Consider the following 63,561-nt stretch of genomic DNA (forward strand, 5'->3'; position numbering starts at 1 on the left):
ATGTCCGACTCGGGGTCGGGCTGCGGAGACGAAGATGTCCGACTCGGGGTCGGATTGCTGGATCAAGGGGCTGCCGACTCGGGGTCGGGCTGCGGAGCCGAAGATGTCCGACTCGGAGTCGGATTGCTAGATCAAGGGGCTGCCGACTCGGGGTCGGGCTGCGGAGCCGAAGATGTCCGACTCGGGGTCGGATTGCTGGATCAAGGGGCAGCCGACTCGGGGTCGGGCTGCGGAGCCGAAGATGTCCGACTCGGGGTCGGATTGCTGGATCAAGGGGCAACCGACTCGGGGTCAAGCTGCGGAGCCGAAGATGTCCGACTCGGGGTCGGATTGCTGGATCAAGGGGCTGCCGTAGTCTTCCTGGGCGCGCGTGCCGGTCACGTGGGGCATGGTGGCTAAGTTCCCCCGTAACAATACTATATCATAGAATTAATGTAATTATAAAATTGAAACAGTGGCAATTTATGGCCCAACCCGTCAATCAGACACTCGAACGACATGCTTTAAGCAAGTTTGGGTTCGACATACATAAATTTTGATTGTAAATGGGCCTAAATTTGTTTATTAAATAGATTGAATTCAGATTTAAACCTTCGACTCGTTTAATCCGTTTAGACTCATTTAATAATTACGTCGGAGCATTGAATCTATTTAAAATCTGTTTAATCTATTTGAAACCTGTTTAATCTATTTCTGATCTATTTAATCTAACCTACTTAACATATTTAATTAATTTAAATTTATTTAATCTGTTAAAAATTTGTCGAATCTATTTAATTTGTTTAATAAATAAGTTATATGGATTGGATCATGAAGCCTGATCTCTCTCGACCTTTAAATTTCAGACAAAATAGATTTCCATGCCTACCCCTTGACGAGTATATCTACCCTCTTCTTTGCCTGTCTGGAACCTTCTCTTCCTCCCAATTTTGGGCACCGGGAAGAGACGAAGGCATGACCGAATTTTGGGCACTCGGAAGAGATGAAGGCATGCAACAAATGCCCAAGAATCTTAATTCATGCTCAAAACACATGCCAAAGATACCAGGATTCAACCATTGAAACCTAAATTGGGATCCAGCGTCGGGATACTGTGGAAAGAAAAGATGGGTATCGAGAGAGCCATGGCCATGCTCCTTTTCACTGCCATCCATTATTTTCCCTCTCTCCTTTATATTGATTGATCCAACGAGGCTGAAGCAAAGCTACAAATTGATTGTAGACAGAAGTGAGGCAGGTGCAAATTCCTTTCATTTTCAGATTGCTTCGGTTACATAAGCTCTTGTAAGTGGCATCATATTTTGTCTAGTTATTTAAACGTTTTGTAAGCATAAAGAATCATATTTTGTAGAACACCGCCTTTTATTTCTAATTTAGTTCGTGCCTTTTCTTCCGGAGTGTGTCTGAAGTTGAGTTAGTCTTTGTAATAATCACATCGTTCACATTTAAAGATAACTTACCTGATTGTAACAAAAAATTTTGAGTACAGTATATTTCACTCACTGTTAAGTAAAATATTAGTATGATGTCGATGATTATTAGTGGTCGGTATTATGGTCTTGAACAAGGAAAATAATTAGTTTTCAACAAATAATTATTCCTCATTGTTTGGTTGTATCAAAGTCTCTTATATGGGGCAGAGTAAATCAGACTATAATGGCTGTGTATAGTGTAACTGTGGTTTGGTATACATGGAATTCCTTGTGATTTGTGAGCTTTTGTTCTGGGGACTTTGTTAATAAAGTTATCCAATGATTACATGTCCTCTGAATGGTAACTGGGATAATGCTGTTGCATAGGGGTGTAATTTAGCCGAGTTTGATCGAGCTTGGGTATGATTATAGTTTCGTTTAAACTCAATTTTGAGTTTGAAAACTCAGGTCAAGCATGATTGGTTTACCAATATTCCGAGCACAATTGAAGCTTAATTTTGCACTTTGCTGAGCATAAGTCTAATTGGTTGGCTTGAAATCCCAAATTGAGCTATAAATCAATTCAAGCTTGAACCATGCTCGGTTCAATCTTGATTTCTAGCTTGGATCAAGTTTGATTCATGGATTGGTTCACATCTGATTTGGCATTTGGTGCATTAAGAGTTTTAGAAACATAATACTGAAGATGCTATTGAATGTGCTATCATTCGTTGGATCATAAAATATTAACAAAACCATCTCACAAAGTTATAATTAGGCAAGCTGTGGTTACAGTACCATCTATATCAGTCACATGAGAAAAATCAGTATCTTCATTGTACAAGAAATTTGTGAAAAATTATCAGCCAAAGAGGAAAAAGAAAAGGATCGTTGGAAGGCCTCGGCTTTCCTCTCTTTTCTTTCACCTTTTCCTTGCCTTCTTTTGGTTTATTTAGTCCATGCTGTGATGGGGTTAGATTCTTATTGCTTAATATATTGCTGCATTGGGCCTTCAGAACCGTGCTTTCCAGCGACCTGGGGTCGAGGATCTCGGGAGGCACGTCAGGCTCTGCGGCTGGGTAGTCCTCCGCAGGGTTCATGGTGGGCTGGTGGCCTTACCTTCCTTAACCCTAGGGATCCCTTTGGGATTGTTCAGGTGCGTTTGTTTCAGGTTGCTCATGGTTTAGCTTTCCTTCGTGCATTATTTTCCTTCTTTTGAGATTTCTTTAGTTGATAGGATCTTCTTAATTATTGTTAATGGAGTGGTGCTCACCAATGTCACTGAATATTATTCTTATTTTTTAAATCATAAATTGCACTGCTTTTTGATCATTCTTTAAATTAGATGTGTTTCTTGATCCTTGATGAGAAAATGGTGCTGAAAGATTTCTGTTTTTTTTTCTCTCCATATTTCAATGTTATTTGGTCATTCTTTAATCAATATCTGCCATCTTGATAGGGAATGTTGCTGATGGATAACTCTGGTTGATGAGTATTTGATCTCCATCGAGGGTATTGTTCGTGCTTGGCCAAAGGAATCTATAAACAAGAAGATGAACATTGGGTCTATAGAGGTATGACGGAGACTCCTATTGCTTAATATATTGATGTATTGCTTGATAACCTGTCTGCTTAAATATGAAGGTTCGTTTTTCTTTTTAACTAATTTCAATGACCTCATATTGTGAAAGAAAAGAAGGCAAGTTGAAGATGGTGCAAATCATTACCATTGCTCTGTTCTGCTGTTATATACCTTGGCGTTTCTTGATTGCTTGTTCCAATAGGCCCTCCCACCCCTCTTTCACTGCACCAAATCCTGAAGATATGGATGATCTCTCTTCAGCTCGTGCTTTGGCTTATGGCGTGGTGTATAAAGGAATTGAGGTAACATATTTTATTCTTCTGTTATTTATGTTGTTTTCCCCATTCATCATAACTGGCATCTGGTCTATAAAGCCCCATATTTTATTTTTGGTATTTATTTTTGCACATAGAGATGTGAGGAGTTCATGTGCTTTCCTTAATACGGCACCATTAAGAACTTTGGCACAACGCCCCTTCCATTTAAGAACTTTGGCCATGGCTCTTTCGATGCCCATCTTTTCTTTCCACAGTATCCCGACGTTGGATCCCAATTTAGGTCTCAATGGTTGAATCCTGGTATCTTTGGCATGTGTTTTGAGCATGAATTAAGATTCTTGAGCATTTGTTGCATGCCTTCATCTCAAGGAACAATCCAGACTTATCCATCTGATACCGATTAAAGAATGACCAAATATCATTGAAATATAGAAGAAAAAAAATAGAAGTCTTTCAGCACCATTTCCTCATCAAGAATCAAGAAACACATGTAATTTAAAGAATCATCAAAGAGCATTGCAATTTATAATTTAAAAAACAAAAATAATATTCAGTGACATTGTTTAGCACCACTCCGTTACCAAGACCCTATCAATTAAGGAAATCTCAGAAGAAGGAAATAACGCGCAAAGGAAAGCTAAACCACGAGCAACCTAAAAGAAACGCACCTGAACAATCCCAGGGGGATCTCTAGGGTTGAGGAAGGTAAGGCCGCCGTGACCCCCAGGTCGCAGCAGAGCACGGCTCTTGAGGCACAATGCAATAGGAGTCTCCATCATACCACTATAGATCCAATGTTCATCTTCTTGTTTATAGATTCTTTTGGCTGAGAATAAACATTCCGGAGATCAAATACTTATCAACCAGAGTTATCCATCAGCAACATTCCCTATCAAGATGACTGATATCGATTAAAGAATTGCCAAATAACATTAAAAAAAAATAGAAATCTTTCAGCACCATTTCCTTATCAAAGATCAAGAAACACATGTAATTCAAAGAAGCAATTTATGATTTAAAAAACAAGAATGATATCTAGTGATATTGGCGAGCACCACTCCATTACCAAGGATCAAGAAAACCCTCGAGCAACCCGAAGGAAACGCACCTGAACAATCCAGAGGGATACCTAGGGTTGAGGAAGGTGAGGTCGCCATGAACCTGACGCGCCTCCCGAGAGCGCGGTTCTTGAGGCACGACGCAACGGAGAACTCGTCGGGGTTAGGGCCGGGGATCGGAAGGGGGAGGAGAGACCGAAGACTGCGAGGTGGAAGAGAAGAGAGGGGAAGCGAACTCTCTACAAGTCGGGAGTCTTGAAGGGAGTATGCGGAGGGAGCGAGCGAGACTGGCGAGGCGAGGGGAAAGGAAGGGAGCGACGCGAAGGACCGAAGCCATTGGCGGTGGCCTCCGGATGAGAGAAACCCAGCGGGTTTCCTTCAAGCCATTTTATAGGTTCCTCCTCTCTTATTCTACATGGGTCGGAGACACGTGCGACGCACCAGTTTCGGATAGTATCTGGGCTGTTAACAGGCCCCCTCATGTCCTGTTAGACCCAACAGCGACCCCTTATGACTAGAAATGACCCGATCATCATTAGTTTGCTTGTTAAAATAACTGATGCACTTCTTCATCGTTGGCATGATTGCTTCTCCAGACGCTATGAAGGGTTGCACTAGAGAGTGTAGTTGGGCACCTGGTCGTTCTTGAACATGCGCTAGGGCTGGAAGTGGGCCGGCCATGTCTCTACTCAAACCCGGCCTGATTTTTTCTAGCTTCGGGCCGGGCTTAGGCTTAAAAATATTTGGATAACTCATGCCCAAACCCAGCCTGAATTATCCATTTGGGCCAAAAATTGGTCCGGCCTGAACTCGATTGAAGTTTAATATTTCATAATATTGCTTCGTAAGAAAATGAGTTAGTTAAACATTACTCCCTGCGATAATACAAGTAAGTGATACAACTCAGTTAGGCCCAATTTAATTTGTTCTTTATTTTCTCATTATTTTCTCTAAATAACAATATACAAAAATAAATGGATTCAAGCCTAAATTTGGACTCTATTTCAAGCCTTATTTAGGCTCAAGCCCGGGCTAGGCTTATAACATACCCGAGCCCGGTCCAAAAAATAAATGCTCTATATTTAAATCCAAATCCGGTTTGAACTTTTTGAGGTCTAACTTGAAGTCAATCCGGCCCAATGAGTTTCAAGCCGGCCCAAGCCAATTTTCAGCCCTAACATGCGCCGTCTATAATGTCCTGATAGAAGGTTTTTAGAGACCCAGGAATGGCAATTGTTTGTGGGTAAAAGTCATTCAGTCCAACAACACATTCGATGCAAGTGTTATCCATCTCCTGCAATTGCTTGTTGACATGATAGCCAATATTGGTTGCCTCGAGTACCCCGGTGATGTAGGTCAACGTCAAGGCCCATCACATAAAGAGAAATGCGAGCCCATAAGCCTGGCCGACTTTTGTAAGCAAGCTGTGCTGGTTCTATAAGTTTTGGACCCATTTGGTAGGCCATATCATTATAGTAGTTTTGTACGGCACCCTAATTGCACCTCAAAGTCGTGCACGCAGCCCATAACGGCCGCCGATTTTTGTAGGTCTCATTCATCTGCATCTCAAAACAGCACCATAAAGAACCAGTGGCCATGATTGACTGCATGCATGGGATACGGGTGTACTCAATGTAGGCCCTAATCTCTCCTTTTTTTTTTTTTTTTTTTTTTTTTTTTTTTTTTTTTCAAGGATTGGATTTGGTTGGCTCTTTCCTAATAGCAATTATTTTCAAATTAGGCTCAGGGTGATCCTACTCAAGCCCATACCGGAAACCAAATGAAACCAATTGCTTCAAGATCAAGCCATCTGACCCATCTGCCTTGATTATATCCTGCTATCAGCTCCAGCCCGACCACAACCTATCTCAGGTCCAACTCAATAGCTGAAAATTCCTCCCTCGATGAATTAAGGCTTATCCCTTTCGCTTAACAACTAAAATTTCTGGGTTAGAGTCTTTGATTGCTCATATTCAAGCATTTGAGGCTTGCCCCTTCCATTTTTTCTGAAACAATTCTAGGAGCATGCATTATAGTCTACGAATTTGCCCAAAGACTCCTAGATAAAACATTCAACAACCTCAGTAGATTGCGTCCATCTCATTCTCACAAACCGTATCCATCTCATCTCGCACGTCTCTTGACTCACAAAGGATAGATTATACTCATGATGAGTCATTGAATCTGATCCACGTCTCTCTGCTGCAGTCCAATAACATGTGATGTAAATCAGTAAATTTACCAATGAAAACAACCATTCTATCATCACTTGGGAGATTTTATCTGAGAGACCCATATCTCTATTTCATCTTTTTTGCATTTTCTTCTATTGTCTGACTCTTTGGGCTATTCTTACACCCGGTGTATATGAGCTGCCAATTATACGCGTACCCAATGTATTAGACTTTAAGGTCCTTCATGCCACTTTTAGACACCGAGCCTGCAGCGCCGCAATGGATTAATTAAGTGGTGTCATTACATGATGATCTATTTTTTAACTGTATTTAATCTTACCCAACGGCTACCAACAATTCGCTTAAATCTTTTTTTTTTTTTTGGTGAAAACGGCAATTTCATATAGCTCTAACGTGAGTACACCTTGCCATATCTGAAGAAAGCAAAAAATACAGTGGGGGCGGGAGCCCCGCCGTGGAAGTCCAACAAAAATCCCCTGAATGTCGTGCAACGTAAGAGGCGACCCAGTCTGCCACACTGTTCGCCTCCCGGAACACATGTACTGCCTCGAAGTCGTCCATCTCCAATGCCATCCTGCGGGTCTCCCGAATGAGAGGATGTCCATCACCATATCTGTCCGCACCCTGAATCCAGTCGATCACTATAGAGGAATCCCCCTCGAGATGCACCCGCCTAGCGCCAAGCACCCGTCTCGCATAGGACACACCCTCCCAAGCTGCCCGTAGCTCGGCACCCACTACTGTGAGCCCAGGCGTATATCGGCCACCCGCCACTACCAGCCGTCCAAGATGATCTCTGATGACAAATCCAACCCCGCCGGACCTGCCCTCTAATGCAACACTACCATCAAAACTCACCTTGAGATAGCCGGGGGGTGGGGGCACCCAAGAAGCAAACACAAACCTGGGCGCTAGAACAGCACAATGAGTACCCCAGATGTCCCTGGCCGTCCCGGGAGGGCACAAGTCGAGGCTGGAAGAAACCTCCCCAGCCTGAAGTACAGCTCTGTCCACCACCATCCTCGTCGTGAGCCTCCTGTCCTCAAACAGACGTGCATTCCGATCCAACCAAATATGGTAGGCCAGATATGCTCTAAGTATACCCGCCTGGACGAACCTAGGGCTCCGCATGGAAGCCCGCAACATATGTAACAGATCCTGTGCCGACTCCACTGAACAAGGAAGAGGAACCGGTGACCTCCTCCATATCTCCCTAGCCCTGGGGCACTGCAGAAGGACATGCTCAATGGTCTCCACCACATCTGTGCACAACACACAAAACTGGGGGATCCACACTCCCCGCCTGACTAGCACACTTCTGGTAGGTAGGCATCCCTAGGCCACCTTCCAGATAAAAAGTGCCACCCGCGGATGGATACGCATCCTCCAAATCCATCCCCCCTCGATCTGCCTGACTGGCTCCCCACTGAAAAGTACCATAAGATCCCTAGCCCGCACCTGTGACCGCCCCGATGGTACCCAAATCAGCCTATCAGACTCCCCTCTAGAGGGCACCGGAATAGCCAAGATCAACTCTGCCAGCTGCTCCCCAAACACCTCTCGGACCAACCCCACCCTCCACCTGCCCTCATCTGGGAACATCAGATCGCTGACCCTACAACCGGCTAAGCGTCCGGAGTCCACCATGGTGGGCAAGCGGCTGATCGGCTGCGCAGTCACCCAACGGTCCTCCAGCACATCAATCGAGCGTCCATCACCAACAGCCCATCTGATCTCCGGCAGTACCGCCCCAGCTCTGGCACACATCTCCCTCCACACTGGAGAGTGGTGACGGGCTGCTCTCCCTCCAGGAATCAAAGCTCCATACTTAGCCCTCAACAACGAGGACCACATGCAATCGGGCTCCATAACAAATCTAGCGACATGTCGCGCCGCTAGAGCCTCCCGCCTCACCATCAAAGACTGTACCCCTAAACCACCCCTCCTCGTCGACTGACACACCACCTCCCATGCCAGCAGATGAATGCCATCTCTACCACCCTGCCTCCCCCAGATAAAACATCTGAGAAGCTGCTCAATGGTCCTCAAAACCGCCACCGGGATGAATGTAGTAGAAAGTAGATAAGTAGGGATCGAGGAAAGGACTGACCGAACCAGCGTGATCCTCCCCATCATGGATAGTGAGTGCCTCTGCCAACCCTCCACCCTCTGCCGGATGCTAGCCTCCAGAAAAGTACAATCCCTGCCGCGAAGCCGCCGACCAGACAGCGGAACTCCCAGATACCTCAACAAGCCATCCTGCTCAGCCACCCCCAAAATCTCCATGATAGGGTTCTTCTCCTCTCGTCTGGTCAACGGGCTGAAGCAAACTGCAGATTTCGAAAAATTAACCCGTTGACCAGATATAGCACAGTAGTCCCGTAGAACCCTACCCAGCACTCGGGCGTCCTGTCGTGTCGTCCGGGCCAGTAGCAAAAGATCATCCGCAAACAGCAGGTGAGAGATCGCGGGGGCACCCACTACCGGTCTGTAAGCATCCAGCTCCTGAGAAGATACAGCCTGATGCAAGAGTCTGGATAAAGCGTCCGCACAGATAATGAACAATAGGGGAGAAAGCGGGCATCCCTGCCGCAAACCACCTGACGACACAAAGAAACGGGAGGGTGTGCCATTCACCAAGATGGCGAAAGAAGGAGCCCTGACACAACCCATAACCCACTGAATCCAAGTCTCCGGGAAGCCAAACACCTGCAGAGACTGGTGGACAAAGTCCCACCGCATCCTATCATAGGCCCTCTCCATATCAAGCTTGACCCCCATCAAGCTCCTCCTCATCGGGGCCCTCCCCAGATCGAACATGAACTCCTGAGCTATCAATACATTGTCGGAGATGCTCCGACCACCTATGAAAGCACCCTGCTCCAAACTAATCAATCTCGGGAGTAAGTCCCTCATCCTGACAGCAAGAATCTTCGCCGTTGCCTTATACAAAGTGGTACATAGGCTGATCGGTCGAAAGTGACCCGGCTCAGTAGCATCCTGCCGCTTCGGAATCAAGGTGATGAAGGTCCTCTGCCAATCCGGTGACATCATAGCTGTGGAAAAGAACTGCTGTATGGCCGCCGTCACATCCTGTCCCACTACCATCCAGTACCTCCGGAAAAACAACGGTGGAAAACCATCTGGCCCTGGTGCCTTCTCCCCCTCAAGAGACCACACTGCCGCCCTGATCTCCTCCTCTGATACCGGTCTAATCAGTGCATCTGTCTCCTCCTCCGACACCCTCACAGTAGGCATCGGCATCTCCACTCGACTCCCCCCATCCAACGGCTCCGTCCACCTCAATCTAAAGAAACTCTCCATAATCCTCCGAATCGTGTCCGGGTCCTCCGACAGCTGCCCATCCTCCCTCCTGATAACTCTGATCCTGTTCTGATGCCTTCTGATCACTGTCGCCTGATGAAAGAATCTAGTATTCCGATCTTCCTCCAAGATCCACTGGACCCTGGACTTCTGTCTCCATAATGTATCCTGCTGCCTGAGTAGGGAATCATGCAAGGCCAAGTGCGATCTGAGCTCCCCCATCTCCACCTCCGATAACCCTCCCATCTGTACCTCCTGAGACTGTAATCTGTCAATAGCCGCCTCCTCCTCCTCTGTTCTCCTGAAGATGTTCCCCACCTCCTCACGATTCCACCTACGCAACCGCCGCCTGGTCAACTCCAACCTCCTGGACACCCGATACATAGCATCACCCCTCACAGGTGTACTCCATGCCTCCCGCACCATATCCCAGGACCGTGGGTAGCATAGCCAGAACTTCTCAAATCTGAAGGGAGATCGAACAGGGATGTGTACCTCAGTGCAAACCAACAGTGGACTATGGTCCGAAGCTATCCTCGGCAGATGTCTGACATGATGATCAGGAAAACTCTGGATCCATCCAGCTGTAGCACATGCTCTGTCTAGTCTCTCCCACACACGTGCCCGTCCCTGCTGATTATTGCACCATGTGTACCTAGGGCCCGTGAATCCCAAATCTATCAAACCATTTGATGTAAGGAAGTCCTGAAACTCCTTAATCTTCCTTTCATGGGAGAAAGGTTTACCCCCCATCTTATCCTGAGGATCAACAATGCAATTGAAGTCACCTGCCACCAGCATAGGATAGCCCTGACTAATCATCTGTGAAGCCTCATCCCACAGGGTCCTCCTCACCCTATAATCAGTGCTTGCATATACTGCTGACAGTACCCAAGGGCTACGATTGTCCTCTGAGATCACCATAATCACCTCTTGATTGCAGACATTGAAACAATCCAATCGACACCTTCCTTGTCCCCAAGTAACAATAATGCCTCCTGACAAACCTTGGGATTCCACAGCATAGAATCCCCAAGATCTCGGAATCGCCCTCCTGGCCTTCTGTAAACTGCCTCCCGAAAGCCGGGTCTCAAATAATACACAAATATCCGGATTGTGCTGCAGCACCATCCTGCGAAAAGCCGGGGCAAAGGATGGTTTCCCCGCACCACGACAATTCCACAAAAGAATCTTCATAAAACACCGGATGAGACCGTACAGCCCGCATCCCCCGAGCTGTTGCTACCGCCTGTGTCCACAACCATGCCCTCTTCAGAACCTTGAAATTCCCCATTCACTCCCTTCGCCACAGCCATCATTTGGTGGAAAATTTTAAGATGCTGCCCGCCACTGTTCCCCTGTGCCATAGGATCCACAGTGCCCATAGAGCCCGTGCCACCAACCCCAGTCTCCCCAAGCTCCTTCCCACAAGCATCCGGCTTGAAACCATCCATCGATTCAGCCAACTTTCCCTTCCCCTTGTGTAGAACATTAGAACTGGGACCATTCAACCGTGCCAAATGGCACGAAGTGGAAACAGGGGGTGTAGAACTCACCTTTTTTTCCGGGCCAGCGTCGAGACACCCATCCCCATCGAAACGCCGCTCCGCCGCCTCCACCGAACATGACCCGATTGTCGCCGCCGGGGCTTGCTCCGCCAGTCCCGTCGCCACCGAGAGGGCTCGGAACAGCCGCCGTCCATGGGGTTCCTCCACCCCTTGCCGTGTAGCGCCTCCACCTGGCACGACCGGAGGTCGTCCGTGCGCCGGCGCGAGGGGCGGTGGCGAGCTCTTGCTCCGACGACGGAGCACCGGACGGCTGCCCTTCCCAAAGGACGGCAGCCTCCCTCCTATTGGCTTCAGGTGGCCACCAATCGAGCCCTCCACGGTATGTATTCCCGTCATACTCCTGGACCTCTTCAGCGGGCTCAGGCCCAGCCCACCTCGGCCAAGCCCAACACTGGGACTGGGCCGCACCTCTCTCCGGCCCTGATTAGGAGCCGACCGACTTGAGTCAGACCCAGCCCCTGACTCGGTTTCCAACTCGGTTCGCAAGCCGAGTTGACTCGCTTCCCCCATCGTCCCGGCCGCGCTCGCCTCCGAGACGTCCTTCTCCGGCGTTCTCCGGCGGGCTACCTTAGACGGTTTCTGCCAACCATCAAGGTCCACCGGAGAAGCCGTCGCTGCCTGAGTATCTCCTGTCGTTCCGGGGCTCGGAGGGGAGCTAACCGGCTTCTTCCTCGCACCACTGCCCGGCGCCTCCTTCTTCCGGGGAGCCCTCGAGGACGGACCCACACGGTTTGTCACAAGCCATGGTCCGTAGAGGCCTTCCACCCCAGATCTCTTACCATCCTCCCTCCTACCAACCGGGACCTCCTCGGAAGGCTTCCCCTTAGCACCCTTGGCAGAACCCGAATCCTCCCTCATCGAGTCCACACCCACCGCCGCCGGAGAAGAGAACTCACATGCCGCCGCAGGGTGCCCTAGCCGCCCACATTTGGGGCATGGAACTGGCAGGTTTTCATAAACGAAACCCTGCCAGAACTTTGTCTCTCTGCCCGCGGATCTCCCTAGCACCATCGTCCCCGGCACGAGCGGAGCCGACGCATCCACCACCACCTTCACCCTCGCAAAGCCAAACCTGCGTCTCTTCTCCGTGCATTCGTCCAAAGCCAGAGGATCTCCCGCCCGCGCCGCTATTTTGAAAATCGTCTCCTTCCTCCAATAGTCGAGCGGCAATCCGGGTAGCCGGATCCAAACTACCACCCTCCCAACGCCCTCAGTGCCCGGAATAAAATTGGGACGCCACCTCTCCATGGCGTGCACTTGACCGGCAACCATCCATGGGCCGTTCGCCATTGCAGCCTCCCGGTCGGATTCGCTGGCGAATCTAATGGCGATGACACCATCAGCCAACAAGAAACTTCCGACGTCATAATCCAGCTTTCCCACCCGTCGGACCTCCTTCGCCACCCAGTCCGCCGGAATGAACCTCCCCAAACTCCTTACCAGAACCGTGGAGCCACGCCACTCCGACCGCATCTCCTCCAGCTCCTCTTCCGGAATCTCGACCGCCTCCGAGAACGTTTCCTTCAACACCTCCAGCTCCCGGGGAGAAATGCGGTGATTGGTCCACGCCGATGAATGCCCCGGGGCTCCTTTCGCCACCTCCGCCCACGTCCGGGGCCTGACCGGGCTCCTCGGGGCATCCTTCCTCGAAGCTCCGGCCGTCCCCTGCACCGGCGGCGTCGACATCCTAGCTCCCGGTTCAGCCCAAGAAACTCTTTTTTCATAGTGGAGCGCTTTGACCCGCTTAAATCTTTATCAAGAGGAACGTTCGCCAAAAGGCCCATTGTTTAAGCCCGCCCGTGGATCACGCCGGTGTCACTGTTTGGAGCTATCATGTTATCGTCATGCCTTGTGCAAAGCACAAAAAATATGAATTCTTAATGCTAAGTCGTCGAGGCCACTGGCAACCAATACTTGGCTCCGCAAAGAAAGATTCTATGCTTTTTCCCAGTTCTAGGAGATTCCAGCAACCAGAAAATGACATTGATTTGGATTGGTTGATTCAGAAGTAATTAAGTATTCGACATCAAAGCTTAATTATTCTGCACGTTCAGCAGCCGGTGCTCTTAATTATAGTGCATGATATATCACTGCACATTATATATTATGGATGGTTGTCCCCATTATATGGAGTACAAGTCTTCTAGATCATTGAGTACATGTCTATGTTGAAATTTGTTGGAAAAGTTTCACAAACAATTATTTCTAACCCAATCCATTAGATGGTGATGTTAGAACTAATCTACAACTAACTTTGAATTATTTTGCTATTCTCTCCCAATCAAAAGATGATTAAGACATGCATTCCCCGGGCCTATCAACATTTGTGCATAAGAAGTGTAACAAGCTCGGACCTCATCCAAAATGGCTTGTCGGAAGATATTATTTAGATTCCTTAATTTTGTATAAGTACCAAAGATCTATCCAGCAAATAACTGATATGAAATTAATTCCTCCATTTAAGCTTTAATGATCTCGTCAAGCTAAGGGTTCAAATTCATTCAAATCTAATTAAAAGCACCATGATTGGCCCATGGTCAGCCTCAATAGATCTATGCTACAATGTCCCCTAGTCCACATAGGTTCTGAGCCGGATCTGCTCTGATACCACTTGTAACAATATAGGATCTCATCCAAAATAGCTAGTTGGAAAATATTATTTGAATTTCTTAATTCTGTATAAATACTCAAAATCTACCTAGTGAAAAAACAATGTAGGACTAAATGCATACCTGCTGTTTATTTTTTAATAACCGAGCCCTCAACTCCTATCAAGTGGCCTTCTCTTTTGGAATCTGCTTGAGCGAAACATGTCTATGAGCCTTCGGAGATTATGCCCTGCCCAAAAAAAAGAAAATAAAGTTGATGGAGGGAGGGAGGGCCCCCTGGTTTATTTTTGGAACACATGACGCTTGGCACTAGGCATTATTTATGGTAACCCTAGGTGCAATATTGCCTACTTTAATGATGTTTGATTTGTTGAGTCATGAGTGATTAGTTATAGATTTGTAGTAATGGTGCCCCGGTCGGTGGGGTTTCCAAGCCTAAGAATAATAAAATTTTGGTGGTGACCCCAACAAGCGGTCCCAAGGGAAGAGATATCTCATGTTTCACTAGCTTTGGGCCTTCCTATTTTGAGATTGTTGACCTCTTATTCTACTCTTTGGGTTTTAACTTATTATTCAAACAAAAAAAAAACTCTGCTGCTAAGCGACCAATTTGAGTTAGTAGAAGCCATTTTAGAATATTTCACTCCATACAAACTGCAATGCATTTATTTATGATGAACAATCTTCAATTTAATTGATTTAGGATTTTAATATGTCTTATTATGTCGAGGAAAACTATGGCTTATATCTAAAACTCACTTGCGTGCAGTATGTATACATATATACATACATGCTTGTATATAAAATACACATATACATGCTTTAAGCCAAATCATCAAGTGGAAGTATCTTCGAGCATTGCTCAGATGATACATTTTATGAGATAATCAGCTAGACAGCTTGAAATTAAAAGCCAAGTTACTATAATAGTTCTAGGCAGTTGTTTTGGACATCAAACTGGTATTGGCCTAATGAGTACTTTTTTAAGCTATTTTTTTTGTTAAACACCAATTCTTACTCAGAACAAAAACTGACGGTGCATAGCATTTTATTTGGATGTTCAAGATCTTTCATAGTATTCTAGAACAAATTTTCAAACGGGATTTTGTATGAAGGCAAAACATTCTCTACCTCTTGTTTTTGTTAAATTTTCATCAAAAACAAATCATGCATGACTACACATTTACATCACAAATATGGCTCTCATCAAATTCCTATTTGATGCTGTTAGAAACTATCATAAACCAATATCAAGTATGCAAATAAATATTGCAGCGGAAATTTGCATACCTCCCAAAAATTTGATCCTCCAAGGGTTGTTTCACGTGTTCTAAAGTTTAATCCTTCAAAGCTTGATCCGCCAGAGTTTCTACTCGGTGAAGGAACGTACTACAAGAGCAACGCCTATTATTTCCACAGCCTCAATGCCCCAATCAAGAGAGAACACAAAAATATGCAAGAGGAGAAATTTTGTTCATGTGCCATAAACTAGGAAGGAGGGGGGCCTTTGTATAGACCCCACAAAACCATAATTGATGGCATTTTATAGCCATTTTGCCCAAAGGCAAAACGGCAGCCAGGCTATGGGGGGAGGCATGCAGCCAAGCTTTTTGGAGGAGCGCCCACTGAGGGCACCCTCCCATTTATTACATCTCCCACTCGCACATAGTGGGCACGACCCTAGTCATGCATCTCCTTAAGTATTCTCAATCTTGTTCATACTAGCAAACAGGTTGTACGACCACCGAGCACACATATAGAAAAAATATGGGAGTACTATACCAAATCTCTCACCAAAGAAGACCAGCATAGCAACATCCCTAAGTGTCTCGTTATGCCCTAGACCCATTCAAACACACCAGATCAAGCCTTTTTTAATCCTTCTCGAGTATGAATACTCAAAACAAAGCTTGACGCTTAAACTATTACCGTGATGTATTTACGATTATGTCACTATACAAAATAACGCCATAACCTGTCGACTGCAAATACACTCACTGATGTATCAATGAATAGTCTTCCCTTTGCCCTCATGCCACTTAATCTTGGTCTAACCGCTTTCCCAGCAATGCCCCTTCAGATTGCATCAATCATAGTCATAGACAACACGCTAGAGTAGCCGACATCAAAATCTTAGTCTTATGATATAGTCAAAAGTAAACAAAGGTATAAAATAAGTCAATTAAATGACTCAAGGACTCACACAATGAGGAAGCAGGGATTCATTCTCTCACTTCCATAGTTGGTCGAATTAAGCACATGTAGTATGAAATACATGCTACGATGGAGTTCTCTTTGATAAAGAGCGTATGTCTAAACTCTTAAACATCGTACGGATCTTAGTCTAGTCACTTATCAAGTGCCTAACCCGAGTTCTCATTTTGCTCACCTCCCCAAGGCGCCAAAAGTAGATCTCACATCTGGCTAACCACAGGCTACTTGGATTGTGGGTTCTCCATATGCAGTCTATATACTGAAAAAGGACTTCATCTTAGCTCCAACTAAGGTAACATATTTTTGTTTATCATCCTAACTTATTCCACAAGCCCAAAAATATTGTCTCGTCTCAGCTCGCTATCCAAGCGCCAGAGGCGATTGCTCGTGTGAGTGAGCCAATCTTTGTTTGTCGGCATACCTTTACATACTATATATTCAAATATATGAAAAATGTGGGTAAACAATTCATGAATAACATCATATTCATTGATATCCCAAATAGGTGTACAAATCATAGTCAGCTGAAGAAAAATTACAATCTACGCAACCCTACATTTTTAACATGTGCCTTAAAAGCATCTCTTGCTATAGGCTTAGTCAAGGGGTCCGCAACCATGTGACTTGTAGAAATATACTTCAGGACCACCTCCTTATGCGCAATCATATCCCTCACGTAGTGATATCGAATGTCTATATGTTTGGTTCTTCCATAATACTAGGGATCCTTAGCCTAGGCAATTGCTGCCGTACTATCTTAATGAATCGTTACGGATCTGAAGCATCCTTGACAACTCGAAGGTACTAAAGGAACCTCCTCAACCAAACTACTTCTTGAACTGCTGCTAAATATGCTATATATTCCAACTCCATAGTCGATAAAGTTATACAGGGTTATTTCTTGCTACTCCAGGTAATGGCGCCATTATTAAGCAAGAAAGCATAACCAAAAATTGATTTGCGCTCATCTAGATCGCTGGCCCAATCAGCATCAGTGTAGCCAATAAGTTGCAAATTTGAACCCTGATAGTAGAGCACATAGTCCATCGTTCCTTTGAGCACATATGTTAGCCTAACCGAATAACATATGTTCGATCGTGAACACATCATAGAGTACAACAAACTACCTACAACACTAGAATAGAGAACACGAGACATTTTCTCAATCTCTTCTGGAGTTTTAGGACACATTTCTTGACATAAGTTTTCACATTTCGCTATAAGAGTGTCAATAGGCTTACAATCATACATCTGGAAGCGTTTAAGACTCCAGAATAATATAATAATCTCTAGAATAATACATCTGGAATCATACAATCATCTCCAACGCCACTATGTCCAATCAATAATAAAATAACCTAATTTTTGCGCAAAATAATGTATGGGAGAAAAAAAATTCTAACTCTACCATGCTCCCACTTTCTAAAATAGATGTCACTATTGAGGATCTGTCATTAATAGCCTGTTGAGCCAGTCACTAATAGCAACAGTTCTTACTAGGGCCATCACAGCCTTTTGGGCCAGCCACTGAAAGTAACAATTCTTAATGGGGCCATTAATAGGACAACCTTCATCTTAGGTCCTAGTAGCCTTTTGGGTCAGCGACTGAAAGCAACAATTCTTACTAGGGCTACCAGACCGGCTCTCCTCTAAATCAATACCAGTTTTCTGAATCACTGTAGTTGGGTCAAATAGCACAAGGTACTACCAGTAGCCTCCCTTATTGTGCTATCCTTAATATTTTCTACAGCAAATTAGTTGGGTAAAATAACACAAGATACTACCAGTAGCCTTCCTTGTTGTGCTATCCCTAACTGAACTTGGTATAGATCAAAAACAGAGATACATCCATTTTTATGTACTCCAAAATATGCTAAGTATTTCTCCTAAAAATTAAATAATACTAAGTATTTTCCAAAATTATAACAACACATAAAAGTAATGTGCTAATCATAGGCCCAACAATTTAATAAATGTGCATATAAAAAAAAGATATAGAGGCCCATAGTTAATTCCAAACATTTAAAAAAAAATTAAATGCAATAAAAGAATTTAAACATTGATGCACATATTACTAGAAATAAACCCCACAATTAATTCCAAGCATTAAAAAAAATAAATGCAATAAAAGAATTTAAATATTAATTCAAATCTAAATGTGCATAAATTAAGTATTTTACCAAATATAAATGGTAATAATTTAACAATATTTAAACAAATAAATATTGCATGCTCATACAATTTATCCATAACAGCCCAATAATTAAAGCTCTCAATAACTAATAAGGGAGCCAAATAAATGTCTATGCATTTTTTCTTACCATATAAGATTAATATAAATAAAGGCATGTTATAAAATGCATTTAATGGTCAACCCAATGTAGACACTCAAATTTGACATTCAATTGGGCGAGTTAAATCCGGCCATCAATGGCATTTTATAGCCATTTTGCCCAAAGGCAAAACGACAGCAAGGCTATGGGGGAAGGCATGTAACGCCTAGCTTACTGCCAAGCTTTTGGGGGGAGCGCCCACTGAGGGCGTCCTCCCATTTATTACAGATGCTATAAGACCAAAATAAATCTCCTATTGTGTGCATGTTTCGATATAAAGAATGAAATTGCTAATCTAGTCAAAAACAATGCAACACAAGATCCAGATATAATTTTAGCTTTGCTTGTTAACTCTCAACTCCAAGTGATTAGAATGAGAGATACACAAGGATTACATAATATCAAATGAGGATTAAACAAGAGCTATTTCACGTGCCTTAAGAACTCATGAGAAATGTCTATGGTAGTCTCCATATCTCTGCTCAATCTCTCTAATCTAATATATTAAACATAATAATTAACAAAAGAAAAGAACCGATATTTTCTACAATCCATATCTTCGCTCAATCTCTCTAATCTAATATATTGCAACCGAGAATAATGTGCCACATGTCACGGCACGTGAGTGCCACACCGGCATAAAAAATTTCGCGCATTTCTCTTCTAGGTCAGTGGAATTTGTTGAAGAGGCGGTGGATGGTGTAATTGAAACGTAAATTTAATCATTAGCACCGTTGGAGAATTTGTTTTTTAGCCATTAATTTGCAGCAAGTGGAACTCTGCCTGCGATCCCACGATCACGCACTTCTACGCGAGCCACGCCATTTACAAGTCAAACTCCCCATCAAATCCCACTAGAAGGAAGCTGTCTTGCTTCACGTGTAACAGCTGATCCTCCGATAGGCCGCCAACCATCCAGAAACCTTTTGACGGTCCACAAATCTCAGACGTTGGGGACCCCACCTTAGGCCCCGTGAAATCGACGGCCGCTAATCCATCTATCATCAGTACGAATAGTGTGATTCGACCGGCTCTCTACTCGTTACATCCACCTCCTCTATTTAATCTCCACCGATCAAAAGCCATGTTCCAGTTCGATCGTACGGTCTGCCGACATGGATTTGTTTTGGCCGCCCCCGCCGGCTCGTCCTTCTGGGCCGTCCAATACGGTCCGGTGCGATCCCCAAGTGACGCAGGCCTTAAAAGTTGGTCCAATCATCGATAAACAGATGGGTAGCGTATCCAGATCCTAGGGGAACGAGGCACGTGACGGAATCGTCATACGGTTGGGTAATTATACGGAGCGTATACGAACATTTGGGTCCAGAGGCAAAGAAAGTGGGTGGAAATAGCCGTCAAATAACGTGCGAACTGTGGGCCGCCGCTTAAGCGAGCGACAAGCAGTAGGCCTCACGCTCTCTCCCATCCTCTGCTTCGATTATCCTCCATTCACCACTTCACTTCAGAAGTTCGGATAGGAGGGAAGAGAGAGAGAGAGAGAGAGAGAGGAATAGGACAGAGAAGGGGAAGTGACCAGGAAACAAGGGGAGAAGGAAAGACGGTAAGCCTCTATCAACTCTCTTCCTGTCCAGCCACTCTTTTTCTTGGAAGGAATTAGGAGGTTTCATTTTTCGTTAGCATTTCGATCTACAATTATGTTGGTAGTTGCTTCTTCTTGGTGATTTTGTTGCTGAGAAATGTGAAATACAATACGCAATGCTGTTTTTGACAAAAAAAATCGATTTTTACGGTGGAGGTTTTTTTTTTGATAAATTGGATGAATTTAGATTAATCATGCAGAAATACATCTGTAGTAGTCAAAAAATAAAATGTCATAAAATTGAACAGAAAGATTAATCAAGGAATTCAATAATATAATTCCAGTCTAGTTGGCTACGTACGATGCCATTCTGTCGATAGAATCGTTAGCTTCTCTTTAAACATGCAAAATCTCAATAGATTGTAATGATAGAAGAATTCTCTAGCAGTCATATAAAAATGGATGTAGCCCACCCTCTCAAGCAAGAATCGAATCGAAAAGCCACCAAGTGATCCTCTAAAAGAATCTGTAAAGTTCTTGGCCTCTCGCATTGAATTGAGTTCCTTGTGAGGCATGGGGGATGAAGGGGCCAAATCCGGCGATGTGGAAAAGCGTGGCCTTCTGAACCCTACCCCGGATTCTTCTCTGTTCTGGATTTCTTGGATTACGAAACCGAGGATTCTCCCAACGCATACGGAAAATGACAGCTTTCAATGACACCATTCATACTGTAGTTTTCTGAGAATTCTGATTGAACAATCCCAGAGATCTTTCCTTTCCTTGTCTTTGTCGCATGGTGGGGCTCTCTATCTTGTTCCTCCATCACAGTCTTTCTCTTTCACTTGTACTGCTACCTTGGGGAGGGATGTTATCTTCGGTACAAGAGAAGACAGAAGTTCAAAGCTTCTTTCCCTTCTTCTTCTCCTTGCAGTTTCCATTAACCTGAGATTGGTCCCAAAAACTTTGAAGCTTAATATTTTAGTATTACGTTCTCCCTTTTGTCTTCTCCTTCCTTGGTTGGCTTGCACCAGCTCCAGCCGAGAAAGCATTGAAAGTCAAGAGAAAGAGGGTATTTAAACTTTTACTCCGCTTTATTTTTTGTTCAATTAGTCCCACAAAGCCGTCTGATTCCTCATCCTCTGTTCAAACAGTGAAATTAAAAAAAAAAAAAAAAGACCCTTTTTCCTTCCTCCAGCTCTCGTTACCTTTTAATATTCTTTATTCCAACAGCGCGTCAAGCGGGAAATAAATCCAGCCTCCTCGCCTCTCCATCTCTAACCAGGGGTTCCTCTTTGCCGTCTATAACATGAGAACCGTGCCCGGTAGAATTCACGAGGTGAGATTTTTCCCACAAAACAAATTCTTTTTTAACAAAAAAAAAGCTTATTACTCGAATCATTTCCGGAATAAGCTTCTAAAATCGAGACTTTCTCGCAGTCTTCGTCTTGGCCGAAGACGGTGGTGAGGAAATGGTTCAACCTAAAGAGCGGGGAGTTCCATTCCGACTGCAACAGTAAAGACTCCAACCACCTCCTCTATCTTTGCATCGGTGATCCGTTACAAAAGACTCAATATTTCTTTCATTTCATCCGTTTTTATCGGTCCTTTTCTTTCTTTCTGATATAAAAGGGGAGATATTGGGAAGAGGGAGACAGGAAAGAAGAAGGAAGAGCTGTTCGGACAAGGACGACAGCCTTCGTATGAGAAGGAATCCGTCAGGCAAGTACTCTCCACAACTGCTCTCTCTCTCCCATCACTCTGCTCCCCTGTTCGTTCGTATTTCTCCAGTAATTTTCTCTAGTTCTAAACAAAACGAAGTTTTCTCCTCGTTCTTCTTCTTTACAGGTACGTGGTTGGTGGAGAGCTCCGAAAACCTTGAACCGCCCCGATTCAGAACCGTCAAGCCAGCAAGCCCTTTCTCTCCTGATACAAACCTCAGGTGACGCGCGAAACCTTTCACCTTGTTCTTTTTTGGGGCCAGAGCTTGGGATTCAATGCTTCCAATAAGAATATTTTGGAATTTGCTGCCGATTATCTTTGTTTAATCTTCATGAAATTAGCAGAGGTTGGTCCTTTTGGAGTTGTCGTTTAATATTTCTGGGGGTTGTTGTGGTTTAATGATGGGAGTAGGATGTTCGTGGGGACGTGGAACGTGGGAGGGAGAGCGCCCCACGGGGGTCTAAACTTGAGAGATTGGCTTATGAGCACGCCTTCCCCCGCCGACATCTACGTCCTTGGGTATGTTCTGCTCTTTTTCGTTGGCTTGGCTCTATTTTTTTTTCATTTTTTGGCTGTCACTAATCATGATTATTCCCTTGCGGCCTCAGCCTTTTTCAGTTTAAGAGAGGCATCTTTTTTATGTAATGGTTGGAACACCTAACAATCCTCCACCCAACACGTAACAAATAGACCAAAGGGCAACGATGTGACTGCCACGGAAGCAACTCTCTGATTGTCTTTTTTTGACTAATGTTAGCCGATTTATGTATTATTATTGGGTTATTTTTTGCAATGGACGAATTCGTGTTCAAAATCTACAAAATATTTTATATTTCTAACTTTTAGTACTTTTTCCAGCCTAATTATACGCATCTAATGATAATATTCAAACTTTTTAAAAATTCATCGTTCATAAAGTAGTAAAAATTAGATTCTTTTGAAAGATTTATGAATACAGTGGACATGCATCACACACACACACACACATATATATATAATGGATTATTCCATTATAATTGACCTCCACCGTAGTCATTATTGACCATTGTAATGCTATAATAACTTTTACTTATCTAAAACATAATTTTAAGTAAATTATATTTTTTTTAAAAGTTTACGTTTATTACACTTATATCTAATAATTTGTGAATTCTATATTTAGACCCACTTAAATCAACAGTGTTAGTGAATCTATGCTTATCTTATAAGGTTTATTTTTATCCAAATGAATCTATGCTTATCCTTTAAGGTTTATTTTTATCCAACACTTTAACCCATAACTTAATAGAATGTTCATTTAATCATTAACTTAAATGGAACTTAAATGTCACATCGGAAAAATTTAGAAAATGACTAAACTAATCTTAAGTAATATAACATCTACTCAAGAAAAAGAATAGTTGTGAGGCGCTATAGGTCTGAAGCTTAATCTTGATAAAGTATCAGAAAAGAACTATGTGCCAAGAAAAAAGCAATTTAGATCTCTCAAATAAGTGGATGCCTTTAAAATTTTGTAATGCAGAGAATTAATATCAAGAGTTTTGTTGCTTAAGCCAATCTCTTCATTATCCAAGTTAGGCCTTGAAACCACAACTGATGCACCCTCTAAAAAGAAAAGTTATCATATACATAATGATTTGGATCCTTTTAATAACATACTGCCGGAACTATCATAATTCTATATGTAGACATGCGAATTCTTATCAATAGCAACAATATTAAGAAATCATGTCTACGATATTGGATAAATAGAATTTAGAATCAGCAAATGATATACCATCATCTTCGATATTTGTGACGTGGTGGGCGAGAAAGCTATAATAAAATCTGATCAGGAAGGATGCTCATTGGCAATGCTGGTTGAAAATTAAGGATGCTTATTGCAAAATGCCGATTAGAAAAAAAGCTTGTCTTCAGTCGCTCGCCGAGTAGGAATGCTCATAGTGAGTGGTGAAATGAGAAAGAAATCTTAGCCGCTCATTTTCGAAGAGAAAAAAACTCTTAAAGACAGAAGACTTAAAAAAATAAAGAAATCAGAAAAATGAAAGAAGACTTTTTTTTTATAGAAGTAATTTGATTTTTTATAATATTTTAAAAAATTTACTAACATTGTCAATTTTGTTGGGTGTAACGGTGTAAATTTTATAAAATATTGGATGTAAGCGTAATAAATGTAAATCTTAGGAGAGTTTTTATAAAATTATTTCGGTCATTTGAATTTTTTTCTAATATGGCATTTGGGTCTCATTAAAATTTAATAGTTTGACTAATACTCTGTTATGTTATGTGCTAAAATATTAAATAAGAATAAAATTATATATATATATATATATATCACCCCTCGCCTCCAGGGGGAGGACCTTTTATAAAATGACCACTCTGCCCTCGTCATCCGTACGATATGAGGGAGAGCTCCGACTTGACCACTCTACTCTCTCCCAGGTTCCAGGAGATCGTCCCGTTGAACGCCGGCAACGTCTTGGGCGCGGAGGACGAGGGCCCCGCCTATAGGTGGCTCTCCCTCATTCGCCAAGCCATCAACCCTCCGAAGAAGGGCCCCTCCCTCGCCCGTAATCGCAGGACTGCCGCCGACCCCGAGCCGGCTCAGAAGCCGAGGGTCAGCTTCTCGGATCTACTGTCCATGGAGAAGGAGGAGGAAGGAAGCGGATACGACGAGGGCCGCGAGACGTGCAATTACCCAAGCTCCGGCAGCGGCAAGGAATCGCTGGATTCTTCTCCGAGCGACTACCGCCTGGCGGCGAGCAAGCAGATGGTGGGGATCTTCCTGTGCGTGTGGGTCCGGGCGGGGCTCATGCCGCACGTGTCCAGCCTCAAAGTCTCCTGCGTGGGGAGGGGAATTATGGGCTACTTGGGAAATAAGGTCCCTAGAATTTTGTTATTCTTATGTACTTTCTTTCTCCTCTCCCGTTCAATGGCATAGATATCTAATGTATGGAGGTTTTGCGATATATTTGGATCCAGGGATCGATTTCGATCAGCATGACTCTTGAGAGGACCACGTTCTGTTTCGTGTGCACGCATCTTGCATCTGGAGAGAAGGACGGTGATGAGGTGCGAAGGAACTCGGATGTCATGGAGATTCTCAAGAGGACTAGATTCCCGCAATCTAATAGATTTTTTGGTCCAGGTGCAGTGTCACCGGAATCCATCTTGGAACACGAGTAAGTGTCATTGGATGCTTGCTGCTGTTACATTTGCGTTGAAACTGCGCGAAGGAACATGATTCTGAACAGCAATTTTACAAAACCTGGTGCCAAATGGACTTGAAGGAAAACGATATTCCTTGCTGCAAGAAATCTTGGATACTTTTGTACCTACTAAATGTTATATATGATTTGCAGCAAGATCGTATGGCTCGGAGATCTTAATTATCGCCTGACAACGAGCTGCAGCGAGACCCATCGACTTTTGCAGAGGAAGGAGTGGGAAGCGCTGCTAGAGAAAGATCAAGTGAGAGATGTCATTTAATTTGTTGACGTGCATAATTATAATTAGTCGACTGACTGGCAATCAATACTTGCAGCTTGGAATTGAACAGAGAGCTGGTCGTGTATTTGCTGGATGGGAGGAAGGGAGAATATTTTTCCCTCCCACTTACAAATATTTAGCTGATTCTGACATTTATGCCGTCAACCTCGCTAAATCTGGAGAGAAGAGACGCACTCCGGCTTGGTAAAGACTTTCATCTCTCTCTCTCTCTCTCTCTCTCTCTCTCTCTCTCGTCTGGTTGTGCGGCTACTAATAATAGCCTATATATTCAGACCATGATAAAGATGCTCAACATGAGCAGTTGACAAATTAGTCTGAACCGAATAATTTATCACCTAGCAATTTATCTGCTCAGAAGTCTGAACCACACAAGTTGTTAGCTGGCCAACTTTCCACGGTCCGGTTTGAGTGTCAACTCGTAGAAGTCAATATTCTCTGAAGTCTATTTGTAGAAGAAAGGATCAAGCAAATTTCTAAAATAGAACAGGACCACAGCTGTTGAGTAGGCCTATTTATACTGTCAGTCTTGGGCAGATACAGTATCTTTTTAAGGAGACTTATGAGCAGAGAGACAGATTTGGAAGCGTCTTAGTTCAGAACAACCCACAGTCATGCTCTATTTGTCATCCATAATCCAGGATCAAACCATAAACAATCACGATTAGACAGTCAGAAACACCTGTCTTGTTTTTTTTAATATGCACACACGCACACACACATATATATATATATATTCTTTTATCAAATCCAGAACGGGATCCTGAGTACGCTATCTAACGGGGTCGATGGTTGGGGATGGAAATCGGATGGCAGGTGCGACCGGATACTGTGGCGGGGGAAAGGGATGAAGCAGATGTGGTACGTGAGAGGGGAGTCCCGCTTCTCCGACCACAGGCCCGTCTACTCCCTCTTCTCCGTACAACTGGACCACCATGTGGAAGCAGCCGAACAAGGGCACCGCAAAGACGGGAGGGTGTATCGCGGCGGGAGCAACGACCAAATCAAGGGCCCCGCAAAGACCACCACGGCAGCCGCAGCGAATAATCCCGACACCAACGGCAGCAATCCGTCGTCGTCGTCATGGAGGAAGGTCGAGGCGGAGGAGCTGCTCCAGCTCCTAAGCAGGACACAAAGCTGTTTGGAAGCCTCAAGGTTCTGACCAGCGACCGCCGACCGCCAACTCCACATTCGTCACATTCTTTCTTTTTACTTTAAAAATATCAAAGAAAGAGAGAGAGAGAGGAACGGCAGAAGAGGCGGAAGCAGGAGCAGAGGATAAGCGAAGACTGCTCCCAGAAAGCAAGGTTTAATTTCTCTCGTCTTCTCTTCCTTGTTGGTGGGTAACAGCAGCAGCCTTTGGTTTCTTCATGGTGGCGGTATTTAATTCGGTTGGTGGCGAAAGGAGCCTTCCGCGCGTGCTCGGAGTCGGAGGTCGGCGGTGTGAGAAATCGATGTTAAAAATGGTTTCGGGAGTCTAATTATTGCACCCGCCAACGGAGGCCGGAGGGCCGTGGTGACTGTAAAGCGAGGAGGAAGAGAAATGAGAGGGCTTACAAAATGGACTAATTGGTATTTTAGGTAGGGGAGCTGAATGAAGAGGAGCGGCGCGTGTTCTGTTCGTATCTTCATTTCTTTGATTTTTTTCTATTTGTTTTGGCTCTGCGCCTTGTTCTACTTTGAAGAGAATTTGGATGGTCAGCATCTTTTGAAAGCACCTGGCTTTTCAATAACAGGAAAGGATATAAGAGACGCACTGGATTTTTTTTTTATTATGGGAGGGGTGGAGGTGGGGCGTGAGGGAGTCAAATCCAGAACCCCTTTGCTTCCCTTTGCTTCATTCTTCGTGGTTGCGACTTGCGTGTTGCCTCCTTACGGGCCGGGCCAGGTTGTTTTGATAAATTTCAAGTGCGCTTGGATGATTTCGATATACCTATTTGAGCATAATACAAGTTAGTTTGAAACTTCTGAGAGTACCTGATGGCAACCATGATAACAACTATACTCTGAACAAGGAAATTTATGACAAGTTGCTGATGACAACCATAATAGCAACTATACTCTAAACAAGAAAATTTAATTTCTTGTTGCATTGTAAGTTTATATATTTTATAGTTATTTATTACTAAAAAACCAAATCAAAAACAAAAGAAGTAACCCTAAAGAAGAAAGCATTCGTCTCTGATATAAGCATGAAGATGTATGCCATAAAATCACAGTGCATAAGCAAAGTCTAACAGAAACAACAAATTGAAGCTTCAAAATAGAACGATGAAGAATAATTACCAGATACATTTTAGGTTCTGTGAAAGAGGGCTCATCAATCTCATTGTGCCCAAAATGTCGATAGCAGACTATATCAACCACCACATCAGAGTGGAATGTCTGGCGCCACTCTGCTGCAAGCTCACAAACATGGACCACAGCTTCCATGTCATCTCTATTTACATGAAAGATTGGAGCATTCAAGGCTTTAGCAACATCCATTACAGTGTTGTGAAGACCTCCCGGACCTTGGATCAGTTGTGAACGCAACTTGATTGTTAATCACAATGTGAATGGTTCCACCAGTTGTATAGTTTGGCAGGGCACTCAGATGCAGAATCTCATAAACCACGCCCTGCCCTGCAAAGCTTCCATCACCTTGGATCAGAACTCCCATATTCTTTGTCCTTTCAGTATCATGAGAATAGAATTGCTTTGCATGTGTGTTTCCAACCACAACAGGATCCACAGCTTCCAAAAGACTAGGATTCGCAACTATAGATTACAGATGAATTCTCTTCTCACCTCTAGTGGGCCTATCATAAGAAGTACCCAAATGATGTTTTACATCACCAGTTCCCGTATACAACTCATTCTCCTCTCAAACTGCGTGCTCTATCAGGGAACACTTCACGGCGCTCCCTACTGTACTCTTTGGGTTTCACTGCCTCAATCTTGTCCCTCAACCAATTACACTTCTCGCTATCAGCGACGTGCATGTACTCGTACCGAGTGGTACCACAATAAGCCTGCTCAAGCCTGTTCAAAATCTTCCGAAGGGTCTGAAGAGGGCGATTCTCTGGCAAGAAACCTGCCATCCTGCATACCCCAAGGAAGTGTAAGCTGCCAGTTATTCCAGAAGCATTACGAATGATCTGTAAGCTTCTAGCAGGATCTGAATTCAGTTTATCCCAACTGAATTCAGTTCATTTCAAACTGTTGTAACTGTTTCTAGTTAATCAACAGTTGAACTTTGGATCATTAGCTATAAATACATATATTGTAAAGTCTTGATTGATGAATAAGATGACATTCAAACTCTTCTCCCAGTTCACTGTTTTCTTAATATTTCACTGTATCAGCATAGTTTCAGTGCCGTGCCAGTAGTTTTAGGATGTGCCAGCTACAGTAGATTTAATACACCTTCTTCAAATCTCTTCATGGTATCAGAGCAGGGATCCAGATCAACTTGTCAAGATCCACTAGCTCATTAAGATCTACTAATAAGATCAAAAGATCTTAAGGTGTGATTTTTTTTTTTCATGTCCTTGAGGTCGGATGAAATTGTAGTAATACTCCCTCCTCTTGAGAGTGATTCTATGGCATCCCCTGCATCAGTGAATCATCCCAGATCAGATGAAGCATTCCAGTCTTCTGCAGATCAGGTTATATCTCCCAAACTTAAATTCTTGACTTCAAGGATTCAATCCCTTATACCCAGTCAACTTACCACTGAAAATTATCTTGTCTGGAAATCCCAAATCACTAGAGTGTTCAAAGCAAGTGGATTTTTTGGATTTCTAGATGGTTCGTCAACTTGTCAACAATCTTCATCTAGTTCTGAATATGATGCTTGGTTTTTGACCGATCAGTTCTTAGCTGTGGCTTTGAATTCAACAATTTCTTCTTCTATATTACCCTATGTGATTAATCTTGAGCATTGCTATCAAATTTGGGCTACATTGGAATGTCGTTTAAATTCCTCCACTAGATCTCATGTCATTCAATTAAAGAATGAGCTTCACAATATTCGGAAGCAAGATTTATCAATGCAGCAGTATTTAAATGACATCAGGACTAAGGTAGATGCTCTTGCAGCAACTGGATCCAAGTTAGATACAGAGGATGTGGTGTTGTATGTTTTGAATGGACTCCCAGCTGCTTATGATTCCTTCTCTACTGCCATTAGAACTCGGTCATCAGCTATTTCTTTGGATGAACTCTATGCACTGTTAAGTAGTGAAGAGATTATCTTGACTAACAAGGACAAACAACAGTCCACTGTCGACTCTGCTTTTGCACTATTTTCAGTTCGTGGCAGAGGTCGTGGGCGTTTTTCCTTCACCAACCGAGGACGAGGCAGGTCAAGAACATCAGGATGGTCATTTCCAGGTCGAAATAGAGATCAGAGAAATTTCTTGGAATGTCAAATTTGTAGTAAACGGGGTCATTCTGCTGTAAATTGTTGGCACAGGATGGATGCCAATTACAGTAGCCCAGGTTGGCCACGCATGGATTCTTCTTCCAATGTATCAACAGCAAATCCTCCTCAGGCTTTTCTAGCAAATTCAACTTCTCAAGCTTCATCTGGAGGTTCTTCTACATCAACAAGAACTGGGGATTGGATCATTGACAGTGGTGGCACATATGACACCTGAGCAATCAGCTCTTCATCACTCTGTTTCCTACGGTGGGTCTGAGCAAGTAGCACTTGGGAATGGAGCTTCTATTCCTATTCATCACCTGGGTTCTGGTATCCTTCCTACACCATCTCATTCCTTCAAACTATCTCATCTTCTTCATGCTCCACAAATCTCTCATAATCTCTTATCAGTCTATAAACTCGCAGCTGACAATCATTGTGTTCTTATTTTTGATTCGGATGGTTGTACTATTAAGGACAAGTACACCAACAAGACTTTGTTTCAGGGACATTGCAGTGAAGGACTTTATAGAATTCCTTTCACCTTTGTTCCATCATCGGTCTCAGCTTCCTCAGCTCCAAATGCATTCTTTGCTTCAAACCCGTCTTCCTCCATCTGGCATCAGCGGCTTGGACATCCAGCTGCCTCTGTGCTTTCCACATTGTCTACTCATATTCAGCCACTTTCTTCTTCAACCTCTTCGTCTGTCTGTCAAACCTGCAGCATGGCAAAGAGTCATAAGCTTCCTTTCAAATCAAGTACCACCGCATCAACAAAGCCTCTGGAACTCATACATTCTGACGTGTGGGGACCGTCACCTGTTGCATCTTCAGGGGGTATTCGTTACTATGTGCTCTTTGTAGATGATTTTACTCGTTTTTGTTGGGTTTATCCTCTTCGATGTAAGTCTGATGTCTTCCAGCATTTCTTGCAATTCAAATCCATAGTTGAAAATCAATTTTCCTCTACTATTAAAGTGTTTCGGTCTGATGGAGGGGGTGAGTTTAACAATGCAAGATTTCAAAGTCTTTTTTCCCGAGCTGGTATTGTACATCAGATGTCCTCACCATATACTCCTGAACAAAATGGCATGGCTGAGAGAAAGCATCGTCATCTCTTGGAAGTTGTTCGCAGTCTTCTTCTTCATGCCTCTCTCCCTTCAAAATTCTGGGTTGAAGCACTTTTGACTGCTACTTATCTTATCAATCGTCTGCCTACACCACTATTGAAGAACAAATCCCCCTTTGAACTTTTGTTTCATCGTGTTCCTGACTACAGTTTTTTAAAAGTATTTGGATGCCAATGTTTTCCTTGGCTTCGGCCACAAGCATTGAATAAATTCTCTCCACGATCTACTCCTTGTGTTTTCATTGGCTATTCTACACAACATAAAGGATATCGATGTTTTAACTTGCAATCAGGGAAAGTTTTTATTTCTCGGCATGTTGAATTTCATGAGGCTTTGTTTCCATTTTCTCAACAACCTTCACTTTCCTCTTCCCAGCCCACATCTCTTCCTTATTCTTTTTTTGTTCCATCCTCACATTCTTTCGAATCATCTCCAAAGTCTTCTACTTTACATCCCACAACACCTTCACAGACATCTTCTGTTCTTGTTCCTGCTTCCCAGTCTTCTTCTTCTCCTTCACTATCAGCTTCTCCTTTACTGTCTTCTTCTCCAAAGCCTGCTCGCCACCCTATGGTCACTTGTTTTCAGACTGGTTCTCTTAAACCTCGGCGTATTTTGTCTTTACTTAGCACTGCACCTATTCCAGCTGAGCCCTCTTGCTATTCTACTGCTATTGCTGATCCTCATTGGCGTGCTGCCATGTCACAAGAATTCAGTGCTTTAATTGATCAGCAAACCTGGGAGCTGGTTCCTAGGTGTTCTTCACAACATGTTCTTGGCTGTCGTTGGATTTTTCGGATCAAACGGCATTCTGATGGTTCTTTGGCCCGATACAAAGCTCGTGTTGTGGCACAAGGATTTAAACAAGAATATGGCGTTGATTTCACAGAAACCTTCAGTCCTGTGGCCAAGTTTCCAACAATTCGAGTGTTTCTTTCTCTTGCATTAACTTCCGGCTGGGATATTCGTCAATTGGATGTTTCAAATGCTTTTCTGCATGGTAAACTGGATGATCAAGTGTTTATGGAACAGCCCAAAGGTTTTGTTGATCCTCATTATCCGGATCATGTTTGCCGTCTTAAGAAGGCTATCTATGGTTTAAAGCAAGCCCCACGCCAATGGTTTGCTACGTTCACTAGTTTTCTCATTGAGCAGGGATTTCAGAGCAGTTCAGCAGATCCTTCTCTTTTGTTTTTCAAACGTGATGGTGTTGTTCTATATCTCCTGGTTTATGTTGATGATATTTTGCTTACTGGTAACAATACCAGTGCTATGTCTTCTCTTTTTCTTCAGCTGCAAAGTAGATTCAAAATGAAAGATCTTGGTTCCTGTTCTCATTTCCTGGGCATTACAACAACCTTTACTACTAATGGTGTTTTTCTTAGTCAGGCTACATATGCAACTGCTTTATTAAACCGGGCTGGGATGCTGACTTGCAAGCCAGTTTCTTCTCCGCTGCCGCTTAAGCTTGATGCCTTCTGTCCGACTGATGCTCTGTTTAATTCCCCTGAGTTGTATCGCAGCTTAGCAGGTTCTCTTCAATATTTAACAGTCACACGTCCTGACATTTCCCATGCTGTCAATTACCTCTGCCAATTCATGCATTCTCCAAAGATCTCTCATTTTCAGCTGCTAAAGAGGGTTCTTCGGTATATTAAAGGGACCTTGCATCATTCTCTTCATTTTCAGTCTGGTCCTCTGGTTCTCTCTGCATTTTGTGATTCAGACTGGGCTGGCGATTCAATTGATCGTCGTTCTACCTCTGGTTTTTGTATCTTTTTGGGTTCTAATTTGATTTCTTGGTGTGCCAAGAAACAGCCAACTGTTGCTCGCTCGTCTACTGAGGCTGAGTACAGGGCCTTGGCTCTCACGGCTTCTGAGTTAATTTGGCTACGTCGACTACTTCGTGAGCTTGGCATTTCAATTAATACACCTACTGAGATTTACTGTGACAACATTTCTGCCATTGCTCTTGCTTCAAATCCTGTATTTCATGCAAGAACGAAGCATATCGAAGTCGACTATCATTTTATCAGGGAGAAGGTGCTTTCCAAAGAACTTCATATTGCTCATGTCTCTAGTGCTGATCAAACTGCAGATATCTTCACCAAATCCCTCACTGCTAGAAGGCATTTGCTCCTCTGTTCCAAGCTGCAGGTCTCTACCCTACCTTCAGCTTGAAGGGGGGTGTAAGCTGCCAGTTATTCCAGAAGCATTACGAATGATCTGTAAGCTTCTAGCAGGATCTGAATTCAGTTTATCCCAACTGAATTCAGTTCATTTCAAACTGTTGTAACTGTTTCTAGTTAATCAACAGTTGAACTTTGGATCATTAGCTATAAATACATATATTGTAAAGTCTTGATTGATGAATAAGATGACATTCAAACTCTTCTCCCAGTTCACTGTTTTCTTAATATTTCACTGTATCAGCATAGTTTCAGTGCCGTGCCAGTAGTTTTAGGATGTGCCAGCTACAGTAGATTTAATACACCTTCTTCAAATCTCTTCAGGAAGAACTCCCTATCTAAATCTGCTTCAGTGAATCCATAGAAACCAAGGTACAGATCATCTGGAGTCTCACGCTCCTCTAAACCTAAAGGATCCAACTTGGCTCTCATGCGGCCATTGACCGGGTAGGCCCCGACGAGGAGCAGCAATCTCGCTCTCCTGGATGGCCTGGCCGGAGATTCCCGGAGAGGTGGCGGCTTGGCAGATAAAGTTATTATAGAAGTTGTCCCAGAATTCATCGACGCTGCTGGGATCGGCTTCCCAAGCCCTCTGCAGCTCCTCCAAGCAGACGCTGCTCGTGCCATCGAGGAAGCTGTCGGTGAGCCTCGACAGCGGCACAGCGCGAGGAATCGAAGCGGCGGATTCGGCCTTGGATCTGCGGACCGTGGAGTGGAAGCCCCGGATGGGCTGCTGCGGGAGGACACGGGTTCTTGCAATGCGATGCGGTGCCTGAGCTAGATTTCTCCTAAAAGCGAATCTAACTATCCCCCAATGCTGCCCTGAACCATGCCATCGTGATCGATCTCAACCCAAAATTGACTAAAAAAATCTTCAGGTTTCTTTCAGCGCTCTTCTTAATCGAAATCAAAGAGATTTCTTACGTTGACGAATATGTCTACAAAGAGACTTTTTATTTTAGGTATGACCGCGGAGTCTGTTTGTTAACAAGCAAATCATTGAACCCTAAGCAGAAATACAGCGAGTGCAAAGATGCCTGCTGCTGCAAAAACGTCGCAAGAGGGCATTTTTCAGGTAAACCACACGAAAGCATTTCTATCGACGTTCGGAACCTCATCGTAGACTCCCGGCGTCCCATTTGAATCGTTTCTCTCCGTTCAGACGGAATCAAATGGCTAGAGAGTGGAATCAGATGCTACCGCCCCACATTTACGGGCTAATGTGTGTTTATTTTAGACTAGATCTCAGAAAATGTGCAATACATATGGTCCGTTCAGAAAGAAGCAGCATATGATGTCTTTAATTGCATGTGTGCTTCTGAATCTAGTACACTAGAACATGTTTCTTGCTCTTGTTGCTTCATGTGGTTCACTTTGATAGCAATAGCTTAAAATACATTACTAACAAATCAGGCTCCCTAGGATAGCTAGCATACAAGATTCATGACAAAGTTGCTTGAAATTAACCAAGACTCAACATAGCTCAACTCTCCAAAGGACTGCATGACTAGAGTCGATAGGAATCCCAGCAGCACTTTAGCCTTGAACCAATCCTGCTACAGCACTATGATGCACGTACTGCTCTAGAGGCCTTGATTTGGCACTCAAAATTTCTACAAACTGAAAGCTGAAGATCTGTGCCAAGTTCAATCATAAAATAATATTTTAAATCCCAGTACGTTGGGAGAGACAAGAATAGGGGCAAGACGACTCTGCCCGTCCATGCAGAGGAGAGAGAGAGAGAGAGAGAGAGAGAGAGAGGGGGGGGGGGGGGGGGGAGGGGGGGGGGAAGAAGAAAAAAAAGAAAGGAACGAAGGAAAAAATGATCAAAGCGAAAGAAAGAAAAAGAAAATAAATAAAAGCAAGAGGAAGAAAAAAGAAAGAAAAAAAGAAAAGAAAAAGAAAAAGAAAAAGAAAAGAAAAGAAAGAAAGAATTTAAGCAAATTCTTCCCTTTTTTTAAAGACTAGCTGAAGATGGAAAATCAGTAATTTAAGCAACAGTGTTTTCCATGATTGCAAGACAATGCATGTAATATCAACTTTCCACCGAGTAACACACTACAACTAATAGTTGAAAAGAATTGATAAGATTAATAAGACAGGCACCCCACCATCCATCATCATCTCTATTACAATCATTATGTATATCACAACCAAATTTGTTCCCACTAAAGTCAACAGTCCCAACCCCCTCTCCCAAAAAAGAAGCACGCTTATTTCTCAGGAACCACAGCATGCCGGTCTTTCTGGAGCTTTAGCCTCACCAGCTGCCAGGTCTGGTTTGTTAATCTTAATTGTCCGATCCTGTGAACATTAATCATTATGTTATGAACCTGCAAACAAATCGAAGAAAGCAATACTATTTTTTTCTTGGAATAGGACTTCAACCTCAGGTTTGTTATCAGTTTCTGCAAGCCTCTGCTTGATATCTCTAGCTATCGAAAAGAATACCTGCTCCACATTTAGATTTGTCTTTGCACTCTGGAAACCAAGAAAGTCTGTCACGAAATAAGAAGGAAACAAAAATCCAGCTTTTTCAAAATATGTAGAAAAGGAATTGCTAACACATACTGTTTCAAAAAATTTAATGCCATATTCATCAGCAAGTGCTTGTCCCCTGGAGGTAGGCACCGCCTGAGAAGGGTCAAATTTTTCATTATTCAAATATGGAGCTTAGCTTCAGGGGAAAAAAAATGAGTTGAGGGCACCAGAACATCTAACACAACAACCTAACAGTGAGAAACCAACAGCGAGTTTATAGATGCCTTGCACAAAAGAAAAAAGTCATACGTTTAGCCTAGAGATGGTTTGTTGTGGGTCTTACTCGTTTGCTCTCATCCATGTCAGCCTTGTTGCCCACCAGAATTTTGTTTACATTATCAGAAGCATGCTGTTCAATGTTCCGAATCCAGTTTCTTATGTCTGTGTATATTGCAGAAGCCAGAATCACAGGAATCAGAAAAAATACAGGATGAAAAATGCAATGCATCTATTAAGGCCAAGCACTGTAAGAGGTTGTTACTGTTAAAAGATGATTCGTCAGTAACATCATAAACAAGCAAAATACCCATGGCCCCACGATAGTAAGCTGCAGAGAGACAGAAACCAAAGGGATAAAACTTACACCAACAAATCAGTAGAAAAGCAAGAAAAAGCAACTGAGCAAGGGCAACCCAAGAAAATATTAACCCACCGGTTGTGATTGTTCGAAATCGTTCCTGCCCAGCTGTATCCCAGATTTGCAGTTTAATCCGTTTGCCATCCAGCTCAATGGTTCTTATCTTAAAATCAATGCTGCATTAAAGCAAACCTTGAGCTAAGGAATCCATATGTATGTATGTATGTATGTATGTATGTATATATTTCACAGCAGAGAATTAGAAAACTGAAGCAAAAAACATGTATATCAATTCCAAAATTCACCACAGCATCGTTAACTAAAAGAAAACCCACCCAATTGTAGTGATAAAACTGGTGGTGAAAGACCCATCTGAGAAACGCAAAAGAAGGCAACTCTTACCAACACCTGCAACAGCAGACACCATGTTAAAATAATTCAAAACAGCAGCTTACCACAACAAAATAATGTGCAGCAGATTGGCTCTTTTATGCACTAACTTTAATCTCATATCAAACAGAGAACAAGAGAGGGGCACGGTCGTAGGAACTGACAAGTTATCTTGTATATAACAAAGTGCCAGTGATTGCTGCCTTTCAGATGCCAACCTTAAAGATTTGCTAGAGAACTATCAAAAAGCAAAAGTCCAACCATATCGAAAAAATGAGGGATAACAGCTATTATTTTTCTTTTTGCATATTTCTCCATCTAGGATAAGTCTAATGAGTGCAAACAGCAACAAAAAGCAGCAAGCATGTAAAGCAACAAGGAATAGTTCATAACAAGCAATAATCTAGCATGTTCTCCATGTGGCGAAGAAGCTGGTGACAAGTGAAAGAGACTAGCTCATTACTTGGCAGGAAGAAAAAAGTACGTGTGTAATAAGCCAATGTTCACTCAGATACTTCCATTGGTGTTTTTTTTTTTTTTTTTTTTTTTTTGCATTTTCCCCATGGCAACTAAGATAAGTCTAATGAAGGGACAACAGCAACAAGCATTGATTTCCGAAAAAAGGAAGAAAGAAAGAAACAATTGCAAGTGCCATTAAGTAGAATCAAAAGTGAAAATGTTACTTACTAAAGGTTTTATGAGGCAGTTGTATGTCAGAAAGAACAACCTTGTTTTTAGTTTGAAGTTTATTGGGTCATGCAAAAACCTTTCTATTTACTGAAGGTAGTATTGAAAGCCATCAGGAGGTCACTAATAAAATCAAAAAATATATCAGGGTTATGCAATTATAAACTAGTTGTGAAGGTGAAGGCAGAAAATAACCAGTATTTGAGAATGCTCACATTGCATATTGAAATTTTAGTAATAAATTGGCATGACATGCAATTCTGGCATATGGAGTTTCAGGGACCAGAAGGGGATTGTGTGGCAACCATGGCTCTTAAATGGAGATATGGGAAAAGGTGGAGTCGTATGAATGAAGTGGAATGTAAGGAAATTGGAGTCCGAGTGATATAATAAACCACAACAAGCTAGAACTTTTTTCCTAGAATCAAAGTATCACTTCCAAGTCCATAACAGAAATATTACGAGGACAGATAGTAGGTCCTACCATTGCAGAATAATCGAAGGAATAAGCAAAGAATGAGGTATTACATGCACAGAAAGTACTGTTGTGACACATTTTTCTAAAATGACTTCAAGTTTACCCAGTTTGCATGCATTAGCATACCATCACAGGGCTTAATGTGTAATCAATTCGAGGAATTGCCAAATAGTGTTGCTACAAGACTAAACAGAACCTTTAGAGGCTCTATTACCAACCAGAAGGAACCCTTCCAGAATTAGCATTGTCAACAACCACAGTGAACCATGACAAAGTTAGACCATTGCACATTTACTGCTTTTTGGTCTAATCCCATCAACCCTGTCATGCAGCTCCCATGGCTTCTCAAAGCTTTTCTAAATTTTCATATACCACAGGTTCAAACTAAAACCTAGTTTCAAGTGAAGCAATTGTATGGCCACTACATGCTTCACATTTAACTCTCACATGGTTAAAAAATCTCTACTCCTTTCAAATTCATGTTTTTAAGACCCCACAATAAACCATTACTGAAAGCCTTACATGATAAAAGTATAGTGAATACTAAGAACTGTACTTCTCCACTCATGTATCTAAAACCATATCCATGAATACAGTGAACTTTCTAGGATATCTTCTAAATGTTTCAATTCAAGTATTCCATGGCCCCCATTTCCTCCTCCAACAACACCAAATAAGATTGAAAGCACTTACCTCTTAAAATATCACAGTTTCACAGAAAGAGAGGAAATAGAATCTTACAAGACCTATCACATGTTTCATAATCTATACCACCTTGACAAGGATTTTTGAGGTCATATTAAGCCAACCCACCAGATGTTAACAGGCAGCACCACTAAGCACTCAAAATAAATACCAATTGTCAAGAATGAGTGCCAACACTTGATAAGGCCCATCAACTCTCTTGCACATACTAGACCCAAATAATTTACAGAGTTAAGGGGCAGGCAGTCAATGACAAGGCAGGTAGCCAGCTTGTCCCTTCACATTCATGTGAGTTGCTCGTTAGCATCCATGTACCAAGTTGTCCCTTCACATGCATGTGAGTTGCTTGCTAGCATCCATGTACCCTTTTTGCTTCGGTCAACAGTCATAAGATATATGTCTACCACTCAAATGGAGCACTATGTGCACCACAACTACAAGTAACAGGGGATCTAACTCAGACCAACCAGAAATGTCTACCTGGTCAAGACTTTTTGGCCAACTTCAGCTAAAAACAATACAATACTGGTAAAACATTTTGATTTTACTATACCTACAAATAGCAGGCTAACCACAAGACACTCAGACTTTCAATAATTGCTTTATTATCTTTGGTTCAGATGCAGAAAATATAAGAAAGGACCCTGACTATTTTTGCAAAATAATAATCTGCATTGGCATGCCCAACAGAATGTAAATGATGAGTAATACGAATTTTTATATGATCAGTTTCACGGTGAAATTTCTTCAATAGTGTAAAAATGGCAGCATTAATGAGACTTCACCAAACCCAAATTCTCTGAGGTTTTACATGTAGTTTATTATGAAAGAACACATTTAAGGATTCATCTTCTATCAATTGAACCATTCCGTAAAGCTGCAAAAATAAATAAATCAAATAACTAAACATCCCCAGTGAAGTTAAGGAACCATCAGTCATGCATGCACATAAAAGGAACCCCTACATTTACAATTCAAACATCTACATTCTAAATTGAATATTATGCTTTGAGATAGACCAATCATGATAATGCCATAACAACATATATGTCAATGAACACTTGGTCACACTACCAGCCTGCTGAGCATTTTGTTTTTTTATCACGATGGGAAAGCCCAATGAAATTAGCAACATATGGTGAATAGAAACATCTCCTGTTATTCATAATTCTTCTTGAATTGTTGCATAGCATGCAACGTAGATCTCCAAAAACCTGAAGGCTACCTTTTCTGTAGTGTCCCATCAAAAGGCACCAAACCCAAGTGAAAACGTAAAACTCCTCCCAAACATCCAATGCTTGCACCTTGCCAACTCCCAAAGTAGAAAACATAATCCTCAGTCACCTCATAAAGTTTATCTCGCACCTTCAATTTCAAAACAGCCAACAAAAATGTCTTTAAGGGCAGCAACCACTAAATGTTCTGCCCTAGTAAAGCTTATCTAGATGTTAAAGACCTTTCTTGTTTATCTAACCAATGAACTGACAAAGGCCTCCCATCCTGCCCAATTTATCAAGGAACATATGTTCCATGTCTTCTCGATCACCAGGAATCTTTTTGAAAAACTAGGTTCTATATCTACTAGTGTCAAGTTAAATACATCTGGCAATATTAGGCAGGGGCATGATTACGTGAAGCAAAGAGCTATAAATGATCCAAGTAGTTTTTGGCGGGGGATTTGAGCATATGTCGATGGTTGTAGAATGGTTGAAAAGTAGGTTAAGAGCCTCAGAGTATTGCACTCATGAAAATTAAACAGCAAGCCTATAAAATATGTTTTAAAGCCAGACAATAGCATATTCATACAAGTTCATTCCTGCTCCATAGACAAAGAAAAAAGAACTTCCAGCTTATATTAAGATACTATCCTCTCATGTTGTTCAGACTACTGAGTGAAAACATTATTAAGCATACACCAACTATTAAGTCTCATCAGCATCATAATATATGCCATGTTGGATAACTAAATCCATTTAGGCACAGATGTAGACAGCAGAGACATCTAATCACTTTCATAAAAAGTCACATACTGTGCAGTTTTGATACTATAACAAACCAAAGCTACTACAGTTTACAAACTTTATTTGACATATAACCCACTAAAGAAGTTCATGACATTGAAAAGATCATACCATTTCTAAGGTTGGTTCCACAAGCATCGATCATATACTAGAAGTTTCCTCAGAAGAATATGGAAAGGAACACATACACTTGCTAGCAAGAACATGGAACAAATTTACATTGCAACGGGAGTAAAACTGGCATGAAAGAAGGAAATAGTATAAAGCTTCAGGTATGAATTATTATTAAGCCCACACATGCACATTGAAGCTTTATCAAAGAGCAGCCCAGAATCAATGTTGTCTGAACATACTCAGACTTTTTTAACATTAAACATATATAAATCAATTATAAGGTCAGACCGGTCAATGAAGGTGCATTTATATTAAAAATCCTGCATAATATCTATGCAAGAAGTTGTCATAGACAGCAGATTGGATGGTCATAAAATTTATCGAACAGAAAAGAACAAGGCATGAAATTCTAACAGGTTAGCTCCAGTGCACTCGTCTGGGAAAGATGCGGCGAAAGCCAAACAGAGTGATAAGTCAAATGGTAAAATATATTCCTTATGATATCATAGAACATTCAACAAATCCATGTAGGCAAATAGTTGTGGATCATGACTTATCCCAAACGCGCTCAATTAAGCTGCTTTCCGTAATAACAAAAGCAAAACCAGTCACGCGTGAACAGCAGCGGAACTCTCCGTTCCATATTAACAATGGGGGTCTCCAATCAAAACCTGCAAAAAAATTGGACAAGATCCCGCAGGATTGATCTCCCAAATTGAACTACATAAAACCTATTCAGATCTTCAGTTAACAACCAATTTGAGATCTCCACTTCCTAATATGATATGGCTCATCATTCCAACGAATGAACGAGAAATCAAATAAAGATCGACCAAACCATTAAAAGGAAAGAAAAAGAAAAGGAAACTTAACCACACAGGACGAAATCCTTATCAGAACGAAATAAATCATAACCCTGGAACCACAAATCAATCGAAGAACTACCAATCTGAAGTACTCGATAAAGGAAGAGGAGTACGTAACCCTTACCGCTATCGCCGATCAGGAGAAGCTTGATGAGGTAATCGTAGTCGGCCCGAGCCCTAGCATGTGGAGCAGCCATCGACGACGAGGAAGAACGATGAGAAACCCGATCAAGGCCCCCAAAATATCCTTAACCCTAGAATCGAATCACAGATCCGTCCCTCTGGCAAAAAGGATCGCAATGAGACCACTGAGAGATAAAGACGGAGATGTAACGAGGGATAGCAAGAGGCGAATAAGTGGGGGAATGTGAATAAAAATAAAAGTGGGGAAGATTAATAAAATATAGAATCTAATGTAATGCGGGAAGGGGGAAAAGAAAGGAAGAGAGAAACCGTTGAAGAAGGGGGGGGGGGGGGGGGGGGGGGGGGGGGCGCGTCCATTGAGACGAAGCTGGCTTACTAATTTTATTTTCCGCTTCCTCTCGTCGCTCGGGAGTCCACAGTCGAGAAGGTCGCTCCCCCGACCCCGGCAGCGAGTCGGGCGTCGTGACTCCTTGATCTCTTTTTCTTTTCTTTTTTTTTTATTTTTTTTTGGGTAAACTCTTGGCAACCTTCAAGGCAAAAGGCATTAGAGAGGTGGCCCCGTGCTTTCATTTGATAGTTAACAAAAAAATAATCATGCAAAAATTGAAAATTATTTAAAAATTTTATTTTTTTAAAAAAAAGCATTTATATTGTTCTTACATGAATATAACCTGCCAAGTCAAAAAAAAAAACTGATACAAAGAACATGGTATGTCCGCAACAGTCGTCCATGTAAACTCTCCCGCATGCCGAGTAACAAAGAAGGCGACCAAGTCTGCCACCCTATTCGCCTCCCGATATACATGGGCTGCGTGAAAGGAGCCCATCCCCTTGACCAATCTGCAAGTCTTGCGGAGTAGCGGGTGATCATCGCCAAGCCGATCCGCCCCCTATAACCAGTCAATAACCGTAGCAGTTCCTCTCAAGGTATATCTTGTCAGCTCCGAAAACCATCCTCGCATAAGAAATACCCTCTCAAGAAGCCTGAAGCTCCACCTTAGTGATGGTCGGGCCGATAGTCCGCCGCCCACTAGTGGAAAAGGAACTGAAGACGCCTTCCAGATCTGCACCGCCCTGGGGCACCTCAAGATGATATGGCTAATAGTCTCCTCCGCATCCGAGCATATCTCTCAATACGAAGTAATCCGAAACCTCCACCTAGCTAATAATTTTAACTTGTTCAATTTAGATATATCACAATAAAATTATGTCATATGATCTGCTTATATGGCAAAAGAGAATAGTGTCTCATATAATGTTCCGTGACAATTTTGTTACGATAGTCAGATGCCTAGTTAGATTTAAATTTAAAATTTTGAACAATTTTTTTTACATAATTATTTCTTAACAAAAATAAAAAATGACACCATGTCAGGTTCTTTAAAAAAAAGAAAAAAAAAAAGGGGAGAGAGAGAGAGAGAGGAGGCATCACCTGAATGGTTCTAACTTGTATGACTTTACTATTTGTTTTTATTAATATGTATTTGGGAGTCGGAAACACACATGCGTGCCTCACCATGAATTGCACTAGTGTGGCATTAATGGCTTGCAAGCAAGCAAGGCCGGCCAAATTTTGTACGGTTGTCCATGCCAAATTGCCTATGAAGTAAAGCATGAGAGTGCTTTATTTTGTTACCAAAACAATATAGAAATGATAGTGTTGATTTGATGCAGGAACGATGGACGAATTATGTTGGGTAAGTCCAGAGACCATTTTGAAATAGCATATAACTTGGTGAAGAAATCAAAGTTTAGTATTAATTATATTATTAGTAGCTCGTAGTTGTTGTATTATTTATGTGTTATTAATATTGAGTACCTTTAATATTTCTAAACTATTAGTTATCGCTGGTGCATGATGTCTTTTAGAATTTGTAAAAGTAGTTGTTTATTCATCTTTTAAAAGGTTGTAAGTATCAATACGGGGGGATATGCAACGAAAACTTATATTTGTGTAAATAGAAAAATAGTGAAGATATTAAAATGAAATTTATATTCAAATTTCTTTGAATTTAGTAGTGGACTTTACTTGTTATATCCCTTTTCTTGCTTGCCTTTTTTTTTTTTTTGGTCCTTTCTTTCTCTTTTGCTGACCTTCTGATATTTCCGGTCTCACTTGATATTTGAGCATTAGTTCGATCTCCCATCTTTTCTCATATTCTCTTTGAAAAACATCTTTCTTAAATCATGTTTCCTAACAACAACGGAAGAAATGAAGTCCTTTCGCATCATGAGAAGTTACTTTCTCCACATGATGAGCCCAAAATAGAATGAAGACTAGATGAATGAGCAACTTCAAGCCATGTATTCTCAGCTCGCGAGAACTATAACTTCTTCAAATGATAGATTGCCATCCTCTAAAATTGTCCCTCCATCACAAAATCAAGATCAAAATCAACTCAAGGACAAGATACCATTTAAAAAAATAGCTAAATTTAGGAATCCACCTCAAAATCATCATAATATGGCAATATCTTATACTCTAAATTCCCTTTCCACGACTCTTGCATCTTGTCCTCCATCTCTTGAAACTAGTGCAGTGGCAAAATTTAAGTATGCCTATGAATATATTGATCATGATGTTGAATCATAAGTAAGCATTCTTCAAGCCAGCGACCTGAATCCTTAATCAGGTTGGACTTCATGCGGGTTAATATGCACGCCTTAAGCCCTTACTTGCAAATTTAGATTTTTTTTCTTTTTTTTTGCTAAACCGGGTGATCTATACAACATGTGTACGGATACACCCAATAAAATCAGAAAACAAAACATCCCGGAGCTCCCGGGGCAGCTCCCCGTCCCCTGCCCATAAGGTACTACCGGCATGGTTAGCCACATATGTGGCCACCCAATCCGCAGCCCTGTTGGCTTCTCTAAACACATGCTTCGCCTGGACCACCCCTCTGTCCCTAATCATCAACCAGATATTGCGGATCAAGGGATGGTCGGCAGCACCAGCTCTCAGACCCCCTGGATCCAACTAATGACCGTAGCCGAGTCACCCTCCAAGATGACTGATCTAGCTGAGAGCACACGCTGAGCGTATCGAAGACCCGCCCAGGCAGCTCTCAGTTCCGCTCCAGGAACCGTGCAGTCAAATAACTGACAGCCTCCCGCCGCCACTACCCTGGAGGTCGGGTTCCGAATAACAAAACCCGCTCCACCTATCGTGCCACCATCCAGCACTGACCCATCAAAATTGACTTTGAGGAAGCTTGGGGGTGGGGGCTCCCAGGTGAAAAACACCGTGTGAGAAGCTGCCGAGGCAGAAGGGGAACCCCAGATATCCCGAGCTATCAAAAATCCATCTAAGGAGGAAGCACGACTAATCTCTGCCGCCTGCGCCCGGGCGCTCTCCGCCACGAGCCTTGGCGACTTGCTCTGCTCACCAAAGGTTCGAGCATCCCTTGCCAGCCATATCTGGTATGCTGTGCAGGTCGCTCTAACCGCCTCTTGGCGTGTCAATGGGTTACCCGACCACCAACGGATAGTTCGTAAGAACTGGTCCCCTTGGGTCCAACCCTCTCATGGCAGCCCCGCCGCACACCACGCCGCCCTCGCCCATGTGCACTGAAACAGTACATGGTCCACCGACTCATCGGCTCCGCATGCCCCGCACTCTGGAGGCATCCTCAAGCCCCGTTCGCTCAGTACTGTTCTTGTCGGAAGCCGAACCCAGACGACTTTCCATAAGAACAGTGCGACCCTTGGATGGAGGCCTAGGCGCCAGACCCAGGCACACTCCGGTCCTGGCTCATGCTTTGGCCGGAGCACACGGGAGAGGTCCCCCACCCTCACTCCGGTCCTGCACGACGTGCTCCACACCCGGGCAAATTTAGATCCTTTGCGGTGCGATTTTTACACCATAGAATTTTGTACCATCATATTAGCTATTTTAGTGATGGACAACTCTCATTTATCCTGAAAGATATCCACATATTTTTCAATATGATACACGGCGTATTGAAGAGTCAAAGAAAAGCTACGGTTTGTAGGATAGATGATGTAGCGGATATCCACGATAATGCTTCACTCTGCGGTACAAAATTCACTCAAAAAAAAAATTCCTTCTCTTGACTTGGCTACTCCGATTTACATTCGACTTATATCCATATTTAAATAAAAAATAAAAAATATATTTTATATCTAATTTGTATACATATTTATTCAGAATAAATATAAAGTATTTAAAATCGAATTTATATTTGTATTTAATTAAAATAAATATACTAATTCCGATATCTTACTCGTTTCCATTAGAAAAATGTAGATATTCGTATAAATATTTTAACATTCGATTCATATTCAGTGATCGGTTTTCCGCCTTCCATGGTGCAGTTCTGTTCCTCCAACTGGTAACTCGAGGCTCTTATTTTTCCCTCCCAAGCACGGAAAGAACCATGTCACGAAGTTAAACGATACTTCTAGAAGAAATTGAAAGATATTTTTAATTGGAAAATGAATTGCTGACAGGGATCATACGAGGAGGACCTTTCCCTTCCCTGCGGAGAATGCCTCTCTCCGGCTTTAAGGAGACGTCGCTTCCACGCCATGCGCACCGACGTACAAAAGTCGACGAACGGATCACGACCGTCCGATCCGGATCGCCGCCGAGTCCGACCAGGGCGACCGTTTGGAACGCGTCCTACTTTTACCGGTCGGGCCCACATACAGTGGAGCAATTAAGTCAAGCCACGTGTCGTCGAGCTGGGATCGACATGGTTTTTTTTTCTTTTCAGGGTAGCTTGGAATTATTCCGCAAGCCCGACCAAGGCGACTGTTAGAAGCGCGTCCTGGTCTTATCAGTCGGGCCCGCAGACAGCGGAGCAACTAAGTCAGGCCACGTGTCGTCGAGTTGGAATCGACATGGTTCTTTTTTTTTCGCCCCGGATAGCTTGGAATTGATCGGATGATGCCAAGCTACTTTAAATAGCAAGCGGGAACGCAAGCCCGCACTCGATTTCTCTTTGCCGTTCTCTCCCCCCTCTCGCTATAAATTTCGTATCTAGGGTTTTGTTTTCGTTCTATCTCCTCTCGTCGAGATCCGAGAAGGGTTCCGTTCTTGCGCTCGGTTTTCGAGGTACTGTTTCTTTTTTGGCATCGCTTCAAAGATACTGGATTTTTTTAGGGCCCATGATCCATGTTTGAGCTCGCTTTTGGTGCAGTTGGGGTGGTTTTGATGAGAGTTTTGGGCATGGAACTTTGGATCGAGTGATTATTTTGTTTGAGCTTTGGTTTGATGCATCTGGTTTGGGCTTATAACGATTTAGAACGAAGATTTTCTTATTAGATCGTGGATTTTTGATCATTTTGGTGCGATTTACAAGGCATTTTATTTTATTTATTTATTTATTTTTTTTGTTATCCATGGATATGGTTTTCGGTTTCTTATAGTTCGGATGGGACCTTGTGGTAGAAGCTGGGACGGCGCTTTTTACAGAGCTTTGATTTGCATTTCTTCTCTCTCCGACCGTTATGGATCTAAATCTCTTCCTATTTTTTTCTAGGATATATTTAGTTTTCTGCTGATTATTTATACGAAGTTGGTGGATTATATATTCTCACCATTACTGCGCCAGATTCCATGCTACCCAGTCAGAACGCGCACTTTCCAAATCTAGAGCTTATATTCTGAATTTTTTTCAGATTTATGAAACGAGTAAGGGATTCGTCAGGAAAAAAGAAAAAAATTACTATCGATACACATCGCTTAGATGGATTTATCTGGTATTCTGTTTGCTCTAGCCAGATAATCTAACAGGGGGAAGACAGAGGAACATTAATAGCTGACTCATATTGGGGATCTGGAGACTTTGGTCATACTATATAATCTGTTGGGTTGTTGCTATGAAGCGATTCACAAGTTTTCGATATGGAAATGTTCTTGAGACTTTACTAATTTGGTAATATAGATCTGCCGTTTTCTCAATCCTGTTCTACATCTAGATGATGTCCATGTTATTTACTATCTATTCTGCTGCGACAAATTCAGCAAATACAATTCCCATATATGCTCTTTTGAATACCATTCTTCCATAGTTTCTTTTAGGGAGGTTGATTAGACAACCATGGCATCCTCTTAAGAAAGTGATTCACAAACGACTTTGCCATTTGTCTAATACTTCGTGCAATTAGAGGATTTATTTGCTAGCTGATTTTGTGCTACATTTTTTTTCCTAATAGTTGCTGTTTTTAAGATGTTTTCGAGAGAATTTCTTATTTTGGAAAATTGACTGTATGTTTGCCAGCTTGTCATCATGCCTCCACCTCTTGAAACAGCAAACAAATCTTCTGTCTCGCATATGCCGCATCCACCTCTCAATGAAAGAATCATTTCGTCCATGTCCAGGAGGTCCTTTGCAGCACATCCTTGGCATGATCTTGAAATAGGTACTCATTTTTCCTATAGACATATCATTTAGATTACATACTGCACCATTCACATTCCTTTTTATTTAGATTTCTCTTCCCTCTTTCTCAGTATTCCTTCTCACCTGGATTTTTCATTCTGGATGCAGGTCCTGGTGCACCTTCTATATTCAACTGTGTAAGGATGTTGTTCTCTCTTTCCAAGTGAATTTTAGTGTTTGTTTAAGCTTGATAATAAACTAGGCACTGGAAAGAGATGCCTGAGCATTACTAATGGCTACTTTTGATTGTTGTGGGAGTTAGTAGTACTTCTAATGAAGATCCAGTGTTGCTTAGCTCTTCAATTTGAGTTCCTAAACCTTTGCGAGCAATCTGTGAACAATGCTACTCATTAAAAAGAACTCATATGAATTGCAAAGATGAAGCTAAGAGTTGTCATCTGTTAATTAGAGATTGAGGTGTCAAAAATATGATTGATGAAAGATTGGATATTCTTGCAGGTGGTGGAAATAGGTAAGGGAAGTAAGGTGAAATATGAACTCGACAAAAAAACTGGGCTGATAAAGGTAATCTAGAAACACTAATCACTGTTGCTTTAGTTTGGTGTTATACTGTGTGATTATCATGTTTCTTCTACATGTGCAGGTTGACCGTGTGCTCTACTCATCAGTGGTATACCCCCACAACTATGGATTCATCCCCCGCACTCTTTGTGAAGACAATGATCCCATGGATGTATTAGTTATCATGCAGGTATTTTGCATTATATATTTTCAATTTCACTTTAATGGTTGCCATGTGAATATCTCTAAGTGTGCTCATCATATAAGCAATATTAAAGAAATGTTAATGATTTAGTCTCAAAAGGAAATTAGTAAGGTAAGTGATACAAAGTTTGCACCCCCTTTTCTTCAAGTGAACACCCTCGTGCTGTTTTTCATCATTCTTATGCTTTATCTTGATTCAGTTATTTTCCCTAAAATTATTGTTGAGGCATCTCTTATCTCTGTTTCTATTTTTACAGGAACCTGTGATTCCAGGATGTTTCCTTCGGGCTAAAGCTATAGGTCTCATGCCCATGATTGATCAGGTGTAGTTCTGTGTACATATGCATATGGTGATGATAGTTTCATGACTGGACTATTTGATTGTACTAACAAGTTCCAATTTTTAAGGCATGACGAAGTTCAAAGCATTTTTCTATACCATGAATAAGCTTTAGTTGTTTTGAGGGAAGTGCTTATGCGGTTGTTGTTGGAAACAGGGGGAAAAGGATGACAAAATAATTGCAGTGTGTGCGGATGATCCTGAATACAAGCATTACTCCGATATTAAGGAGCTCCCACCTCATCGCTTAGCCGAAATCAGGCGCTTCTTTGAAGACTGTATCCTCATAATTTAACTAGTATTTAGAGTTAGCTGTATGAGCCAATTGATATTAGGACATATGAAATGATTTGGTCATCTCTATGAGAAGGCCTAGTAATCTCAAGACTTAGAACCATTTCCTGCCTTCATAATTTCACAATATACAATTCTTTCTCTTCTTATTCACCTAAATGCCTATCAATTGTTTGGTATTACCTAACCTTTTTACAGTTGTATTTTGGGCCCAATATATAGATGCTTCCTACTGCTACTGCATGTTCGACTTCCTGTATTGGATGTTTGTATATGTTCATGATTCATCTCATGGTGGATCTTACCCTCTCCAAGGGACTGGCCTGCATTATAGACTGTAACACGTGTGCCCCATAGTGCACTGAAGCCATAGGTCCATAGCCAAATCTAGTACGTATTTATACTTCTGTGAGATCATGATATTAATGGTTTTCTCCTTGAACATGACAAATCAGATAAGAAAAATGAAAAAAAGGAAGTTGCAGTGAATGACTTCCTCCCTGCCACTGCAGCTTATGAAGCCATACAATGCTCAATGTAAGTGTGTGTGTGTGTGTGTGTGTGTGTCTATATATGTATATATACATATCTATATTGCATATTTTCTGCATATTGTGCACTTAAAATCAGCAAAGAATGATTACTCATACATGCTAATGCCAAATCAAACTTTACAATGAAAGTTGGTTAGCAACAACCATAAGCTTGCAGTAACCCATCATAGAATGTTTGACATCAGTCCATTGTGATTTGCTTAAGATGCAACTTCCCTTGTTAACTGGTAGTTACTGGTAAGTGCTAACAAGTTAAAATATGGAGAAACTCCCATCATGTGCATGTGTTAGTCTGCTGTTAATGGTTTTCTTTTTAGTAATTGATAAGCATTGCTCTACACATATGCAATTTCTTTCTCTTTTTTTTGTGAATGACTTGCACTGCGCATATGTAAGTTCTTTTTCTTTTTCTTTTTTTGTGAATGACTTGCATCAATTCTTTGTTAAGTACTTACATGTTCTTCTTAAATCTTTGAAGGGATCTCTATGCAACTTACAGAGTGGAGAGTCTGAGGAGGTAGGATTCTTCAAGGATTATGATACATTGAGCGATCATTCTCAGATGACCTCTTTGAAGCTGCAGTCTCCTTTACATGCAAAAGATACTACAGCAGAAAACTGTTTTGCATGGTTGTCATCACTAGCTGGTGTGATTGAAACATGTGACCCAGAAGAAATGAAAAGGAATGAGGAAATAAAAATAGGCATATAGTCCTTGCATATGATATAAAGAAAAAACTCATGAACCTTTATATGCATCTCTTAAATAGGATGTATTTTGATGAATTTGATTGTGCGGATGTTCATTGAATGTTGACAATTTCTCCTATTCATACTCTGACAATCTTTTGTTTTCTGTAACCACACCTCGTTTATATATTCGACACAGAAGACTAGAGGTAGCATTAACATCATCAGTCTTGCGGCCTTCGGGAACTGATGCCATGCTCATATGCAGGTTTATATATTTTGCCTTGCATGAGGAACTGCTACCCCCTTTTCTGCTACTGTAAGGCAGTTGGATTAGTAAGAGATTTGCTCATCTATCCATAGAAGTATAGATTTTTCAAGCGGGGAAAAATAAACAGGCCATAACCTGATCGCCAAAGCCTCCCTCATTTGTTTGTTGTTCGTGATCCATATACCAATCTCTGGAGCTCACCCCTAATGTGCGTCAAGTTTAAAATAACGAGGTTGCCGGTTAATATGCTCTTTAAATAAATGGGATTATCGGTTTGTTGTGCCACCTTAACTTGATATGTTCATCTCGAGGGCCAGCATTTCTTCTTTCTCACGAAGGGAGGATTCGCTTCCTTCGTGCCCATCAACTGTTGGATCATCCAGTATGCTGATCTTAAAGCGCTTCGAATTGTTCTATTCATCTGCCTGCACAAATCTCAAAGCAAGCAGCGGGTGATCCAATGATGGATTGAAGCTGAATCCTTATTTCGTGCTCTCGGGCGAAGGGTACAACCGCTGCTCTCATTCCGAAGGGAAGTTGACCTGCACCTGACATATAAAAGTGTTTCGCAAGGAGAAAACAATGAAAGCTTTCCAGGCTCGTTTATTTGGATCTTGACTATCTCAGTGAAAAAAGAAAAAAAAAAAGAAAGGAAACACTTTTGATTCAAAGAGGCCGGTTGTATGTGATATCAAAATGCCCCATTTTTGTTGTTCATCCAAGTACATGTATCTTAAAGAACTCTATCCTATATCCTATCATATTTATCTACATGCACAAATCTCAAGGTCTTCTATTCTTTATCATCCATCCACCTGTATAGATCTTAAAGCGCTTCATCTGTTATCTTCCATCCACTTGCACGAATCTCAAAAGCACTCCGCTTGTGATTTATTTATATGCACAGTCTCAAAGCGCTCCACCCTTTATATCCATCCATTTGCACGAACTCAAATTGCTCCCTTTTCTATCATCCATCATAAGGCATTTCATTCTCTATCATTCATTCGCCTACAATTACATAGATCTCAAAGCGCTTCATTCTCTATCATCTATTCACCTGCACAGATATTAAAGCATAATATCCTCCATCATCCATTCATCTACACATATCTCAAAGCAAACTATTCTTTATCATTCATCCACCTACACAACTCTCAAAGCGCTCCATCCTGCAAAAATCTCTCATTTATCTGCTTGCTCAAATCTCAAAATACTCCATGCTCGGTCCTCTATTCGCGTGCACAAATCTTGAGCACTTCATCCTCTATCATTTACCGGTCTGCACAAATGTCAAACCACTCCATTTCGTCTGCACAAATCTCAAAACATTCTATTCTTTGTCATCCATCCACCTGCATAAATGTCGAAGCCTTTTGTTCATTGTCATTCATGTGATGGCATGGATCACAAAGCGTTCTGCCACGTGACACTTCTTTCTTCCCCTTCAATTCCCACCAAAACAAGAGCCGATTGCTAAGTTAGTAAAATGGGCAATTCCAAAATTTTACAAAGTTCAGTTATTAGATGATCATCATATGATAATGTTTTATAATAGAGATAGACAAGTAGATAATTTTGCACCCAATTTAAAATTTTAGCTGCTATTTGATATTTTTAAAATTTTTGCAAAAAGAAAAAGCGAGAAAGGGACGAGCTCCCCAGATTCCGCCACTAGTTGATGTAGTGGAAAAGGAGCTAAATGGCAGTTAAGTGGAGCCAGAAAGAGACGTGCCAGAGGCATATGCGGAGAAGATCCCTCGCATTTAAGCCGACAAACAGTTCGCTACTAATATCTTCTTTATGAGGCGAATGGACAGGACACATCTATAAAAGGCCGAACTCCCTCTCTCCCCATGAATTCCTTCATGGACTTCCGCATCAATGGCCTGGTCGCCCGTCCGCAGCCTCGGGCACTTACTGGAGCAGAGAATTAAGGCTGGCCGTGATGGTGATCAGACCATGCAGGGCAATTTAGCAACTTTGGCAGAATATCGCGTGATATGATGTAAGGAAATGGTATAATCTCTCTTTTGTGATGCTTTAAATATCTAATCCAGTAATTTTATTATGAGTTTTACCCCCTTGTGTGCGTCTCTCTCTCTCTCTCTCACTGCATCATTTACAATTTCACAATTAACCGTGTGGCCTGGGATTTGAAGAATAAGAGTTTTTTTTTTTTTTTCAATCCGGTATCTGCGCCACCAGCATCTTTGTTTGATATTTCAATTACGTACATGCTGGGCAATTGGATCTCTTGCTGTGCCATGGAGCTCAAAAACATATAAAAAAGATAAAAGTATTGCATCTTAACATATACGAAAACCAGGACCTCTTTTACAGCACGCCCTGATGGTTCCGCAGTGCGGGCATCCGATGCCTGCTGATTAAAATAAAAAATTGGTGCCATTACGAAGGCTACTACCTAAAAGAGACGTGAAGAGCCATGACACGGAGAAGAAAGAAAGTATTCACACGGATCCTGCTTCCCAGCTTCCCGCAAACAAGCATCTAATAGCTGGTTAAAGAGAAAACAAGGTCCCAACCAAAAAAGATTTGCATGGTCTTTTTCCAGCCTAATTCTGGCAATCTCGCAAAACAGAAGCACAACAAGTGCTAAGTTTATCGATCCTCGAGGCCTCTAAAAACCAAGTTTTGATGTCTCAAACGCTCCTAATATTAAACTTAAAACGTCGGGCGGTTCCTCTCTACCCTCAATAGGCAATTGCATAGCGTAAGATCCCGAATTTCGAATTGCTGCCTGAGTTCTTGAATGTACCATTAACCGGATCAACTTGGTTCAAATTTAATCAGACTGCTGAAGCGTTATCCTGAATGGGCAAAAACCAAACCGAATACATCCGCTAAAAAGCACTAAATCAGCTCAGGGAACACCGCAAAGTTTCATTGGAATACCCCCTTGATCTCATGAAGATGGTGACTAAAGAATGCAACGGAACCATCATTAACAAAATCTAGGTTACAAAAGAACTCAAGTAATATTTTTACAATGGCAACTGAATGTGGAAATAAATTGAGAATCTACAGTGGCTGGTGAAAATTAAAAAACGAAATAGCCTAGGTGAATGACAGGCGAGGGGGAAAAAAGAAGGAAAAATCAGGATCGGTAACAATTAGCACTAATAGAACAAAGTAAATTATCTTCTTCGAGTAACAGATTTAATTTCCTCTTGCAGTCAAAATGAAGTAAACATCCAAGAAACAGAAGGGAAGAACAATCCTCTGAAGTTCCATAAGAGGAACCGTGAGTACGGTATTACATCCTCTATGACAAACAAACCTAGTACTTTGCCTCCAACATTCTTTCTCCTAGCTTCATCATGGTCCATGATGCCTGCGGACGTAGTCAGAACAATGCAGCCAAACTGCAAATTCAACCAGGACAAGAATGATGTCATTACAACTGATGCATTAGTTTGTAAAAGGCATCAGCAATCTGCAATCTATCTGAACTCACAAATTAAGTAAATCCTTTATTATGATAACAAGATTCTACAAGTCCAAAAGGTTCTATCGAGTCTAATGTGAGCAGGCTCGCTAGTTATAAGTGAAAGATTTTAACAACTAACCTGTCGTGATGGGAGCAACCTTGCAGTCCAGGGCTCAATTTCTTTGACACCAACATCAAAGCGTGGACTAATCACACCACACTTGTTCAACCGCCCATTCAATTCAACCACAATCTTACCAGCCCTGCGATCATCTACATATTCAAACTCGCCAATGTATCCTGAAAAACCATGTATTAGCAGAAGGAAATCAAAATGGTGTATTACAAATATCAATATAAGAGAAGAAGAAGAAGAACGGAGGGTCGATAGAATGGAGCTAACCATGCTTCTGCATGACCAGAAGAAACTTGACGATGACTTTTGAGGATGGTCTGATGTTGACCTGTCGCTTCCCGCGCTTCTCAGCATTGTACATGCTCTTGAGAGCATCATTCAACACACTAACTCTCGCCATCCTTATTTAGACTGCAAAGAACAGCATAAACTTATATGAACCACACAAAGGAACAGTTCATTTTCCCTTATCAATAGCCTTAGTCATATTAGCCTTTGGGAACTGACAATACAATAAACACGAAGTTAAGATGAAAAACCTCATAAGAAACAGCAGAAAAGCCAAAGATTCAAGTGAGTATACAACATAGTGCGACAACCAAACTTGGCTTTGCTATCATTATAAAATCAATGATAAAAAAGCTGAGCAGCTGCCTCGTCATGGTGTGTCTAAAAACATTTTCTGTAGTCTGCTAAATATCTTCCATATGACGTAGAAAGGCAGAGATCATCAACCACACTATCTGTTAGTTAAACATTTAGAAGAAAAGAGAATGGCAAGATACAACATATCAATAATAATAATAATAATAATAACTCATATCTGGCAGTTCAGCTGTATGAGGCTTGGAACACCAAACATAATCCATCATCTGGGGGAATTTGTTTGCTATATCCAGTTACAAGCCTTTAAGTGTTATGCACCAAACATCAAGCAGTCTTCAAAATATATGGAAACAGAAATGCTTGCTGGTCCCTGGAGTTGCATCCATTGTAGGAGGTGCCTGACGAGATCCTAATTTTCAGGCCTGACCCCTACTAGATTCTGACCCATGAAAAATCCCACATACTAGAGTGGATCATGCTCTAGAGGCATTCTAGCAGTACTCAAATAGAAAACATCATCAAGAGGTGGTTACAGAGGTAATTATTGATGACACTTCACTGGAATTTCATGCTCATGATAAAAGGCACTCTTAGCAGTAAAAATTAACTTACGAAAGGTAGTGCAACTAAGACATGAGAAAAGGATCATTATGCCTTTTCAGTTAGTGAAGATGAGGATTACTTTTCCATGGTGTTCTTTAAATTACAATTTTCATGAATAGCATAGGAAAACAGCATGCCATACATGGCAATTACGCAGGATAACTAGCTTGACTTCTCAAAGGATGATGTCATCATCTGCAATTTGCATTCACAATCACAGACTTTCTTGCTTTTTTTCCTTGAGTTTTCGCAGCTTTCCAACTTTGTCCGGGACACAACTCAACTCAAATAAGCTTTAACATCGTTTGGGATATGGTACCAAAACACAGATATACATGAATTAAAGTATAGATGGTCCTAATTGAAAATATTTAATCCGCAGAATTCTTTTCAATACAATGCCCTTAACACATTCTTGCACACACATGAAGTCTGCTTATAATCTAGCTTCAAGAGTTCTGGTCTTGCAATACAACCAATTGTTTAAAAATTGACAGATAGCACCTTGAAAAATGAGCTTCCAAGAATACAAAAAATGTATATATTTTTCATAAATTAGGTTTTAGAAAAAACCAGAAGCAGCCAAACCCATGAATTCATGTATGCTCATATACCCACAATTAGCATGTCGGTGCCTACTAGTTTTCTGCTCAAATACACCTGTCTACTTGTAGATAATTAGTTGAGTTATGGTGCATGAGTATCACTCATTCTTCACTTGACAAATCTACAATTGCATGTGGATTAAAATATCCTCTCACTTGAAACCCTCCATCCATGTACATGCAAATCATGCACTGAAGCTTTTTGCTCCCAACTTGATCAAAACTCATGACTAGCACTTCCAAGACCACTGGTAGTATGTTTTGCAAAATTTCCTATTCTGTTCTATCAATGCCATTAACCATCCATGAACTTGATCAGACCACCAATCGTGCATGCTTATGGATCCACTCTACGCTATCTTGTCCAATTAACATGGCACAGGCTTTTCTAATCCTTTCAGTTTTTTCTCAATTGATAATGCACATGTGATAGGTCCCGATCAGAAGCAGGAAAGGTGAACAAGAGAGAAGGATGAAGTCGAGCCAAGTAGGAACAAAAGGGAGAAACGGAATGATATATTTTTCAGCTCGTCTTACGGTGAGAGCTAGACCAGTGCAATGAAAATAACACACTCTCTTTTGGGTGAGAGAAGACCCATACAAAGTATCACTCAATTCACGTCCCATATCCCAAAGCATACACCACATTAAATACTTCCTCCCTTTTCCCATGAAACCCGGACCATCACTCTTCACTCCTCACCATCACTCATCCACTCCCGTAACCCACGGCCTGAGCTTCGGAGCTCAACTCCCCCTTACCTCGTCCCACGTCCACCTCGTCGTACCCCACACGCGTGGCTTCGGGGCTCGTCTCTTCGCCTCGTTCCGCGTCTCCCACGTCGAGCCGAGCTTGCATGCCTGCCTTCCCACTTCCCACTTTCCGAGCGTCTCCCACTTCCTCCGTTGCTCTTGCAGACGCCGAGCTCTTCTTCCCTCTGCTTCCATCGTGGGTGATGAAGGCCCCCAGATATCGGGGATTGGGTCTTCGGACCCGCTGTGGACGAGTGCACCTATCATCCCTCCCCTCTTCAGGTGAAACCTTGTCCTCAAGGTTTGTCTTAGGATATAGTTCCTTTAGCTGCCCATAGTCCTCCCAAGTTGCGTCCTCTTTCGGAAGTGAACGCCACTGCACCAAGATTTCTTCTGTTAGCTTTCCTCCTTTGTTAACCCATCGGTAGTCCTTGACAAGTTCGGGCTCTAGCACGAGGTTGCCATCCTCCCGTATCGATGGTGGCGCAGTGCAGGTGGCTTGTCCTTCTCCCAGTCGTCTTTTGAGAAGTGATACGTGGAACACCGGATGGACCTTGGCAGTCTCCGGCAACGCCAGCCGGTAAGCAACTGGCCCTATACGCTCAGTGATGCGATAAGGCCCGAAGTACTTTTGTGCTAGCTTCTGGTGAGCTCGGCGGAAGACTGTTTGCTGCCGGTACGGAGGAAGTTTTAAGAACACCCAGTCGCCTTCTTCAAACGTAACTTCCCTCCGTCTTTTGTCTGCCTGTTGCTTCATGTTGTTCTTCACCTTCTCCAGATTACCTTTCAACTCTTTCAGCAACTGATCGCGGTCGACCAAGTTTTTGTCGACCTCATCTACCACTGAAACACCGTCCATATATCGAATAATTGTTGGTGGAAGTCTCCCATATAGTGCTTGAAACGGTGTCATCCCGGCAGTGGAGTGGAAAGTGGTATTGTACCAGTATTCCGCCCAAGCTAAGTTGTGCTCCCATGTCCTTGGGTACTGACTGCACATGCATCGGAGGTATTGCTCCACGCACCTATTAACCACCTCAGTTTGGCCATCAGACTGCGGATGATAAGCCGAACTCATGTTGAGGGAGGTCCCTTGTAGTTTGAAGAATTCTCGCCAGAAGGTGCTCACAAACACAGGATCCCGATCACTAACAATCGACCTTGGCATCCCATGTAAGCGGGCCACTTGGTGCACAAAAAGCTCTGCTACTCCTTTAGCAGTATACGGGTGAGATAGAGGCAAGAAGTGGGCATATTTGGTCAGCCGATCGACGATAACTAGTATTACATCTTTACCTCTGGACCGCGGTAGTCCTTCGATGAAGTCTAGGGAGATGTCTTCCCAGACTTGCGTAGGCGTCGGAAGGGGTTGCAGTAATCCAGCCGGAGCTTGAGCTTCATATTTTTGTTGCTGGCAGACCACACATTCTGCCACAAACCTTCGGATATCCCGCTTCATTGCTTCCCAGTAGAAGGCTTGAGAGACTCGTTTGTAAGTTCTCAAGACTCCGGAATGCCCTCCGACCTTGGTGTTGTGAAATTCCTCCATCAGTTTGTTGCACAGGGGTGACCTCGGAGGAATCAGGACCCGCTCCTTATAATACAGGACTCCTCCCTTGAGTTCGTAATCCTTCATGCACTCAGGTTCGGAGTCTAGCTGCTGGATCTTATTTTGCAGATAGGAGTCCTCTCGGGTGGCAGCCCGGATCTCCTCCCAAATGTCAAAGAGCGGTCGACTAATGGCATGGAGCAGGGCTGCTTCAGGTTGGCGAGACAAGGCATCCGCGGCTGTGTTGTCCTTCCCGGGCTTGTATACAATTTCATACTCGTATCCTAAGAGTTTTGCGACCCACTTCTGTTGTTCTGGTGTACTCACACGCTGTTCTAAGAAGTGTCGAAGGCTTTTCTGGTCGGTGCGGATTTGAAATCTTCTTCCTAACAGGTAAGGTCGCCACATCCGCACGGCCTCCATGATCGCCAGCATTTCTTTGGCATACGTGGACCATCCTTTCTTCCTCACACCCAACGCCTTGCTCATGTAAGCTAAGGGCCTCCCCCCTTGGGTTAGGACAGCTCCAATTCCTTTATCTGAAGCATCAGTTTCAATTACGAAAACCTCTGAAAAGTTGGGCGTGGCTAGTACCGGGGTGGTAGTCATGGCTTCTTTGAGGAGGTTGAACGCTTGCTCGGCCTGTGGACTCCATTGAAACTTCCCTTTCTTTAACAAGGTCGTTAAAGGGGCGGCGATGATCCCGTAATTCTTGACGAACTTCCGATAATACCCGGTAAGTCCCAGGAATCCCCTAAGTTCCGTTACGGTGGTTGGCTGCCTCCACTCCTTCATCGCTTGTATTTTGTTGGCATCCACCTGTACTCCTGCAGCCGAGATGATATGGCCCAGATATTCAACTTGATGTTGCTCAAACAAGCACTTAGATGGTTGTAGATAAAAGCAATGTTCTGTGAGGATCTGGAGCGTAGTATGGAGGTGAGACAAATGGAGCTCCCACGTAGCGCTATACACCAGGATATCGTCAAAGAAAACCAGGATGAACTTGCGTAAGAACCTTCTGAAAACGGAATTCATGATGGCTTGAAACGTTGATGGAGCGTTACATAACCCGAAGGGCATCACCAGGTACTCAAAGTGGTCGTTGTGCGTGCGAAAAGCCGTCTTGTGGATGTCGTCGGGGTGAACTCTGATCTGGTGATATCCTACTCGAAGGTCCAGCTTGGTGAAGAAGCTGGCTCCGTGCAGCTCATCCAGCATGTCATCAACGGTAGGGATCGGAAATCGGTCTTTTACAGTAACAGCATTCAACGCCCGGTAGTCCGTACAGAACCTCCAGCTGCCATCCTTTTTCTTTACAAGTAAGACGGGAGAAGAAAAGGGGCTCTGACTCTCCCGGATAATCCCGGCGTCCAGCATCTCGGTGACTTGTCGCTCGATCTCATTCTTTTGGTAGTAAGCATACCGATATGGCCGGACGTTGACGGCTGAGGTTCCGTCATAGAGTGGAATCCGGTGGACAAAAGCTCGCTCCGGCGGAAGCCCTCGGGGTTCTTCAAAGAGAGGGGAGAACTCTTGAAGCAGCTTCTGTAGATCTCTGGGGCATTCTCTCGTGTCAGACCCGGAGGGTTGCACCTCGGAGCCTCTGATCATGACAGCAAAAAGTTGAGTCCCTCCTTTTAGTTCTCGCTGAATCCCTGGGAAACCCAGGGCTCGGGCGGGACGTGCCGGTTGTCCGGAGAGCTCACACTCCCGTCCATCCCACCAAAACTTCATAGTCATTTGCTTCCAGTCGCAGAGCACGGGTCCCAGCTTTTCTAGCCATTGGATGCCAAGGACAGCGTCCAACCCGACAAGCAGCAGGGTGTAGAAGTTCACCAGGAATTTCTTCCCTTGCAGCTCAACCTCCACTGCCCGGAACATCTCCCGGCACTGAAGGATGTCTCCGTTCGCAACTCGGACTTCGAACGGTACAGTGGAGTCAATGGGGAGTCACAGTTGCTTGGCTATGCGGTCACTCACAAAGTTGTGAGTGGATCCACTGTCAATGAGGACCGTCATTGGTTGCCCTTGTATTCACGCCATCACCCGCATCGTCTTCGGTCCAGTCCATCCAGAGAGTGCGTGTAGCGAGATTACTGGTTGCGCTTCTTCCCTGGTCTGGCCCTCGCCATGAAGGTCAGGTTCCCCATCGCCAACTCCGTCCGCGTCCTCCTCTTGGTCCGCTTCGATTAAGTGAACCTGGGGAGTTTTGCACCGGTGCCCTGGAGTGAATTTGTCATTGCACTTGAAGCAAAGACCTCGCTCCCGCCGTTGTTGCATCTCCTCCCATGTGATGCGCCGGATCGGCGTCGGCGCCGGTAGCCGCGGTGCAGGGAGACTCGGGTTGGGCATCCGTGGGATACCAGTCAGTCGTGGTTGAACGCCTCGAGTGGCCTTCTTCTTTTGTTCCAACCTTTCCTCCCTCATGCGAGCAACCGTGATTGCTTCCCGGAGTGAGTGCGGCTGCCTCATGCGAACCTCCTTCACGATCTCCTCCTTGAGCCCTCCGACGAAGGTTCCGATGAGCGCGTCCTGTGGCCAACCCCGGACTCGGTTAGCCAGCTTCTCAAATTCCTGTTGATATTCTCGTACCGAGCCTTGTTGCTGAACTCGGGAGAGCTTCTCGTTAAAATTCACATACTCGTTGGGTCCAAACCGAGCCAACAACTCCCGTTCGAAAACCCTCCAAGTAATGGTGGCCCCTTCATCTTGGTATGCTCGTCGTAACCACTGCCACCAGTGGTTAGCTTCCTCGTCTAAGTAGAACGAGGCGGTTGCTACCCGTCGGTTGACAGGGACTCCTTGGCCGTCGAAATACTGCTCGGCCCGATCCAACCAAACAATCGGATCATCTCCAGTGAACCGCGGGAAGTCCATCCGTGGGTGTCGTTGGACCATCGCGAGTTCCTCCGTCCGTCCGTAACCACCCCCCCTTGGTGACTGAGGAGGGGATATAGGTTGCTCGAACGGTGTCGGCGACTGAGCAGTGATCTGAAGGTGTCGAATAGCCTCTAAGATCTCCGCGAGTCGTCCATCAACCCGCGCCTCCAAGCCATGTAGTTCCTCCCGCATGGTACTCGTCTCAACTTCCAACCGCTCTATTCTCTCCTTGTTAGACATAGCCAGCTCTGATACCAATTGATAGGTCCCGATCAGAAGCAGGAAAGGTGAACAAGAGAGAAGGATGAAGTCGAGCCAAGTAGGAACAAAAGGGAGAAACGGAATGATATATTTTTCAGCTCGTCTTACGGTGAGAGCTAGACCAGTGCAATGAAAATAACACACTCTCTTTTGGGTGAGAGAAGACCCATACAAAGTATCACTCAATTCACGTCCCATATCCCAAAGCATACACCACATTAAATACTTCCTCCCTTTTCCCATGAAACCCGGACCATCACTCTTCACTCCTCACCATCACTCATCCACTCCCGTACCCCACGGCCTGAGCTTCGGAGCTCAACTCCCCCTTACCTCGTCCCACGTCCACCTCGTCGTACCCCACACGCGTGGCTTCGGGGCTCGTCTCTTCGCCTCGTTCCGCGTCTCCCACGTCGAGCCGAGCTTGCATGCCTGCCTTCCCACTTCCCACGTTCCGAGCGTCTCCCACTTCCTCCGTTGCTCTTGCAGACGCCGAGCTCTTCTTCCCTCTGCTTCCATCGTGGGTGATGAAGGCCCCCAGATATCAGGGATTGGGTCTTCGGACCTGCTGTGGACGAGTGCGCCTATCAACATGATCATGCATTCAATTACTAATCTGCCCATCTCAAACTATATATCAATCGGCAAAAGCATAATTGATCAAAAATATCAAGTAAAAGCCAAAAGACCATGAATGCTTTCTTTTCAATTTCCAGCGTCATTTCTGAGTCTTTCCTACTCTGGACTACAAGAACCAATTCTAAGTAAAGCAAATCCTAGTTAAGAAAAAGAACCGAATCTATCCAAATTCCACGACGTAGTGCACAACTCCACTGCTAGTTGCGCATGTAATTTCGTTTCTCCACTTCAGGTCGATTGCAGTAGATATCTAACTTTGAGGTGAACCCAGATTTCTAAAGTGACAATCCCCCAAAAAAAAAGTATCAACCTTGACAGATTTACTTAAGATCGAATACTTGCAGGCAATGACATGATTACAGCCTTTTCTAATTCTGTAGATCTAAATATACGAAGCGTCATTAACAAGTTATGAAGCATTATAAGCACCACCAATAAAATCCTGTCTGGATCGTAAACAATGAGAGACGCAGAGAGAGAAGACAACATGATGTAGCACAACTGAGAAGAAAGAAGAATAAGGGAGGGAGAAGGAAGAAGAGGTTATAGAGACGCAGGAAGAAGAGAAGGGGAGGAGGAGGAAGAAGAAAAACAAGAAGGAGGCTAGGGTTTTTTTCATTCAATCATCAATTGCCTCATACATGAGAGGGGTGGTCTTTATATAGACCTTACACATTGACCCAATTACATAAACCCAATTGACTAGTCTAATAATAAAACAACGGGCCAAATTAACTTGACTAAGACAAAAATAAATAATGCAATAAAAGAAAACGACTCGAACTCAAATGGACCCAATCTGAGTCTGACTCAATCCGGGGGCTCAGGATCATCTGGATGAAGGGCTCTGATATCTCCATCACAACAATTAAGCATTAAAAATCTAAAGCAAGATAACGATCAGATCGAACCTTTGGGCGAAAGAGGAGAGGAGGAGGATGGCAACGGACGCGAAGCGGTGGAAGACAGAGAGAGGTAGGGAGGGTTTAGGAATGGGGTGTTTTAATATGGGGATACAATTCATATTTAGCTCTTGGATTGTAATCTGAAGGTGGATACGTGGCGGGAAGCATTACCTTGATCTGAAGGTGGATACGTGCCAGCTAGCTTAGATTTAGAGCTGGAAATGGGCTCAGGTTGGCTTGAGGCCCATCCGGCATGGCCCACCTTGGGCTGGATTACGGCTGAGGTTCAAAAGACT

The 63,561-nt window shown here is 42.9% G+C and overlaps 3 protein-coding genes, 2 long non-coding RNA genes and 2 pseudogenes across 16 annotated transcripts; 3 read left to right on the forward strand and 4 right to left on the reverse strand.

The window, feature by feature from the left end:
• Positions 1-1,003: 1,003 nt before the first annotated feature.
• On the forward strand, positions 1,004-3,393 carry LOC149751072 (uncharacterized). 5 transcript variants are annotated; one of them, XR_016398849.1, is made up of 3 exons: positions 1,004-1,284; positions 2,429-2,568; positions 2,872-3,393. It is a non-coding gene; the product is annotated as an uncharacterized LOC149751072 (long non-coding RNA). The 5 variants fall into 5 exon arrangements; XR_016398846.1 differs by having other exon boundaries at positions 1,004-1,237; XR_016398848.1 differs by lacking the exon at positions 2,429-2,568.
• Positions 3,394-3,763: 370 nt separating this feature from the next.
• Positions 3,764-4,813, reverse strand: LOC120112914 (uncharacterized). The gene is made up of 2 exons (XR_005514594.3): positions 4,381-4,813; positions 3,764-4,161 (listed from the first exon to the last, which is right to left on the reverse strand). It is a non-coding gene; the product is annotated as an uncharacterized LOC120112914 (long non-coding RNA).
• A 15,135-nt stretch (positions 4,814-19,948) lies between these two features.
• LOC103720005 (type I inositol polyphosphate 5-phosphatase 8-like) lies at positions 19,949-27,303 on the forward strand. Of its 2 annotated transcripts, XM_026809574.4 has the most exons (11): positions 19,949-20,134; positions 21,344-21,449; positions 21,551-21,626; positions 21,743-21,832; positions 21,959-22,052; positions 22,244-22,351; positions 24,275-24,713; positions 24,815-25,014; positions 25,195-25,303; positions 25,377-25,525; positions 26,156-27,303. In XM_026809574.4, the coding sequence occupies exons 2-11, from the start codon at positions 21,420-21,422 to the stop codon at positions 26,499-26,501; spliced, it is 1,641 nt and encodes a 546-aa protein (XP_026665375.3). In that variant the 5' UTR covers positions 19,949-20,134; positions 21,344-21,419; the 3' UTR covers positions 26,502-27,303. The 2 variants fall into 2 exon arrangements, with proteins under 2 accessions (XP_026665375.3, XP_088569977.2); XM_088713851.2 differs by having other exon boundaries at positions 20,010-20,134; positions 21,743-22,052; positions 26,156-27,074.
• Positions 27,244-34,030, reverse strand: LOC103720015 (uncharacterized; annotated as a pseudogene).
• Positions 34,031-35,131: 1,101 nt separating this feature from the next.
• On the reverse strand, positions 35,132-42,094 carry LOC103720006 (ras-related protein RABE1c-like). 7 transcript variants are annotated; one of them, XM_088713853.2, is made up of 9 exons: positions 41,966-42,094; positions 41,570-41,726; positions 36,520-36,592; positions 36,260-36,360; positions 36,089-36,154; positions 35,891-35,988; positions 35,638-35,700; positions 35,455-35,547; positions 35,132-35,370 (listed from the first exon to the last, which is right to left on the reverse strand). In XM_088713853.2, the coding sequence occupies exons 2-9, from the start codon at positions 41,640-41,642 to the stop codon at positions 35,287-35,289; spliced, it is 651 nt and encodes a 216-aa protein (XP_088569979.1). In that variant the 5' UTR covers positions 41,643-41,726; positions 41,966-42,094; the 3' UTR covers positions 35,132-35,286. The 7 variants fall into 7 exon arrangements, with proteins under 7 accessions (XP_088569979.1, XP_008807736.1, XP_026665376.2 ...); XM_008809514.6 differs by having other exon boundaries at positions 41,899-42,044; XM_026809575.4 differs by having other exon boundaries at positions 36,089-36,360.
• A 4,402-nt stretch (positions 42,095-46,496) lies between these two features.
• LOC103720007 (soluble inorganic pyrophosphatase 4) lies at positions 46,497-50,699 on the forward strand. Its single transcript, XM_008809515.6, has 9 exons — positions 46,497-46,669; positions 47,838-47,979; positions 48,108-48,136; positions 48,459-48,524; positions 48,604-48,711; positions 48,983-49,048; positions 49,223-49,343; positions 49,815-49,896; positions 50,392-50,699. Exons 2-9 carry the CDS (start codon positions 47,847-47,849, stop codon positions 50,432-50,434), a joined length of 648 nt encoding a protein of 215 aa, XP_008807737.4. The 5' UTR covers positions 46,497-46,669; positions 47,838-47,846; the 3' UTR covers positions 50,435-50,699.
• A 3,372-nt stretch (positions 50,700-54,071) lies between these two features.
• On the reverse strand, positions 54,072-54,861 carry LOC103720016 (small ribosomal subunit protein uS8 pseudogene; annotated as a pseudogene).
• Between the last annotated feature and the right edge of the window lie 8,700 nt (positions 54,862-63,561).

The sequence above is a fragment of the Phoenix dactylifera genome, chromosome 17 (assembly GCF_051530095.1).
Source record: "Phoenix dactylifera cultivar Ajwa chromosome 17, Ajwa_hap1_PhDact_Kaust_v1.1, whole genome shotgun sequence".
NCBI classification, from domain to species: Eukaryota; Viridiplantae; Streptophyta; class Magnoliopsida; order Arecales; family Arecaceae; genus Phoenix; species Phoenix dactylifera.

What these genes read in the sequence shown, in the direction of transcription:
- LOC103720006 (XM_026809575.4), bottom strand. Translation starts at nt 41,642, where the DNA reads ATGGCTGCTCCACATGCTAGGGCTCGGGCCGACTACGATTACCTCATC. An exon ending in TCTCCTGATCGGCGATAGCG is followed by an intron (nt 36,593 to 41,569) that starts GTAAGGGTTACG and finishes CTGCTGTTGCAG; the next exon opens with GTGTTGGTAAGAGTTGCCTT. An exon ending in AGTTTTATCACTACAATTGG is followed by an intron (nt 36,361 to 36,519) that starts GTGGGTTTTCTT and finishes GCTTTAATGCAG; the next exon opens with CATTGATTTTAAGATAAGAA.
- LOC103720005 (XM_088713851.2), top strand. Translation starts at nt 21,420, where the DNA reads ATGAGAACCGTGCCCGGTAGAATTCACGAG. An exon ending in TCTCCTGATACAAACCTCAG is followed by an intron (nt 22,053 to 22,243) that starts GTGACGCGCGAA and finishes TGATGGGAGTAG; the next exon opens with GATGTTCGTGGGGACGTGGA. An exon ending in CGCTGCTAGAGAAAGATCAA is followed by an intron (nt 25,304 to 25,376) that starts GTGAGAGATGTC and finishes CAATACTTGCAG; the next exon opens with CTTGGAATTGAACAGAGAGC.
- LOC103720007 (XM_008809515.6), top strand. Translation starts at nt 47,847, where the DNA reads ATGCCTCCACCTCTTGAAACAGCAAACAAATCTTCTGTCTCGCATATG. An exon ending in TTGGCATGATCTTGAAATAG is followed by an intron (nt 47,980 to 48,107) that starts GTACTCATTTTT and finishes TTCTGGATGCAG; the next exon opens with GTCCTGGTGCACCTTCTATA. An exon ending in GAAGCCATACAATGCTCAAT is followed by an intron (nt 49,897 to 50,391) that starts GTAAGTGTGTGT and finishes AAATCTTTGAAG; the next exon opens with GGATCTCTATGCAACTTACA.